This window comes from Pyrgilauda ruficollis, unplaced genomic scaffold (assembly GCF_017590135.1).
Source record: "Pyrgilauda ruficollis isolate IOZ18807 unplaced genomic scaffold, ASM1759013v1 scaffold32, whole genome shotgun sequence".
NCBI classification, from domain to species: Eukaryota; Metazoa; Chordata; class Aves; order Passeriformes; family Passeridae; genus Pyrgilauda; species Pyrgilauda ruficollis.
The window spans coordinates 938,682-997,147 of NW_024524600.1; the positions used below are offsets into that span (position 1 = coordinate 938,682).

The 58,466-nt window shown below is 37.1% G+C and overlaps 1 protein-coding gene across 4 annotated transcripts; it reads left to right on the forward strand.

The window, feature by feature from the left end:
- Window positions 1-849: 849 nt before the first annotated feature.
- Window positions 850-48,391, forward strand: UHRF1BP1L (UHRF1 binding protein 1 like). 4 transcript variants are annotated; one of them, XM_041474380.1, is made up of 21 exons: window positions 850-1,066; window positions 13,830-13,992; window positions 15,087-15,125; window positions 17,629-17,720; window positions 19,466-19,655; window positions 22,606-22,746; window positions 23,278-23,448; window positions 24,720-24,900; window positions 26,259-26,342; window positions 28,496-28,678; window positions 28,781-28,899; window positions 30,673-30,814; window positions 31,514-31,707; window positions 33,651-35,149; window positions 35,629-35,804; window positions 37,122-37,258; window positions 37,961-38,111; window positions 42,076-42,332; window positions 44,503-44,611; window positions 45,504-45,673; window positions 46,356-48,391. In XM_041474380.1, exons 1-21 carry the CDS (start codon window positions 1,023-1,025, stop codon window positions 46,479-46,481), a joined length of 4,368 nt encoding a protein of 1,455 aa, XP_041330314.1. In that variant the 5' UTR covers window positions 850-1,022; the 3' UTR covers window positions 46,482-48,391. The 4 variants fall into 4 exon arrangements, with proteins under 4 accessions (XP_041330314.1, XP_041330315.1, XP_041330316.1 ...); XM_041474381.1 differs by lacking the exon at window positions 22,606-22,746; XM_041474382.1 differs by lacking the exon at window positions 45,504-45,673 and having other exon boundaries at window positions 46,356-46,456.
- The last annotated feature ends 10,075 nt before the right edge of the window (window positions 48,392-58,466 follow it).

A 58,466-nucleotide genomic window follows, 5' to 3' on the forward strand; every position in this document is an offset into this window, starting at 1 on the left:
CCCGCCAGTTAATATTTTTAGGGCACTTGGTTACCCACCACTGAAATTCTTCAAGATGCCTTTTGTGAATGAGGCAGTGCCAGAGGAAAAGGGTTACAAAACCCTGTTTGGATGAACAAAACTAATACAAGATACTAATTTCTTAACTGACTTGGAGATTTTGCTACAGCACGAGAAGCTGTTCTCTTGAAAGTAAAATAACTCATAGGCTGCATATTTGTCACAGATACCCAGCAAAATGTAAGCATCTGAGGAACCACCTGATTTTACAAGTCTCTGTGTTTGAGCAATTTGGGTATAGGACATTTATGTGTGTGTATACATGTGAATTTCTTGCCATAGCATTGTAAGTTTCTGTCAGTGAGCCCTTTATCTTATGTAGCCTTGTTTCTTTTGTGCGGTGCTGTAGAAACTGCAGCTGTCCTATCTTTGGGCTTGGCCGAGGTCAGGCCCAGGTAAAGGTGTGATGGTGTTGGGACACGCTCCACAGGCGGGAGAGGGATGGAGCCACAGGCGGGGATGCAGAGATACGCTTCCAGAATTTTGGAGATGGGAAGGCTGAAGAGAGATGAAGGAAACAGCTGGCGGAAGAGAGCAGGGAAAAGGTGGGCGGTGGGGCTGAGGAGGGCAGAGGCTTTGGGCGCTGAATGGGAACAGAGATGCTGAGCAGGCGGGCAGGGGCTCTGCGAACAAGCGAAGGGCGGAGGCGCCACTGCCCTCGCCCATGGCCCCTCGAGTGCCCGTGCGCCCGTGTCCGTACCTGTCCCCGGCCCGTGCCGCTCTGCCCGCCCGCAGCCGCCGCTCTCCGCGCGGGGCGGGGGCCCCGGGCCCGTCCCGCCCCGTCTCGCCCCCGTCACCAGGCGATGCTGCGGCCAAGATGGCGCCGGGCGTCGAGTAAGCGCGAGTGGGGATAGCGGCCCCGCTCCCGGCGCTCTCCCCACCTCGGGCAGGGGCGGGCGCAGGGATGAGGCGCGTTCCCGGTCCCGGCTGGTCGTCGTGAGGGGCGCGGGCAGGCAGACACCATGGCGGGGATTATCAAGAAGCAGATCCTGAAGCATCTCTCCAGGTCAGTGGGGCGCGGTGCACCGGGCAGGCTGAGGCGGTGCGGGGGCGACTGCGGCTCCCTGTCCTGTGAGCGACCCCCGGTCTGGGCGCTGGGCGGGGGCACCGGCTCTATTCTGCGCGCAGAAGGGGGAACTGAAGACGCCTCCTCGTAGTGATTTGGAGGCGGAGGAGGTGGCTGGGTGCTCGTGTGGGGCTGTCCGGCGGCCACGGCCGCTTAGCTGGCCACTGGCCCCCGGCTCCTTCGCCCGGTGCCCGGCGGCGCAGGCGGGGAGGGGGCTCGGTCTGCCTGGCGCAGGAGGGAGTCACCGAGTGACTCACCGCCGGGCTCCGGCCGCCTCCTCGCCGGGCTGACGGCGCCCGCCCCCGCTGCCCGAGGTGTGCGGGGGGCAGAGAAGCGGGGGAGACCCCGACCCTCGTGGCTCCCGGGCGGCGGGGGCGAGCAGCAGCCGCCGCGGTGCGCTGCTGGCCGGGGCCGGGGCAGCTCGGCCTGTGCCCTTGCAGCTCAGCTCGCCAGTTCCGAGCTCTTGAGACACCGAGCAGGTGAGGCCGGGCAACAGAAAGGTGCACGGGGAGAGGTGAAAATAAGTTCGTGGTTTTCTGGGTGACTGAAATAATGTTTGAGGTGCCTCGCGGCCTAAAACAAAACAAACCTCCTGTAAATTTCTTAGCTGTCAGTGTCATGTGTTTGAAAGATGGAGAAATCTCAGAAAGTACACAATCTGATTCATACAGTTTTAAAAAGCCGCATCAGGTTTCTCCCATTTTCTAAAGACAGGCAAAAACCTGTTAGCTACTTGATGTGTCATAATACCATAGCATTGCTAATTCTTCAGAGCTTACTTTTATATCTTAAAAAATACAACCTGAAATACTTCATTTTTATACTTTTCTTTCTTACAAAATGTTCTATTCCACTTTTATCTATTTCCGAAAAGTGTTTATAGAGAAAATCAAACAAAATTAAGTGACAGATTGTAATTTGACTAATCTGTTGTTGATGCATACGGAGAACATAATTCTCATTCCAAATCCTTTGATATCTATCTTCTAAATGTGATGTATGGAACTGTAGTAGAATAATTTTTCTTCTCTGCCCTGCTCATGAGTTATGTAGCAGGGAATGCTGACCAAAGAAATCTCTTTACATGAAAATGACAGAGCACCGTGTGAATGGAAATGCAAAAAGAAGATGTCATCAGCCTTGAGTCAGTTTTCTAATCAGCAGTGTGCTTGGAATAGCTGGATTTAGCAGCTTGTTTCCCGTAGTGACATGTAGCAAGCTGTATGGAAAGAGAAGTAAGCTCTAGTCTCTGTGCTACAGGTTAACTCTAAAATGTACCTGGGAACTAGGCATGAGTAAGATGAGTTGGTTTTTGTCCAGTTTTTCAAATGAACAGCTGAATAGATTAGAACTAAGTACTTTGTCATGTTGATAAATTTGTGATTCCTCTATTGTGTGTTGTGATAATGCTTTCTCAACAAGGCTCTGTCAAATGATTATGACAAATTTTATCACTTCTGGAAAGCTTATGGGATATATCCAGTGATCTGTGGCTTGCAAGTTGAACTTGATGCTCATAATCCATACTATCCAGAGTGTGTTTGATACCTAAAATGTAGACAGTATTATTAAGCCCCTTGTTATGGGTATTCTTCATTACATGTTCAGATAATACTTTTACTTCCTGCAGAGCAAGTGTTTCAGTGGTTTCAGAAGCTGGTTACTCAGGAAAGCAGAATTCAAGTGACATGAGCTTGAATTTCAGCACCTTGATTTTTCAGCAAAAATTAAAGAAGTATTCATTCAGGATTTTCATTAATAAGTTTTGTGAGAATGTGACTAAGGAGCCAAACACATAAGGAATTTCCTGTAATAGAGAGAGTGCCAAAAGACACTTTCACTTTTTACTCTTACTATAATAGTTGCTGTTCTGCAGTTTTCATAGTTTATTGAAACTGCTGCCTGCTTGTCATCTTCAACTACACAGGCATTAGTGGGAGGACTCAAATTTATTGGAAGAGGTACATACATAGTGGAAAGAATTACCCTCTTATCTTGATTTATTTTCACTTTTGAATATTTTATTTCCCGTTATGTTTGAACAAATATATGAAGTTGTACCTTAAGTTACACAGAAGTGCTTTGACTTTTTGCCACAAACCACAGAACTGTTGAGGTTGGCAGGGATCTTTAGATCTTGTCCAGCTCCCCAAATCATCATTGATTTGACAATGTTTGCCGTGAAGATTACTGCAATATCTGTTGGTTATGTTTTTACTCTTTTTCCTATCTAGGTACTGTATTTGCAAATTTGGAAGCACTGTGTCGTTCAGCAATGCAGTTTCCATTTAGCAGTTCACAGTGCTTTTATTAGATGAACTGATAATGGACACTGGTGTAGAAGGAGCCCTCGTTATTCTACATTTGTTAGACAGTGAAAATGTTACAGAGGTATGCGTCTTTAAAGTCTGAGAACAAGAAGGTGACCCAAACTGCATTTTGAAACCATTTTGGTATCCAAATTATTTTTTACTTTTATAAAGGTTTTTTTTGGTTGGTTTTTTTTTTTGTTTTAATTTTTTATTTTATTCAGTTTGTAACAAGTCTTTATCTCATATGAGGATGTGGTGATGAGTTTTTTGCTTTTCCAGTCTTTTAAAATTTTAAAAAATGTCCTCTGTCTTCAAAATACATTGTTCTTTCCAAAGGCTGTGGTAGAAAACAAGAAGGAGGGAAGGGATAGGAACAAACTACATGTGTTTTTGTTATACTTCACATTATGTGGTGCTTGGTGTAGGATATGAAACTAAATGTATCAACTAAGGAGGAGATGAGTTTGCCATTTGTAGGCTTGAAATTTTGACATCTCCACGTTGTGTTAGGTGTGTTTTACTGAATGCAGTTGATGGAGTGTCTTTATTTCATATATGCCCTAAAATGAAATAAGTGTCTGGAAAACAGACACTTCAGCATCCTTTACAAGGTAGGAAAGATACACCATCCCTAGGAGAAGTCTTCTCTGTAGTGTGGGGATCACTTACTTGTACTGTAAAGGTCTTCCCCATTGAACTGGAACTTGTGTTGGATCTTCATTTGTACTGTTACGTATTTTCAGTGGGTGAGAGAATTGTTGTTGAGCAGCACCTTTTTACTGCCAGATTTACTGTTCAGTGCTCTGCTATGATTGCAGGTATCCTTCAGCATTCCTTCTTTTTTCTCAGGCTCGGTGGACAAGTGTATGAAACAATGGTGTTAAAGATTTCCAATAGGAATCTAGATTGCCCTGTGCAAGTTCACTGTGGGGTTACTGTCATACTATCTCTGTTTTTGAGGGGATCATCTCTATGGCATGGGTTTCAGTCTTGGGGTTTTTGGATGTGAGGTGCCTACAGGGATCAGTTATCACTAACTCAGACTTGTATAAGGGTGTTTTCAGGTGTTTTTTGGTCTTGGCTTCTAGTCTCATTGAAATTCCCTTTCTAGTTAATGAGCAGTCTGAGTCTTCTGTATATTTGCATGATCCATGCCTTTCTGTGAAAACCAGGGGTTTTTTTTATATGTGTAAGAAGCATGAAGGCAAGCATATAAACTTTGCTGGTCTGATAAGTAGCCACACTGAATATGACAGTCTTCAACTCAACTGATATTAACTCTTAAGTTTATTAATGATAACACATAGTTCAACTTAAAAAGTTACAGTTTGCATTTTACTCAATATTTTCCACAAAGAAAAGAGAAAGATGTTTTGAAGTGTTTGGTATGACAGAAATTGTTTTCAGTTGTGTCATTAGTTAATGTTCTGCTTGAACTTAGACCTTTGCTTTTGCTTATCTGAATCAATAGATGTGAACATACTAAGATTTCAATAGTAGAAAATTGCAGTGAGTTTTGTGACAATTGTTTTCATCTCATAGTTAGGAAGTCATTCTAAAGCTCATGTGGAGAATGGTTGTAAAAAGAATAGCATCCTAATTGTATGAATATCAGGAATCAGCTGGTACTGATATAAACAATGATACCCTACATCATCTGGTACAACTGACATGCATCCTACCAAAGTATTTGCCCTGCATATTGACCTACTTTTATGCCAGTCAGATGTGCCTGATTGGTGAGGAATTTTGTCCTCTCAGGAGATCTGAGCTGGCTTCTTTTAGAGTAAAGCAGTGTAACACTTATTGGCTACAGTGGGCCATTTCCTTCCTGAAATTAAATGACCATAATTGTTTGGATGAACTTTGAAAATTCTGCTAGTAGCAAAATAAGTAGTTTTTTTTGCTTATTTTAAGTGTGTATTCCGCTTGCGTGTCACTTTAGTTTTGTGAAAGGTATCCAATTCCTTTAGCCAGCCAAAGAACACAAAATGTGTACTTTTCCGCTTCTCTTTTTGCTTGTACTAATTTTGCAGAGTGTATTCTAGGTGACTGACTCTTTTGGCTTGTGTAGTATGTGAGAAAATTGCAAAACACAATGTAGACATAACAATCTCTATTGTTCTGAATGAGTCTGTATTGTATCTGAATGCTTGCAAAAAGTGTTAGCATTATGTCTGTCTTAAAGGCTGCACCTAGGGGAAGAATAAGCCTAAAAAACTACAGGTAGTAAAGCAGAACTGCTTGAGACAGCAGACAAGGAGAAAGAGCAATTTAAAATTTCACTGTAATCCTGTATTTCTTAGATTCCCCTATGTTTGAAAATCAATACTTTTAGTATTTAAGTGGAGACTTCATGCCAACAATTTCTTCTGTGTGAACGTGTTGGTAATGTTCTGATGAGCATGAAGGAATCAATAAATGCTTTTTAAAACAGAAATAAAAAATTTTCACTCTCTTCTGTTTTTGTTAGTATCTTTATGCATTTCAAGATTCTGTAACAGAACACCTTCCAAAATTCAAACTGAAATTGCTGTTGTGCTTTATGAAATTATACATGTATTTTGGAGATAAATGAGCAATAATGCATTTTCTGGAAAATTCTAAATCGTTACCTTTATTAAGATTTGCTATTAAAGCTTGTGTTACATCTCAGAAAGATCTCTTAAGCTTTCAGTAGCGTTTGGGTTAATAAAATGAACTCACAGAATTTGACTTGTCCATTGCAGTTTGTTTTACGTTATTTTTGCAAATGTATTATAAATCTAAATGCTAATTCTACAGACACTGTATTTGTACAGTTAAAGTTCTGCTGAAGCTTTTTTGAAGTCAGACAGCTCTTGTGCATACATGATGGAAACTAACACATTTGCACAATCAAGAAGAATTAATCAGCACCATTTTAGTTATATGTGATCATTTTCTTTAAAGAGTTCTCAGAATAATAGTAAGTTTCACAATGAAAATTATCTTGAAGATTGCTTTGTTCAAGTATCTGACACTAGTATGAAGTATTCCCTGGGAAAAAAAGGTAATTAAATAAAGTTGTAAGGAATAAAATTGTCTCTTAAGGTCAAGTGATTATGGAGTATGTAAGAATCAAAACTAGCCCACAGTTACATTTTTTTGAAATTTGTTATTTCTCCTTCCAAAGCCTTAGTGTTTTGAGGGTTTTTTAATATTGAAGCAGAATAAAAGTCAGTACTAAATAACCCCAAGAATGAGAGGTTCTTTTCAAAGTGTCTTGTTTTATTTTTTTCTACAAGAAGATTGGATGAAGGAGATCAGGTAATTTATGATGAGACATTAATGGAATTATAAAAGCTTATGCAAAGTGATTTATTTCACAGGTTTTTTTGCGAATCATCAGAATAATTGCTAACAAGTAATTACTCAGTTATATCAAGAGTATCTTGGGTTTGGCCACTTGCACAACAACCCAGGTTTCTCAATCCAGTAACTCCTGTAGGAGTACACCTTTGTGGAGCTGGTGCTAACCAAGGTTCAGATCTCTTCATTGTCTTCTTTTTTGATAAGGAAACACAGGAGAGGAAAGCGTTCCAGCTAGGCTGTGCTTTTTAGTTCTTCCAGCCTCCCCTGGATGGATGTATGAGCCTTGCTGGAAGAATGTCCCCAGCACAGATTTTGTGGCAGCTCTGCCATGCATCTTAACCATTTAGCTTGAGAACTCTGGAGTTTTGGGGTTTTTTTACCTCAGAGACCCTTGCTCCTTCTGACTCCCACAGAAGCAACAACTTGGATCCAACTACTCAGGAATCTGAGTTAAGTGGTTGCCTACCTCTGAAACAGTTTTCATGTTGCAGTTTCTTCCATTACTGTGGGTCTGGAGACTTGAGAAGAATAATAATTTGTAACTAGGTATCTGTAATTCACTTCAGTGATAAATCCCTTAAATTCTCTTCTGATATCCCAATGAACGGTCTGCCAAGGTCACTGTCCCAAATGTTTGGGTTTTGTTGCACCCAAAAGGGTGAAAGTGTAGGAATTAATTATATTTGAGGTATCTCTTTGAAGTGAAGACAGTTAGCAGAGAACTTCTTTTTGAGGAACTTATTGTACTAAAATTTCATAGCCTGCGAAATCAGACTGCCAAATGTATGCAGGTCTTTGTAGCACCACCCCAAACACAAAAACAGATCCAGAATTCCCATTCCCCTACATCTCTAGAGTCAGGTTTCTTTAGTGTGAATTTTAAATAGCTGAGGTTGAGACACTGTCAATAGGAATAAATAATGTGAGAAATCTCAGGCTAAGCAAAACAAAACTGAAAAGTTGTCTCCCATTTAAAAATAAAATAAAGCCCTCATATGCTGCATCTTTGGGCTATCTTCTTCCTCATCTTCCAAATGTATACTGGATATCTCTGAAATTACTTGGCTATGTTATATTGATCTTTTCTGCATGACTAAAATTTTCTTCATAAGCTGTTCATTTAAACAGGGCTCCAGTAGTACTGTAGTATCAGAAAGCAAGGGATACTCTCACAGGAATCTAGTGTTTTACACAGGTCTGTTTCCTTTTGAATTCTGTAGTGTCATGATGTGTAACAAACTGTTGTAACTGCAGTTCTCTTCAGCTAAAACTCTCTTACATTATTGTATCACTCCTTTTTCCCTTTGAACTTGATCCCTTGTGTGTCCCCTGTGTCCCGTTCCCTGCAGCGATCCCAGCTGGCTCTGGTGGAGATTGGTTTGCTGTGAATATCCTTACTACCAAAATGAGTACCAGAAGCTTCTCAGAAACCGTGGCAACTGACCACTTGCTTTCACCAGGAATAGGGGCCTTATGTCTGAATACCTTGCCCTCAGGTAACTTCCCCTCTCCCACCTTCGTAGAGTAAATGTAAGAGGTGGTATGTATTCATATAAATTTAGGAGTGAAGTGAGCTCTATAAAATGTTACTTGGGTTTCCACTCCTGTTTCTTTTGTAATTTAAAACGATGCAAAAAATAATTGTTTGTATGCAGCTGTGTGTTTTGGATTTGTTGGTTTTTTTAAAGTCCTAAACTAAATTTGGGTTTGTGCACTAAATCAGCAATCCCATTATAAACATGCCTTGATGTGTATTTTCTAAATGTAATCTGGGTAATTCCCAATATCTTTAGGCTATATAATGTTTACTGTTTATTATTTGCATCTAATTAATTCCTTTTCATTACTTATTGTGTATTAGCTCTGTATTGACATATTTGAAGGATCAGTCAGCTCTTTAACTAGTTTACAGAAGAAAGTGACTGATTTTCTTTTTTTTTAATTAAAAGAGTTCTTATAGTTAATATCAAAAGATCTTATTTTGTTGTGAGATCTGATCAGTTAGCATTAAAAAAGATACCTGCTAATGTCATATAAATAAATGATGCCATTTCCAAAAAGCAGGTGTTGTTATGCTTTTACACTGTATCATTATTTTATTATTTTAAATTTCTGAAGTTATTTTTCACCAAATGGCGCTTTTTTTCTGAATTAGGTACAGAATATTGTATTTTAAGTGGTTATCAAGTGGTTATCAATTTTAACAGTTATCAAGTATAAGCAAATTAAGGGGTTTTTTTGCTGCCTGCAATATGGAAGTTGTGGATACATTGCCACATATTGTTTGATATAGTCAGGATTTTATATTATCTTGTACACAATGTGTCATGACGGCATGACATATAGGATTGTCATGTTTGAATAAAGCTCTTTGAGGTTGATCATATTGGCCATTTCTCTGCTTGATGTGAAAATATGGAATGTGAAAATATGGAATACAAAGGCTTGATATTGGTCTGTGTGAGGGTTTATCATAAATGAAAGGTAAATTGCTTGAGCAATGTTTTACTTGCGACATGATTGCCATTTGTGCAGTGCAAGCTCCTCGTTTATGCACACTGCTTGGCTGTGTGCACAGATCTGCTTCATGACACATAATTAGATAATAACCAGTGATGACAGCAGCTGTCTCACTTCTGCCTGTACCCAAAAAGCAAGCAATACAGCTTTTCTAAATGGAAAGAAAATAATTTCCTATATGTGTTGCTACAGAATTAACTACAGGAAGCGTTATGTACTTAGTGGGGATGTCATTATTTGAGAAAGTGCGGGAAAGGTCTTGAAGTGAGTAGAAGTGTTCTAAGATGTCTTTAGGAAGTAACCTGGCGTGGGAGTCTGTGCTGAAGTCCTTCTGTGTTGAAATGAAATGGAAGCAATTATTTGGAAAGTGTTGGCAAAGTAGATGTATTATTCAGGACTCCTACAATGGGATGGATCAGGAGGTGGTGTGACACTGCACCGGATGGGCTACACAAATATGGGTTGCTTGTTGAGCCAAGGTCCTAATTAGTGATTTCCCTGGAAAGCAAGATTAGTCCTTACACTATGATAGGTCAAAAAGCGTGATAACTGTTAGGTGCTTGAGGTCCTGTATAGTAGCATGAAAAGTCCCACCTGAAGCTGTTGTAGGTGCTATTTTGGATTTTCCAGTGTGCTATAACTCATGGCCAGCCGGAGAGTAGTAGGTCCAGGCTGGGTGTATAAACAAGGAAATGTCCTGTCCTGCTCCAGAGCGCAATGAGCACCTTCACAAAGTGCTTTGCAGGAGGTGATGCAGATCCTCTCCGTGCTGGACATCCAACAGGCCATGGAGGGTTCTCTATCTTGCACTCAGACAGCAAATACATATCTGACAATTCTGCAAATGTTCAAGGTGAGATAGATAAAAAGCATATAGGAATTTGTGTGGAGTGGCCGCAATACCAATGGGTAAAGGGGTGATACCTTTCTCATGTACAAATTGATGTTGGAGGGTGTAACAGGGTGCCAGTTGGGTGTCACACATAGTGAGGGGTGTACTTGATCAAGCCAGTTACTTAAAATCAGCTATGGTTTGTAGTGTTACATTGGATGAGAGGAACTCAGTTGTAACAGTATACACTGTTGATTCCAACACTTTTTTTCCTGTGAGAAATTTGACAGAGTTAGTTCTATTCCTCTTCTGTACTTGAAATCTTAAATTTTGAAGTGGTATAGTGAGCTGAATGGTAGTAGACCTCCTTCATTCTGTTACTTAGAGTCATGGGAAGGAAACATCTTCCTGAGAAACTCAATTGAAAAAGACAAATTTTTTTTGTTTCAGAAGTGGTGTAATATTCCTTAGTGATCAAATAACATGGTTCAGCCAGGTGAAACAGTACAAAGAAAACAGTTATCTTTGTGTTCCATTTCTGCTGTTCTATTATTGATCCAGTTGCCAGTGCTTAGTAGGTCATACTTCCCTTTTTCAAAGCCAGTTTAAGCAGTTTGCGTTCATAACAAGGAGATAAGCAAAACTTGTGGCACATACTGTGATTTAATAATTTATCATGATTAGAGCATACATTTAGAGTCATATCACTGAGGAAATTTTATTTCAAAAGCAGGGAAGGCACATGGTAGAGCTGGGGAAAACAGCTGAGAATCTGTGTCCAAATGTGATCCAGATTTCTCTTATTTTTCTGCTAAATCCAAAGGTTGGAGTTTCTGTTGTCAAACTTGACACCTGGCACCTGGTATTCACTCCAGACCTTTGTGGAGCACTGCTCTATGCTTCATGTTGTTTGTGGCCTTCTGTATACAAACCATAAGCTTGTGGCTTCAGAAAAGTGTTCTTCCATCTTCTCTACCTGGTTTTGAGGTTTTTTTTGTTTCTGTTTTCAGCTTCTTGGCCATCTTCTCTGCCAACATGGTGGAGCTCCAAGCCTGTGGTGTTACAAACAAACCTTTAGAAAATAAATATTTTAGCCAAGGAAATAAATGTCTCTTCTGTGTAGGTTTTGAGTTATTTTAGAGGGAGAGAACTGAAAGAACTGTTGTGGTCCTGATGAAATACATTGATTGTAGTTTACTCCTCTTTGATTCTTAATACTGCACTGTTACTGTACAGTCTTTTATGCTTTTCACAAAACTCTTAGTCTGTTCTTTGTATATTGAAGTTGAACCGTGTATCGGTAACTGCATAGGAATATTTAGTGCATGTGTGTGTAGAGGTACCCAAAGGAGCTGTGTCAGGCAGCTTTGATATTTACAAATTCATATTTCTGGATTCTTGCATTTAAACTGTAAATATTTTACAGTATTATTCTACTTATGAAATTCAGTATTAAAGCTGTATTGAAATCCATACTATCACATAGTATTTCAAACCTCAGATATGTTTTGAAAAAGGAAGTGTAGTTTGTAAAATTGAAAATCAATCTGTGAAAACAATTATGCTAAGAATATCTTCTCACAGCTCACCTGTTGAGAGTTTCCTTCCATGACTTTTGTCATGAAGGGTACAGTCTTAAGAGGCAGAGATCCTCTTATGTCTGTCCCTTTTGAATGAAGAATTAAAAAAAATGTATGTAGAAAAAGTGATGGTCCTTGAATTTTTTCCCTGTCCTCCTGCTCCATGTTTGCTTCTATTTTGTTTGCTGAAAGTAACTCAAAAAGGGCTTTGCTGTTGCCATTCTCCCCCTGTGTGGTATTTTGGTATCTTTCTTGCTCTGAAATTTGCAAACCTCTTTCTGTAGGCCCTGTGCATTTCACTGTGATGTGTCTGTAGCTGTGACCCAGAATAATGCTTAGATCTGTCTCCAAGCTGAGAAGCATTTCTGGTGTGGCTGAGCAACAGCGAACTCTGAGGGGGACTTGTTTCACACAGCATGAGTCTCAGGAGACTTGTGTGTACCTGTGTGTGTGTGTAATGGCAGAATGGTTTTGCATTTGCTGTGTAAATTTGCTGATTTTATCTGTATGGCTGTACTACCTGAGCCATATGAGACTTTGAAATTGGTTCTGAGATAGGAAGTTTTATATTTTGCTGTTACTGGTAGGTTGTTTTAATGAGGAAGGTTATTTAGCTCTTCTCATTATTCTTTCTTATTGAAAAAAGGGTAAAAAAAATAATTCAAGTCCTTTATTCCCTCATAATGTTTCTAAACAGACCATTTAGAAGTACATTACTTGCCAAGGAAAATACATTTATCAGTAGCCTTATGTCAACATATTTTTAGTACTGAAATTATGAAACTATATTATTCACGGATTAAATCTCATTGCTTGTGGATAACTTATGACTGTAAGCAATACAGTAACAACTGCAGCACTTCTGTCATAAGAAACATGTCTAGTATTATTTGCAAACACATACTACTTGTATTTTTCAGGCTAGGTAATGCTAGTTAGCATTTTCAAAGCTAACTGTTCTGGGAGTGGAGTTGGGGAGTTGGACTCAAAAATTGCCTTCTCTGTTTCAAGCTGTATTTGGAAACTGTTAAGAGGAAAAAAAAGCTTGCCGACTTTCTTCATCAGCTTCCACTGTCTCCTCCAGTATCAAACTTAATGAGGACCTTGTAGTTCAGTTACAAGTTGGTCTCTTGAATGGAAAGGAAATGCTGGAATTGCACCTCCTGGGGCATTGCTGCAGTGTCATGTTCCATCACTGAGGACGGACAAACCCCTTTGCTCTCTGCCTGGAGAATAGCAACACCAGGAGATTTTGGTGGGAAAAGGCACAAAGCATACTGCCAACAGCAGTATTTTCTACTACCTAGTCTTGTAAAACTAGACTCAACTCATGAGCAGAAACAATTTTTCATGGCAGATTGAAAGTGTGGTAAAGAATAGCCTGCTTTTAACTTAAGGTAGATACAATGCTACAGCTGTTGGTTTGAAGGTAGAGAACCCATGGGCTCTTGTGTTGTCTCCCAAGGATGTGAACCATTTGACACAGTCACATAGATTGTTTCATTGTATCAGCAAATCCTAGTGCATTTGAAATATAAAGTAATTTATATGTACGCTTTTAAATAGTTACACTTTTTACCACATGGATATCATACTGAGCTTTCAAGTTTTCATCCAATATTTTATATACCTCATGCTGCTATGTGTGTGTATGTGTATTTCTAATTTGTCATTAAATTCTATGACTAAATCAAATTAATATTGTAAATAAAACTTTTTTATTGCAAGATTTTAGCTAAATATATAGAAAGGTATTGCTTACAACAGTAATTTTTGGGATTTTTTTCTCCTTTCAAAAAATTAAAGAGTGAAATAATTCAATTCTACTTTATATAGTTAAAATAAATAGTTCAATAGTTTGAGTCAAGGATCATTTGTTATTCTGGATGACACAAAAATTAAAAGATAGATCACAATATATTTTTGTTTATGGATTTATAAATTGGGCTAATGAGATGAAAAAAATTAGAGGGACAAATCAATTCCATCATACCATTTCTTTCCTGGGTGAAATTTATCAAAGATTTCTTCACCTCCAGACCATTGCTTTAAGTTAAATTGTCACTGATATGCAGGATAACTTTGATTGCTTTATATGTATTTACTTAAGGTGTGTTTGTTTTTAGGTTCACCAAAAATCTGTCACCTGACAAGATCAACCTGAGCACATTAAAGGGGGAAGGTCAGCTGACCAATTTAGAGTTGGATCAAGAGGTACTCCAGAACATGCTGGATCTTCCAACATGGCTGGCTATAAACAAGGTGTTTTGTAATAAAGCATCCATTAGGGTGAGTGTTTTACTGTGCTGCAGTACTAATTAACCAAATCTTTTTTCTTTTTGTTTTGTCTTTGTGAACTTCCAAGCAACTTTGTATTAGTAGGAAATTGTGATAAGTGCTTGATAAAATTTTAAAGAACAACAAAGATTTTATCAGCAGTAATTTATTCCTTATTTTTGTTTTTCATGTGATGACATAAAATACTTCTGGAAATAATGAAAATAAGAGTTATTATTTTAAATTTTTTTCTTACTGAGTAGAATTCATTTCTGCATGTTTTGAAAATGTGGTAGAAGTAAAAGTTCATATTTGTCTGTGGTACTTAGGCTATCATAATTATTTATTATTCTCTTTTTTGTGTGTTCTCTCTTCACTTCTCTTAGTTTATTGCTTCCCCTCTTGTTCTGCTCCTATTTCCAAAAATACCTTTTGGAGGGATTCTGATCTCTGTGGGAAACACAGTAAATCAGTAGATACTCCATTTTTGGTCATTGTGGCTGCTAATAATTGAAACAATGTGTATCATCTGTACCACATTGTATGAATCTGTGATTAAGAAAAGAAGTATGGCTTGTTGTTGACTGAAGTTACAATTTGGTCAAACATTAACACCTCCTTAGTCTTTTGGTGGGGTTTGTTAATGGTTTTTTTGGTGTTTTTTCTTTGCTTTTTTTTTCCCACTATGGGAGATTGTCCTGATTTTTCTAAATGCAGTGAACTTCATATTTTGCTGCAGGCATCCAATTAGTTGTAGGTCAACAAAGGAAATGTGTATTTTCTTTCCTTTTAAAGGAAATAATGTGTAAGGCTGTGATGCTTTTTCTGATGGTTGACAACTCACTGTTAAAGAGACAGATTCTATTTTGTTCTTCTGTTTTTCTACTCAGTGATAAGTAGATTTTGAAGTTTAATGTTTTTAACACCTAGTGTATGCATAAAGTTACCATATAGTATGTTCAGATGAACTTAATATTTTGAAGGTAATATCATGCTGAGTTGAGAAATTAGAAATATAATTTGTATGCCTAAAACACATTCTGTGTGATTTATTTTACTGTATTTTTAATATTTAATTTGCTTTAGAGTAGTGTTTTCTCTTGCAGATACCATGGACAAAATTGAAAACACATCCCATCTCTTTGGTAAGTTCTGAAATGAACTCTGAAATACACTAGTCTGTGTGTAGCAGAATCCATATCAAATGTTTATATAGTTCTCTTGATGTGATTCTGGAAATAACTGAAACATTAACAGGCCTTTACTAAGTGTCCTCTGGGTAGCAGCAGATCAAGGCAAAATGCCTTAATGTTTTCCTTGGTAGGTTTATTTTCTTAATCTGTGGCTTCAGTGTAGTCACTGTAATGTTTGACCTTTAGCTCACTTTTGTCACATTTTTATGCATGTTAATTTGGGTTTATCTGAAGGGTAGTTATTTGTCCAAGTCACCCCTTTTACAAGTTCCTGCCTTTCTTTTGGAGCGGTCTTTTCTGGGACTTTTCAATTCTACATCTGTACTCTACATTGTGATCTCAGCTATAGCAGGTTTGACACACATAGCATTTATAGGGTTTTTGTAACCACCTAGGATTCAGCCTGGATATAAATAGGAGGTGAAATGTGCAAATAGGACTCAACAACAATTAGAAGTCACATTAATGCTCGCATTTATTTTCCTTTGTTCTTTAATTTTAAATATACTAACAAGTGTGGTAACGCCAGAAGTAATGTATTTGATGATGAGGAAATTTTTTCAATTGCATTTGCTTAAGAGTGAATATGCCTTTAGCTGTCATGTTTCCCAGTCTTGCAGTGAATGTGCTTGTAATTCCTTCATTCTGAATCAGACTTGGGAAAGACATTTTGTTTTAAATAATTGATGCATTTGCTAGTGACCCAGTTGGAATGTACTTATGTCTGTACTGCTTCTTCCTGACACCCAGAACCTAAAGTCTGGTAATGCCGAGGTGGGATGATTCAACTTCTTGGCTGTGAGATGCAACTGCCAAAGTAGGAAATGGGTTTAAGCTGTGCTATTCTTAAACATGACACACTTTGACCTGTGGCAGCAAGGCGCTGTTTGCTTTGCTCCAGTTGAACTTACATTAGCACTCTTTGAGGCTAAGATAACTTTCAAGGTAACCTTTTTTACATAAAGGTGTCCTTGAACAAGTGCATTAAATAGGTAACAAAAGTTCACTATGCAATGGTAAATTGTACAACAGCCTTTTTGATTTCTAAAGGAATGTGAATTCAGTGGCCCAAGTGCCAGACCTCAGCCCTTCATTGCATCACTGAACTTCTGGTATTTTGGCAGGGACAGGGAGGGGGGATATTTTTGCTACTGGGAGTTGAATTAAGTTGGAATAGCATCCTCTGTTAGTGCAGCTTACTGGATAACTAGAACCCACTTGTCTAGCCAAAGGGACTAAGCTGGCTTGCCCTTTGTGAGAATCAGTCTGTTGACATAGTGGCACGTACTGTTCATGACCCAGTTCTGGTTTTATATGATAAACAAGAGAGTTTTGAGGAGTGATTTTGGGCCCCAAGGATGATCTGCAGCAGTTTTTACTCTATGCAAGTACAGAAGTTGCCGGTGAGAAAAGACACAGATCTGCATCCAGGCATTCTTTGTTACCTCATTTTTGTATTGTGCAATCTCCTTGCATCCGTGGAGCATACTGTTCTGTGCAATAGTCATGTAGTAAAGGGAATTTTTAAAATAGTGGTCAAACATCCAAAACTGTTAGGATAACTAGGAGAAATATTGGCTTTCTCCTCACCATCCTCAAACTAAGGGATTGGGTTTTTCTTGGTTTTTTTTCTCTGTTGTTTTCAAGGAAAGATATTCATTGAGACAGCTAAAAAATTTTTTTTAAAATGTCTAGATTTACTCTTAACAGCTATTGCTTCCCTTTAAGCATCAAAATACAGCAAAGTATAAACAAATTCAGACTAGACACTTGATGAATTTTTTGGTTGTAGTCAGGTTTTCATGGATAAGAGTAGAACAGAAAAATGTTGAGCAAGCAGATTATGACAACAGGCATTATCATATTGTGATTAGCACAATATGATAATAATCTAGTGGCTAAGGCAGGTTGAATCATGAAAAATCTAAAATTGAGGACAAAGGGGTTTTTGGTATTTGTCTGACCTGAGAGCATAAGTGGGGGAATTCAGAAAGGGTGGTAGAAAGTTACAATTAGACAGGGAAAAAATCTTAACTGCTGTGCTTTGAATCAGCTTGCATTAAGTATTTTATGAAAGAACAGTCATATAGAAAGAAGATTCAGATAACTACACATTAAAGCATGTCCGTTTTGAAATGTGATTTTTGAAAATTTATGTGTTGGATAAATAATTTTCAGGGATCAAGAATTTAATTAATCAATATTTGACTGGGGTTGTATGTTAGAACTCACAAAATTAAAAACATAAGAAAAAAGTTTAAAAAAGATAATCTAGTGTATTATAAAAGTTTGTGGAAAAATTGACATGGTAGGAAATGTTTTATGTATATTTCAGAAAAAAGTTCTCAAGGGACCTTTTTTCATTTGGATTTTGGTTCTTCATATGTCATATATTTACTTTGTTTGTAAAGCCTCCAATTTTTTTTTTTTTTTTTGCTTTGTTTTGTTTTTCAAGTCCTTGGATAAAGTTGTAATGGAAATGAGCACATGTGAAGAGCCACGTGCCCCTAATGGACCCTCTCCTATAGCAACTGCATCCGGGCAGAGGTCAGTGATGGCACTTACATGTAATTGATCAAAAAAGGTTTGGCATTATGTAAAACACGTTGACTGCAAATTTTCAGAAGTGTATAGAGTTGCAGCCTGCCATTCCCATCTGCTCCAAAATTTTATTTTATTGCTTGTGTGTGAACCAGTATAGTGATAATGGTGTTATCCAGACCCAAGCCTGGAGAGAAGATGTGAACTAGATATAGAGCTTGCAAGGTACATTTCATAGGGGTGCAACTGCTATGTCAGATATTTACTGAGTTTAATTGATATTAAGTTTTTTAAAAATGGATAGTATCTTGTCTTCATCTGTTTTGGAAAATACATATAATATTCATGTGGGTTTTAAAAATTTTTCTTTTTTATCTGTTTTGTCTAAAAGAGTTTGAAAGGTTGTTTGTTAGTGCAGTGTTTTAAAGTTCTATTTCCTTAATTGTATCAGCTGATTCTTACTGGGAGATTTAATGCACATTGTGTAGACCAAAACTTAAGCAATTTGGTGGGACAACGCAACATTACATCAGTGATTTTTGTCTCTCTACACCCCAATAATTTCCTTTACAGGGACTCAAAACATTTTTCCGTGGTCACTGGGGCCTGTATACAGAGAAATAAATTTGATGATACAATATTTTTTCTTGTAGTAACTTCTATGCAATGTGTAGAAGTAGTCTGTGGGCCTGTGTGTCTCCTAAGGTACAGCTTGAAAACCGAGGCCATAGAGATGTAGAATGAAAGTTGAAAAAGGAAAAGGAATGACAAACCACACAAGTTTTTTTGGTTTTTTTGGGGTTTTTTTTTTTTTGTTTTTTTTTTTTTTTTTAACAAGCAGGAAAAAAAGCACAAGAAAACAAAAGTGTGGAAGTTTTTAGATGCTAAAATAATATTTAATATTCAATTTTCCATACACTAACCTAAAACATTCAGAACATGTAAGATTTTTATTTAAAAATTATTTACAACAGCTTAATCTTTTTTAATACTGTGGTTTTTTTGGGGTTTTTTTTTGTTGTTTTTTTTTTTTTTTTTAACAAGCAGGAAAAAACCCACAAGAAAACAAAAGTGTGGAAGTTTTTAGATGCTAAAATAATATTTAATATTCAATTTTCCATACACTAACCTAAAACATTCAGAACATGTAAGATTTTTATTTAAAAATTATTTACAACAGCTTAATCTTTTTTAATACTGAAATGCATGTTGATTTGCTCTAGAAGTGTAGCCACCATTTAGGATGCCTTTCTTTATAGAATGAAATAATGCAAATACTTTATACTATTTTGAATATCTGAAAGTTATTATTTTTAATGGACAAAATAATTTGGCTTATAGACATAAATACTAACCGGACTGGATTTGTCAAGTAATTAATTTGACATGAATTACTCCTTATGTATGCATAAAGAAGAGTAGGCTTTCTGCATAATGATGTAGACTGCTTTTTAATGTATGTATAATAACATATAATACATACATCCATGTAATTTGACATCAAAGGATTGTATTAACTGTTATACTTTGTGTAGATTGCTTTTAGTCAAATATATGTTAATTATGTAGAGATGAAGATCACAGAGTGACAGTTGTAAACTACATCAAGTATATTGAGCAAAAGTTGCAAGCTGTAGAACACATTAGTAACTTCATTTATTTTAACATCTGTTTCATAATTTATTTATTCTGTTTAATTTTGTGCCCTTTCACTTGGTTTATATTTAATATGTTGGCATTTCACTTTTCAGTGAATATGGCTTTGCTGAAAAAGTGGTAGAAGGCATTTCAGTTTCTGTCAACTCCATTATAATAAGGATTGGTGCAAAAGCCTTTAATGCTTCATTTGAACTTTCCCAGCTGAGAATATATAGTGTAAATGCAAACTGGGAGCATGCTGACCTTAGATTTACCAGAATACAAGAAGCTCAACGTGGAGAGGTAAATAATAGCTTTTACTAACTTTTTCCCCTTGTTTTTGTGGTAAAGGAGGAAGTTGAATTGCAACCTTTTACGGGGTAGAGAACATGCCATTACTGGGAATGGAGACATTCTGTGCTCAGTAATTTCAGTTGTCCTTTAGGAGCACAAATATCTAAAAATGGTGGAAGTGAGTCAGATCAAAGAGCCAGCGTGGATGCTTAGGCAAGAACAAAGAGCAGGGAAGGCAGGTGTATGGTTTCCCTCTTATGTTCTCCAAGTGAATGACTGTTCTAAAACGCAAACTGAGCCAGACTTGAAGAGTACTGAAAGAACAAAGAACAGTAAATTTAATATGGAAGGATAAGAAGTTGTGCTGGTTTTGTTATTGTTGTTGTTACTAGTAGTAGGAGTAATAATAATAACAACAACAGCAACAGGAATTATATTTTAAAAGTGTTATCTGGTTATTTATTTGCTTGTGAGGGTTTGCCTGATAAGGATTTTCTTTTCTAAAGCAGTTTTAAATGAAATTTTGTCAAGGTCTTCTGTAATTACTTTCTTGGAATACCTAAATAATATGTATATATAAAAAAGTAATAGCAGTAAAGTGTGTATGTTTCTGCTGTCCCAGAGAATAGCACGTGGAAGTGCTAGTTTGATGTACCATTCATTTGCCTTCTCCCAGCTAAGCAAAGTTAAATGTATACTGAGTGCAAGTTGATTCTAAATACTGTATTCAAGGAGACTTATTTTAGCATCATACATCTGGCCAGCTTACTCCAGAGTTAAGGAGTCTGGGAGCTGATTTATATGTAGGGAAAGAAACCCCAAGATAATATCAGTTAAAAATACCACAAAAGTAAGAAATTTAAAACTATTTTTCTGATGGTTTTCCTTTCCTGCAGCTTATCTGTATGCTTATGCTCCCATATTAATGAAGTCTGAATAGGAAGAATTAAAGTTTGACTAGATGGAGTTTTGTATTGGCAGAGTTTTTGATTTTGTGGTTTTTAGGAAGGATTTGATTCTGAACAGTTGACCTGTACACAACAGAGCTTTCCTTTGGAGAGTGTTCGTTTTAGTGCAATTAATAGCAGAAACAAATTTCTAGATATTACAGTGAATGGCTTGTTAGCAGCAAATTGCATGAAAAGGTGAAAAACCAAAACCAGTGCTGTACTTTGAAGATACCATGGGCTGAGCCATATATTTAGGGCATAATTGTTTAGCTTTTCACTGTAGCTACATTCTTAGTATAATAAGGAATCTCCTTACAATACTTTTAGAAGCTTTTGATTACACAGCATCTCCTGTATGAGGAGGATGTGTACTCTGCTTTTCTGCAAAAAGTGATTCAGGATGCTTTGCACTGCACTTTTCATCTTGCTCACTTGATGGAGTGTACCTTCTTTCCAGACACCTGGGTATGTTTTACTTAAGTCTCTGCATATCTTCTCAGGACATATGCTGTAAAGTTTTCAAATTGACAAGAGGAGAATGAGTCAGATGCCAAACTAATTCTTTTGTCTTGCTCTTTACTCATGGCTGATCCTTGTTTCTTCAGAGAGCAATCATAGACTCATGGAATCATTAAGGTTGGAAAAGACCTGCAAGATCATTGAGTCCAACTTTTGACCAAACGTCACCATGCCCACTAAACCATAACACTAAGTGCCATGTCCAGTCATTTCTTGAAACTCTCCAGGGATAGTGACTCTTAACAGTTCCCTAGGCAGCCCATTCCAATGCTTAACAACCCTTCCAGTGAATAAATTCTTCCTCATGTCCCTACTTCAACCTCCCTTGGTGCAGCTTGAGGCCATTTCCTCTTGTTCTGTCGCTAGTCTTGTCTCCTGCCTGGGAGAAGAGACTAGCCCCCATCTTTGTGCAATCTCCCCTCAGGCAGTTGTAGAGAGCAGTAAGGTTACTTCTGAGCCTCCTTTTCTCCAGGCTAAACATGCCTGTCTTCCTCAGATGCTCCTTATAAGACTTGTGCTCCAGACCCTTCACCTTCTCTGGGCATGCTCCAGCTGCCTCCATGTCTGTGCTGAAGTAAACAGCCCAGCACTGAACAGTCACCCTGCCCCCAGCCTCTGGTGTTACCTGCAGTTGTTGTGACCCAGGTGCAGGACCTGGCACCTGGCCTTGTTGAACATCATAACATTGCCCTTGGCCCATCAATCCAAACTGTCCAGATCCCTCTTCAATTCCTTCCTACCCTCCAGCCGATCAACATTTTCCCAGCTTAGTGTTGTCTGTGAACTTACTGAGGGAACTTGATCCCATCATCCAAATCATGCAGGAAGGAGTTTTAGGTAAACTAGAATTACTGGTTTTCCCTATTGATGTCCTGTTTGTTTGATGTTCTCCATGATGTTCCTGCTAGACAGTTGCTCATTTTTCCATATTTGATTTTCAGTGTCCAACTGTACTTGATGCTCTTGTATCACCATTATTCTAACATCTGCTTGCTGTGTCTTCTAGAAATCCATATAGTGGATTCAGAGCTTGTGGGGTCTGCATGGCATGCAGTGTGCTCAATGTTTAACTTTCTCTTTTAATTGAAATAAAACACTCCAAAAAACCCTCTCCTGTCCTGTAGCTTTGCTTCCTCCCCTGCCCTTTTCTTATTTAACATTTTGAAACTAAACTAAACAATAATTTTTTTCCTCTCCCAAAAGCAGCCTAGTATGCATAGCTGTGACCTTTATTTTCTTCTGAATATTTTAAATGCTGCTTGTTACCTTAGCCTGCTTGGAAGTAGCTTAATGTTTCTGTGACAAGCAGGGTGAGGGCTTCCTGACACCTTTAGGTGTCAGGAATACAAGTGAGTTGTATTTGTTCTGTATGGCTCATGTGAGTTTTTGTGTACATATGTACAGATGTATACATACACATGCACAGGGCTAGGTGCAAGTAACTGTCGTATTGCATCAAGGTGTTTTTCTCTTTTTTTCTGTCTTTAAAGGTCTTGACTTTTAAAGAAATCAACTGGCAGATGATCAGAATAGAAGCTGATGCAATCCAGAGTTCTAAGCATGAAATCATGAGTGCTCCAGTTCGACTGATTACTAACCAATCAAAAATTAGGGTCACGCTTAAAAGAAGGGTAAACTTGAAAAGTTTGAAGTCTTATTTTATTTTTTAATTTGTAACTCATGCTCTTAATGCATACATGTACATAGTAAAGATTTTAAATTTAGGCCATATTGAATGTAGAATTACCTGAACTAAATTTATAATAACATGTAACTGGTAAGACTCTAGAGTTTACAAGAAATACTGCAGGCAGGTTTTGAAAATGAAGACCTTATATAGGTCCCATTAATAAAATGGCTGGATCTGCAGAGTTTTGTTCATGATGATGCTCATTGTTTTATCTTTCTAGATTCTGGTAATATTTACACTGCTTACATTTAGAGAAATGCAGCAGTTTAATGTATGATGCATGCCAAATACATAGAGTGAAGCATAAATATACTGTGTCTTAGGTGCTTCTTAATTAGTAAGAGAAATAAGATTTAAAATAAAAAATGTTTGTTATTGCTTTTTGCATGAAGCTTTTATTTACCCCACATATTTAATATAATATAAGAAATATAAGTACTTAGTTCAACTTCTTTACATTTTTATTTTACAGTTAAAAGACTGTAATGTTGTGGCATCCAAACTGGTTCTGATTCTGGATGATTTGCTGTGGGTTTTGACTGATTCCCAATTGAAAGCCATGGTGCAGTATGCCAAATCTCTTAGTGAAGCCATAGAGAAATCAGCAGAACAGAGGAAAAGCTTGGCTTCTGAAACAGCCCAGGTATGAGAATTGATGGTTTCACTGTATCATTATCAGGTGTTCTACAATACAGCACAATGTGGTTAATTGTGTTAATTTATTTTAGAGAATGTTCAGTGACTCATTTTCTTTCAGCTGTATATCTTAAATTATACTGGGAATCATAGTTTTAAATAGTCTTTATTTTGCAAGATATTTTTGTTTTGATGTTAACTGCAGAAAATAAAAGTAGTTCTATTTCTTTATCCATGTACAGAGTATTTAGACTTCTGTATTTACTTACCTCTTTAATGACTGTTTAGTAATTTTTTTCTCCAAATATTTTGTGGCTATGAATTTAAATAATTAAGACACATTAAAGTAACCTTAATGTGTGGGCAGCTATGTTTACTATAATAATTTAAAGTGCTTGTCCAGTTTGTTCTCATGGAACTGAAAAATTAGCTTTTATTAAGAGCTTACCTTTATGCAGCCCTTGTTGGAATATATAGTGTAAACCAATTCTACTTTGAATATATTTCTGCTGGCATATCTGTGCTGTTGATGCTGCATGTAAGTCTTGGTGTTCTTCAGCACATAGAGCAGGCTAGACCAGCTGGGCTTGGTGAGTGTTGAGGGGAGGCACCTCTTCTTGTCTGTGAAGAAGCAGGACAAGTACACTTATAGAAGATAAGTGCTATAAAATAAAACATGATTGATTACTAAGTGCAGTCAGTTGTAGAGAATCTCTTAGAGTAAAGCCAGTATATGTAACAGAGATTTCAGTCCTTTTGCTTGCTCTGATGCCTTATGCAGTGATGTGAAGGTTTAGCCACAGCAGTGGAATGGTTGCCTGCTCTTGAGCAGGGAGGTTCTGATTCTTCAGTGCCCTGTACTTGCATCTCACCTGTTCTCTGACACTGCCACTGACTTATGTTTGACCCTATCATGATGTAGCTTGAGGAACTAAATCAGCAGAAAGGAGCCCACTGTTGGTTTAGTTCCCTGAACAGCTTGCAACAAAAGTTAGAAAAATACCAGTGCTGTGAGTGACAGGGCTATAAGGAAGTGTGAGGAATGGGGAGAATGGGGGGTGCCCTGGCAGTGCAGTACAGTGCACACATCCGTTAGCTCAACTTAGCTTTATTCTAAAACACTAAACTTCAGTATCAGTAATGATCCAAGGGGGAATGCATGTTGTGCAGATTTTTCCTTGTTTCAAATGCCTGTTTTGTGTAAGGAGACAGATACTTATGCTTAAAAGAAACAATAAACAGAAATAAATTCATGTGATTGACTAAATATTTTTTCAGAGCTCTGCCCCTGCACCCAGCTCCCAGCAGGTGAAAGCACACCAGACAACAGCAGCACCTGATCAAAACGATGCAATAGTAAAATTGTTTAATGAATTTGATGTTAAGGAAACTTCTTATCACTTAGTAATTTCCCACTTGGACCTACATATATGTGATGATATCCATTCTAAAGAAAAAGGTAATTTTTTTTAAAGTTGCATGTCTATGAATCATAATCATCTTCAGGGGAGACATTTTGAGGAATACGATAATGAGAAAATAATAATACAATAAAGTCAACAGACTTAAGTTTAGAGGAATAGTTAGAATTGTCTCCAGTGTCTATGGACTCATCTAAAGCTATTTAAATGGCTCTATTAGGACAGCATTTCATTAATAAATATAATTATTTTAGAATAAGTGCAAAACCTAAGAGTGCTAGTAGCTTCTGTGCTTTTTCTGTCTTCTAGGAACTTATTCTGTCAGTCTGATTGTTACTTCTGGGTTTTTTTCTTTTATAAGTTAACTGGGTTATGAAGAATGCAGTGGCAACATTTTTGTGGCTTGAAGGGGTCACTGTACAATCTTTTTCTTTAATACTCTTATAAATGCAAACTAATAAAAGAGCAGTCCTCTTTGTGTTACTAATTTAAACAATTTGATATGGTCTGCAGCACATGGAAAGAATGGAACAAGTGTCCTGTGACCTTAAAGTTTTGTGTGTAAATCTTGTACTGCTTCTCTTTAACAAAAGCCTATTGCATATGGTCACATTTAGAATCAGGAAGAAAGAAAAGGCAAATAAGGGCATTTTTTCATGCCTTTCAAAAGTGATCATAGGGAGTGAGATATTATTATATATCTAGTCACTGAAAATTTTATGGAAACATACAAGGTCTACTGTATTACTAGTCAGTGAAAAATTTATGGAAACATACAAGATCTGCTGAAGAAGAACGTGAAAAATGTAGGGTTTAACAAAAATGCATTTCCTTGGTTAGGAAAGACACATTACAGCAGAGCATAAGGTTCGCTGGCTGGAGACGTATTTCCTTACATGCAGTGTATCTACTGCGGTTGGAATTTATCACTCCTAGAGAGATCTTTTTATTGGTCCTTTATTTTTGGAGTTTAAATTCAGCAGTGGAAAGTCAGAAGAGAAGATTCTCAGAAGACCCCTTCACTGCAATATTTGTCAAATAAAATTGTATAGTATTCTGGAAAGTAAATGTTGACTTCAAAGACTGATCATAATCATATATTCAGTGTAAAAAGTTTTGTTTCAGAAAAACTGCAGTAATGTGTTTTCAAGATGTTTTCTTTTTAGTAGCATTGAAAACAGCACGCAATTTGTAAGTAGTGACTGAGTACAGAATTCTGCAAGCTGATTTTTAGAAACCAGTGAAGACTATCTGAATGAAAATTTTGAGGGAAGATAATGAGGTTGTAAGGAGAGACAGTAAAGGGAAGAAAGTAGGTCTTAGGTGTTTAAAGGAGTATAGCAGCTAACATGCTAAATGCAATGTCTGCAGGGCCAAGCATTGTTTTGTTTTACAGACCCAAACAGACGTGTTACAGGAGGGGCCATGCAGCTTTCCTTCAGCTATTTAACAGTGGATTATTATCCATTTCACAAAGCAGGTATGAAAGCAAGTGCTTTATGAATTACCTGTGACTGTGGCTATCTTGTCTGAAAGCTAAAAAAATTTGTGCATACATGTATACAGCTTGAATAATCATGCTCAAACCATTTGAAATGCACCTTTTTACTTCCTTCCATATGCAAAAGCAAACAACAAAAGCAACAATCTGGGAACCAATTTAATTTCTGTGAATGAGTTGTTTTAGGCCAAATGCTTTTCACTGTTTTGTTTGGTCAACAAAACAGTATTTACACATTTCTGACTTGAAGAGAATTTTCTGTTGACAGAGGAAGGCAGTATTGCATATTGAGAATTCAGTAATTGGATAGCAAGAATCAATCTGTTAGATTTTTTCATATATAGAAAACTATAATTTTTTGTCCATTTCCAAAAAGTGTTTTGCTTTTTACATTATTTTGCTGAACAAGAACCTCAGTGTGTAGAGGCTTAATTGTGTAGCCTTTCGTTAAGCAGTGTTATTAAAAAAAAATTAGCAATTTCCAAAGAAGTGTTTCTTACAAATAAAACATTGCTCATAAATAATTTCCAGTAGAAATCTAAAAATTTTAAAGGGGGATACATTACAGGGCATGTGACAACAAAACAGGATCTGATCATGGCTTCCTAATCAGATGGTCTGGAGCAGAAATCCACAATGTCATCATTCATGTTATTCTGTTCTCTGCTCCCATCCTGTAAACACTCAGTTGACTGGTGATCCATCCCAAGGCTGAGCTTCATCTGTTCACACTGGTCTTGCCCTGCCTGCCCTCTTGTGCTCCCCAAAAGCCCATGTTCATCCCCTGCAGCATTTCAGTTGTGTGTGCTGTCTTGCCACGTGTCTGTGATCCTAATGAGATCACAGCCATGCAGCTGCCTACAGGGATGTGGTTGCCCTGCTCCCACATGCTGCTGCATGTGTTAGTGTTCATGCACTTCAGAGAGGCAATTGCCCAAAGTGGCTTCCCAGAAGGAGTGTTAGAGCTTTCCCCATGGTGTTGCTAACAAAGTCCTGTAGGTCCTTCAGAGCCTGCGTGCATGTGCTTGGAGTAACCCTGTGCTGCTAGCCCTGTTTTGGAGAATCCCAGTGTCATGGGCTTCAGTCTAATGCATCTTTGTCCTTTTGTTCCCTTTCTGGTTTTTTCCCTGTTCCTTTATCTTCTTCCTTAGCTATAAAAATGATAATAACTGACAAAGATATCTGTGAAGAAGGGTGGGGAAAAATGTCATCTCTTGTGATAGGCGCCAGCCTAAAAGTTTATTTAATGCTGCAATATTTGCATTTAGACTTAAAATCACTTTTTTTTTCCAAAATAATTTTCCTATTTTAATAGCAAACATATTTGCTTATCCCCAGTATAAGTATCCGAAAAGTCATTAAGTCCCAAATAAAGTAAATTTTCACATGGTAGTATTTAAAGAGTGATGTACCAGCTGATAGAAGTTATTTGTTATTGCATCCTTATTATTGAACAGGTTAGTAGAATGTCTTTACAGGGACTACTTGAAGATGTCATGACTTCTTTCAGAGGTTTGAGTGCTTGACGAACAGAAACATGTTGGAATTGAAAGCAGGAACAAAAGAATTTCCAGTGGGATTGATTTTTAAGGCTGTGTGTGCTGCAGCACTTCTTGAACTTACCTTGTTGTTTGTGTGCCATAAAGGTGCTAGAGAACCAAGACAAAAAGAATACATTTCTGGAAAGGGACCAGGAACTACTTAGGACACAGTTCTGGCAGGAAAGATAAGCTTGGAAAAAGTGAGCATGAGAACATCATTCTGTTACTTGCTCTCACTTTTTTTTTCAATTGAACATTTTTTTGCATGTTCTCACATATGACATTAATGTGTCGTAAGATTTCTCTGAACTGAAAATACTCAATGATGTTTTGAGTGTTAGTGGTGTTATAAGGCAGCTGGCAATGCTATATTCTGAGTGATTTCGTGAAGTGCTGAGACTTGGAATATGGAATGTATATGGAATATATAACTTCTGTTTTAACGTCTGGTATGACTGCTGTTGTTCTATAATTACAGCATGCAATGAGCTTATAGTTCGAAGAATACTTGTGAAATAGTGGAAACTTGTTATCTTGTTAAAAGCAAAATTTCAAATGAGCTAATATTTTTCCCCTTTATCTTATTTGCAGGAGACAGCTGTGATCACTGGATGCATTATAGTGATGCCACTAAAACCAGAAGTGGATGGGCCAAAGAATTATTAAATGAATTCAAAAGCAATGTTGAATTGCTTAAGCAGGCTGTGAAGGATCAGGTCACAGATTCTCCTCCCAAATCACCACCTGCTGTATCTCCTCAGAACCTACAAACAGGTATTTTGTTTGCATCACTAACTCTCTACTTCCATGAAATATTAAAACTACTAAAAAAAAGACTGTTCTTCTCAATGATTCCATCACTATTCTTTCTTACAGGCAAGGAGCAGATACCAAAAGGAACATCTAGGGCTTCCTCTGTATCTTCCCAACAACCGAAGGGCAAACTGATGTCTAGTCCTATTGTGGTTAGACTTGCAGATTTCAATATATATCAGGTACATTTCTTTAAGTTAGTAAAATTGGGGCAACTCCACCCTTACTGTTATGTAACTGTGGTTTTTAAGGGACAGTGTGAAACCCATTGAAATTAATGAGACTTTCCATTCATTACTGGGGTAGACATTTATGAATCTGCTTCTGCTTTGTTAAAATAATGATCCTATCACAATTAAGTGTTGGATCTAAGTTCTGTTGTTCTCCAAATTATGAATTTGGAATTCAAATTTAATCTTTTCATTGTACTATCTTATGTGCCTAATATTTTAGTATGTGGTTTTGTATATTATGCTTTTCTTATTGTTATATTTTTCAAAGTACATTAAAACTATTAAGAGGTTTTATTAAGTTTTTAAAATCTTTTTCCAGCCACTCCCTTTCCAGTGATATTTTGAGCAGACACTTTTACCATTTCCATCCCCCTCCCCTTTATTAGAATGAACAATAACTTTGTTTTAGTTTCTGGTTGTGGTCCAGATTGACTGTTCTGAGGCAAGTGAAATAGGGAAGGAGTGTGTCTCCATTAGGCAGAGTTGTAGTGGTATGTGAGGATCTACTCTTAAATTTCAAGTCCTAACAAAAATGTTTAGTGTGTGCCCTTTGTCACTGTGATTTCTGCTTGCTCTTTTTCCAATTGCCAACACTTTCCTGCCATATCACTACTTGATGTTGTGGGAGATTGCAGATTGCTGCTGGGAGTCTTCATCTGGATCTGAAGTGGTTTTATACTACTGTTTTGTACTGTTCATGTTTTCATTTGCCTTCTGCTCTTGTCTCCTCCTCTCTACACAAACACATTTTCAGTTTTTAAATTGCCATTATTTCCATGCAATTTCCTAAAAGCTATTTTTCTAAATAGGTAATTTTACTTGAATTTTTGTATCTGTTAATGCAGATATGTTTGCCTCTTGAAAACAGCTACATAAAGTGAAGCAGGCTTATAAAGGTCATGTATTCATTATTTCCAGAGAAATTCTAGCAGACATCATCATATATTCAATATTAATACATTGGGTAATTTCAAACTAGCAGTTTGACCTACTAACTATTGAATGGAAGAGCTTTGTTTTATCAACATACTTTTTAAACTAGGATGCATTCAATGAAATTTAAGGTCAAATATATATCAAATGTTGATTTCTTATTTGTTTTATAATTTACATTGTAAGGAAACAGAAATGGAGATTACTGTTCCATAGCATCTTGATTCTCCCGTGAAGCAGACCTTCAGGCATATCCAAACATACACATCTCTGCCAGGTGCACGCTGAACACCTTGCTTCACGCACAGTTTGAGAGTCAGCCTGTGTACTGGAATTTGTTCTTATGACAATACAAGAGCTACCTAATGTGTGTAATAAACTTATCTAGCTTATCTATCCCTTATCTAGACCAGACTGTATGGAAATACACTCCATCCAAGCATAAAGGCTTAAACAGTAGCTGTAGTATTTGCAATAAGGAATCAGATCATTCTAGGCTTCTGCTGGACACCTTTGAAAGTGACCTGCTGCCTCTTGCCTTGTATGAAGGAAGGGGATCTGGTACCTTTAAAAGAGTTTTCTTGTGAAACTCTTCTCTGCAAGTCATTTCTGCTTCAAGGCAGTTAAGTGTCACTGTTGGTCAGCACTTTGTGTTGTGTGTGTTGCTTGAGGGCCTACACCCAAGAGCAGTGGAATGTTACCTTACTAGGACAGTACGATGGAACTACAAATGCTTAATCATTCATAGAAATGTAATGTTTTAATGAAATAATCTTTTATCATTTACAGGTTTCAACAGCAGACCAGTGTCGTTCTTCCCCTAAAGCTCTGATCTCTTGCAATAAAAAGTCACTTTATCTTCCACCAGAAATGCCAGCCATTCATATTGAATTCACTGAATATTACTACCCAGATGGAAAGGACTTTCCTAGTAAGACTTTTTTTTTTTATTACTGATGCATAAATTTTGTGTGTTACTTTCACCTTTGTGAAGCTTAAAGCTTGGAAATAGGTAATGGCTTTCTAAAATAGATAGAGCACAAGACTGCTCCATTTGCACAGTGCTTGCTCCTGCAAATTCCTATTAATACTGTTTTTTATAAACATAGTTGTTCAGTGTGAAAATACTGGCAGTGTTTTTACTGGCACATGAATTATTCATTCTCCACTATCCACATATTGTTTCTGCAATTTCACTGTCTGACTACATAAAAGAGCTCAAACGATTGCAACAATACCTAAAATGCAATGAAGAGCTGCTGGAGTTATTTGTAGGAATATGTTCTGTGGCTGGTCTTGTTTTATATACAGAAATGTTAGTGGATTTCTTGGGGATGGAACTTGAGGACAGCAAATTTCCTCTATAATGAGAATTTCTCCCCACTTCTTCAGACTTAATTCTATTCTTCGTATTTTACACTCAAAAATTCTGTTACTTTCTTGGAGTGAGAGAAAGAAGCATCGCTTCAGGCATCCCCTAACAATTAATTCTTCTTGAGACCAAAGGACTGGGTTTCTGTTCTTTCTCTGATGAAAAGTACTGGTGAAAATGTAAGTTTGCAATCATTTAAAAACCCAACCCATAAACATTTTACTTATTCTCATGGTTTCATTTTTTTTTCTCTTTTAGTTCCATGTCCAAATTTGTATGGTCAGCTGAATGCTTTACAGTTCACTCTGGATCAGAGAAGTATTCTTTGGCTAAACCAGTTTGTGTTGGATTTGAAACAGAGTCTTATTCAGTTCATGGCCATGTACAAGTTAAATGACAATTCAAAATCAGATGAACATGTTGATGTGAGAGTGGATGGACTAATGATAAAGGTATGCTGTCATTGAGTAGGGTTTTTTTGGTTTCTTGGAAGAATATTTTTTTTATTCTCACACAAATACCTACATGAATGAAAAAACACTTCTCTAAAAAACTCTGCAGAATATGATTGTTTGAAGACAGACATCTTGTTTCCTGTTCTTCTTCATCCATGTCCTGGTATTTTAGTTTGGGTATTTTGGTTTTGTCTTCAAGACCTGAGTGGGAATGCTAACTAATTATTTCCCTGTGGTCAATGAACTTTACATAGCAGAGCTAAAAAGAAATTGAGCACTAAAGTAAAAAAAACAAGTGAAAAATTAATATTTGTACTCTATGTCAATGCAAAGGTCCTCCCTTGTTCCTCTGGTTGTATTCTATCAAAGCTCTTTTGTCTTGTTGGTGAATGCTCTAGAGTAAAGAAAGCAGTTCATCTGAAGGTTTATTTCCTTCTCCAAAACCCATTCTCACCATTTTCTGTTTCATGCTGGCTGTTGGTGTAGTTCAGGTACATGAGTTCTCTGTATGCTTATTCCAGAGGAGTGATGCTTGTTAATCCAGCTGAATATCAAATTTTTGCTTCCCTTGTCTTTCCTTCTTTGTAAAAAAAGGATTATTGAGCAGATAAATTTCCCACCCATCCCGTGTTTGCTTTGAGTGTTTCATTGTATGGTTTCCAAGGTTCAGAGGTGAACAAAATTAGTCTCTTCAGTGGTGCCCACAGGAGATGTTCCAAGGACTCTAAAAAGTCAGCATATGGAGGGATGGTTATCTTTCTAAGCTCTTGCTACATCCTTAATGGAACTTTACAAGGACATGGTTTCTACTGAATAGAAACAGTTATTAAGAGCAAACAACTGGAAATCTGCAAATGTAGATTAATCTGATATTGAATTATTATATGGGAATAGCCTACTAAACTATGAGAGGATAAAAGTATTCTTACATCCCTCAAACCTTGATTCATAATAATGTCACCCTGTATTAACAGCATTATTTTTGTTCAAGCAAATGATGAATTGATGTTTACATATCATATGGTTAATTATTTTATTTAGGTTTTCTTTTCTGAGTCTTGTATTTAAATGAAGAAGCTTCATAACCCCCATCTTTGTGTCTTTAGGGATGATTTTTTACTCCTACTTTCTAGATTCAGAATAGAGATATTGTGATAGAAGGCAGTGTCACTGATAATAGCAAAACTAGAGTGGCCAAGGCTCATGTTAACAATTTAAGATTCAGGATTTGGCATAAAATAAGTTTACTTTAAAATGTGCACTGAAAATACACAAGTTAATTACAGTGTGCTGAACTATTTTTTGTTCTTTAGGAGTTGAGGTATATTACTATTTTTCTGGTGAAACAAATGTATTATTTTTATCAGATAATTGTCAAAAATACCTGATCTGTATTCTTAAATGTTAAGAATATTAGCTGCATTGGTACATCTAACTGTTTGCTTGTATCTTAACAAAGAAATAAAATACTGTATGGTGAAAAACCCTATCTGACATGCCAGATTGAACTCCAAATTATAATTCTCTGTTTCTCAAAGCTGTAAATTTTGGAAACACTTTAAGAAATGTTCTACCAAGCTGCTCTTGAGTTGAGGAAATGAGCCACTTCAGCCAATATAGCTGAACTAAATTTAAGACCTTCAGATAAGAAAAGCCTAAGACCCTTATGTTTTTGTGCAAATATTGATGAAAAGCCTGAGACCCTTATGTTTCTGTACAAATATTGATGCCACAGCATTCTTCTTAAAAATGAGAGAGAACATAAATCATAGTCTGTGAGCCCGACTTATCCCTGTTCTGTTTCACTGTACTTGATTTCTCATAAAACTGTAATTATAATCTTTTGTATCAGCTGTCATGGCTATTATTTGGTTTCTTTAATTGTATACCTTGTTAATCTACATATTTTTAACTAGAAAAAATGTATTTCTCCCTTGCAGATCATCATCCCATTTGAAAACAAACCTGAAATTCATAAAGATCAGCCTCGTGCACTTTCCATTCAAAGTTCAGAGATGATTGCTACGAATACCAGATGCTCACCGAACTGCAGACACTCTGATCTAGAAGCTTTGTTTCAGAACTTCAAGGACTCCGAATTTTTTAGCAGAAATTTCACCAATTTTCCTAAGTCCCCTAAAAATTTTAATCTTTTACATCCAATCTTCCAGAGACATGCTCACGAACAAGATACCAAAATGCATGATGTCTATAAAGGTTATGTCATTCCAGAATTGAATAAATGTGCACTAAAGACATCTGCAGCTACTGATGTTTGGGCCATGCATTTTTCCCAGTTTTGGATAGATTACGAAGGAACGAAAAGTGGGAAAGGCCGGCCAATAAGCTTTGTGGACTCTTTCCCGCTTTCACTTTGGATTTGCCAGCCAATAAGATTTGCAAAGTCACAAAAAGAGCTTGTATCCCGCAATCAGACAGCTTTGAACATTCCAAAAAGTGAATCTAGTGATCTCTCTAATAGATTGCAACGTAAGAAACTTCTGAAGGAGTATTACAGCAGTGAATCAGAACCCTCGACCAATGGCATTCAAATGTCTGAGACTTCAGGAGTGCTTTCTGAAAGCTCTTCCTCTGATGCAGATGTACATGTTCTTGTCCATGTTCAAAAACATGTAAGCGTGCAGATCAATCACTACCAGTATCTTTTTTTGCTGTTTCTCCATGAATCTCTTGTATTGCTCCTGGAAAACTTAAGGAAGGACGTAGAGGCAGTGACAGGAAAACCTGCAAAGCAAACAGATGTCTGCATTGGGATTCTACTGAAAAGTGCAGAAGTAGCCTTACTGCTCCATCCAGTGACTCAGGGAAACTCTTGTAAATCTTCTGTTGAGGAAAAAGGAAGTCCCATGGCATCAGAACTCTCCCCTGTGGGAAATGGGGAAACTCTTACTTCAGAGAGTAAATTAGTTGGTAGTAAGATAGTGGAAGCCGGTATTACTAATTTTGGTTATGTAAATGACTGCAAGCCTCTGAATGCTGAAGTTAATAAAGGAATTTTAATAGATCCTCTTTTGTTTAAATCAGACAGTAATATGGATTTTCAGAAAGCAATGTCATTTTCCGATGATGCATCAGATAAAGGTTTGGGAGATACAAGTGAAGGAGGAAGCAGTGGACTTTTTAGTAGAAGTGATTCAGAAGAGGTCTGTGGACCTCTAAGTGAGAAAAGTAGTTTGAATCCTAGGGATTCGGTGTCCATTCTAAATAAGAGAGAAGATTCTACTGAATTTTTCATTGATAAGGAGGATGACAGAAACATATTCTCAAATAAGTTAAATGAACAGGAAGGCACAACTGAAGGCTGTCCTAACCAAGTCGCTGACTTGGAAACAGAAACTGCCTTAGAATCTGAAGAACTTGAAATCAACAAAGACAAAGTGGCTTCAGTTAAAATGTTTTCATCCCAGTCTTCTTCAAGGTATAGAAAATTAATACTAAAACAGTTTTCCTACTCTTTGAAAATATTTAGAAATCTTGTTGACTACAGACTTCTAGTACTTTCAGCAGTCAGGAAGGGAACATCTTAAGAGTTGGACTCTGTGGTCCTTCCAACTCAGACTGTTCTGTGATTCTGTGTTCTAGCAGATTAAAATTTTTAAAGCATGCAAAAAGTTATGCAGTATCCAGCATCCAGTGAAAGTTAAAATGAAGTGTTAGTTAATTGATTTAAACTATTTACTTTTAGCTTAAATGTTAGTAAATATGTATTGAGAGAAGTATTGGCATAAATACCTAGATGAATATATGATGTTTCTACATTTACTTCTTCTTGTCAAAGGATTATTGAATAATCAGACTTTCATTTATATCTTGCTTGGTTTAGAGGAATTTTTAAAGTAACTGCTATGTATTATTTAATTTAAATAATTATTTCCTCATATCTTTATATTTTAAAAGTGCTAAGCCTAAGGAACGCTGCTCGTCCAACCTCCCTGCATTCTCTGTTTCTTACAAAAATATGAAGAGAAGTCCATCACAAGTCTCTCTGGATACCATCTCTATTGATAGTATGATGCTAGAGGATCATTTGATAGAGAGTGATGGAAGTGATAGTCAAAGCTTTCTGGAGAAAGGTAAACAGGTTTAATAAAATATTTTTAAGCAATACATGAAAATGTTGTTAGTTATTAAAGTCATGCTCAAAAGGATTCTAGTCCAGCAAATCCTGCATACTTTACAAGACTATTTCTGTTACCTTCACCAGTAATATCAAGTGTATTCAGCATATATAATTTCAGGGGAAAGCAATAATGTGCACTACTTAAGCAGCACTATTTAATTTTAACACTGCTTAATTTTCCTGCCTTAAGGAAAGTAAGAGCATTCAAGTGCTGTGTTGCAAATCTGAATTAGGCAGAACTTATTCCTTGCTATGCTTGAAAGCAGCTGCTTTGACTGCAATACTTACAGGTTGGAGCCTGAATCAGTGTTACACTTGAAGTGGTAAAGAAGCTTTCATTTTAGAAGGGGATGAAAAAGAAACGAGTTTTCACTAGTGCTCATCATCCTAATTACCAGTCAGATAAGTTTGGTAGTCTCCTTGCAGCTCATCCCTCAAGGATTATTTCCCTAGTATTGACTGTGTAATAGCAGGTATTTGTCCAATTTTTGCTCATCTGTGTATATACTGATGAAATAATTTTCCCATGTCAGGGAATAGAGAAAGAAGACCTTATTGCTACCTCTTTTCTGATAATTCTAATTTGCATAAGACTGGTTTTTTTTCTGTAGCATTTCTCTTCAGTCTAGAGAAATAATGAGAAGACTGCTTCGCTTGCAAGCCTGTTATATATTTGAATTGTAGGAGTATTCCTCTATGTGCTTATGTGGGAGTATGCCATGAAATACATTTTCCATTTTAAATAACCTTTATTTGTCTTTTTAGCTTGTTAAACAATATTTAACTGCAGATTAAGTATCTATGCCTTCCAGTTGTCAAGGAAACACTATCATGATTATGACTGCTCTAATGAAAATATATGTAGCTTATTTCTCTAAACATACAAGCATCTGCTCTAAAGGCACTGTGCAGTATTTTAGATACACAACTTGGAATTTTTTTTTCCAGCTGCCTCACATTTATATTATTTGATGTGGAAGACTAAAAAATGCCTTCACAGTTTTTTTTAACAATGCATGTAGAGAGCTGTATTGCTTTTGTCACTATATCCTGCTTTACTTTTGATTAGTATCTAGAACTTGGAACTCTCTGTAAGAGGAATGGATTTGGCAGTTCAGTCATAAATGTTTGTTTAATAAGCCACTCAACTCATATTGAAAAATGAGTAAATGTGTGCATTCACTAATAGACACTGACTTTATTCTTAATGTAGGAGTGATTGAGATTATGCTGTGCTAACTTTGCCTTTTTTCTGATGTGTTTTTGGAAGGTATTACAGCCATAAACTATCAAAGCCCATCAGAAAATGTCCATGACGGAGGCACAGTGATGGAGAATTGTGATGGGTCATCTCCAGATGCCATGAGTGCTGCTTCAGAAAATGCCCATGAGACTAGTGAAGAAATGGTAATATTATTGTATTCCATTAGAATACATAATTATGTAAATTAAACTTTAAAGCACAACTAAAATGTCTCATTTTAGAGGTGATTTTTTGAGTCATTGGAAAAATGAATCCAAAATATTAGTAATGATGATGGATACATATCTTCTGATACCAAAACTGAGTTAAAACTGGCTTCTACTTATTTTTTAAACATACTGGAACCCAGTAAATAGAGAAAAAGAGCCGACTACTATACAGATAGCCAAAGTTTGGTAGCCTATCCTAGCTTTTTAACCTGGTTTGATTCAACACTGCAAGTGCTTGGTTGTGCTTATGATATGCATACAGTTGAATGCAGTTGTAGGTAGCGTCAGATACCTGATATGTCAGGTATCACATAGGTCATGTGCTTGTCTGTCATAAGGAAACTCTGTCTCACTTCCATGGCTTTTCTAGCCAGTTCTGAATTGGCATCAGTAGGGTATAAATACAAGTGTCTGTCTTCAGACAGGCTGTTGAGCAATCCATTATGAAGCCAATGTGTACAAAAAGAAAATAATAAAATAATGAGAAAACATTTTGCTTCTCTGTGAGCAAGGGTTTTCAATTCAAAGGGTTGTTTTCCTTTTGTGATGGAAAAGGTTTAGACGTACCTTACAAATAATAATCACTGTAAAATCATTTTATAATCTTATATTATTTTATCTGGATTTTGTTCACAGATGTCTGTTGTGGTTTTTCAAGTATTTGGTGTTAATGGTGAAATTGACATCAGAGGAGAAGACACAGAAATATGCTTACAGGTCAACCAAGTGATACCAAACCAACTAGGAAATATTGGTGTTCGACAGTATCTGTGCAACAGAACTGTTGGTAAGAACTAAAAATTCAGTGCGTTGAAATTGAAGCTGGAAATATTTGTTCTAAGTAAATAAAAATGCAAACACAGTTTTATGTTAGACTAGCATCTCTTTTATGCTAGTTTAGAACTCTAATTTCTTTCTTCATTGCCATACATTAAAAAGGAAGAATAAATAAATGGAACTGTGTATGATCATGTGGGTAAAAAGGTGCATTGCATTGAATTCTGGTCATTAGATTGCTTTTTTGAAAATGAAGTAAGCTGCATTACGTGCTGGTTTTGGCTGGGGTAGAATTAATTGTCTTCATAGTGAGTGGTATGGGGCTATGTTCTTGGATTTTGTTTTCTGTATTAAACTGTCTTTGTCTTAAGCCACAAGTTTTCTTGCTTTTACCCTTCCAGTTCTCTCCCCGATCCCACTGATGGGGGGTGAGTGAGAGGCTGTGTGGGGCCTGGCTGCTGGCAGGGTGGAACCAGGACACATTGCATTGTGTTACTGTTTCGTGAAGATGGAACTCCTTATGACTCTAATAGTACTTTGCTTTATGTACCTTCTTTTGAAGGAATGTTTCTTTTTTTCAAGATCAGTTTCTCTAGATTAAATGACACACACAGTTGAAACCGGCTTATAATGTGTGGTTTAATAAAACTTTAAAAATTTCCTCTGATAGGAAATATGAGCTTTAAAGACAGACGACTGTTTTTAGTTTGGTTTGGGTTGGGGTTTTTTGTTGTTTTGGTTTTTTGGGAGTTTTGTTGGTTGGTTGTTTTTGGGTTTTTTAAGCTTAATACAAAGAATGTAGTTTCATGCCAAATATTTGCACAGCGAGATCAACCAGTGTCTTGTCAGAGCTGTTCTTGGGCATGAGTACAATATATACACACTTTGCCAGAAAAACCAAGGTGTCATGGATGAGGTGTTTTCCTTGGCATGATGTATTGGTGTGGCAGCTCATGTCATGCTTTGCTTCCCTCTGCCAGCCTTCTACATGGATTGCTAGATGTAAACTCTGTTGCACTATAGGGTTTTTGGGGCAGGTCTCTGACACACCTGCTTCTGGTTCAGTGCCTTTCCAAGGAAATAGCTATAGCAGCTGTTGGCTGCCATTTCCTTATTCCAGCCTTCTATCAGCATGGCTTTTGTACAGGAGGTGCTTCAGCTTCAGAGGTGGTACAACCTCTGATCCCCTGGCTAAAGAACACATTTGCTGGTAAGCTGAGCCACTGCCAGCAGCTGCTGCCTGAGCAGCTGTTGCATGATGTTGTAGTCAAGCATCTGAAGGCTAGGAGAAGATCCAGCAGGGAGGAGTCATGGCTGACCTTCAGTTCATACAGCAGGCAAATTGACTTCTGGTTATCTGCCATATCCTCTGTAAAAGCTGGAGGGAGTAAATAACATGAACATGCCACCTTCCTGCTCTTGTTTGTATCTACAACTAGAGCCTATGATAATGATAATGCTTCTCAGCTGATAATGAGAGGCTTGTGCACTGTTTAATTATTCTGTGGATAGAAAGGGTATAGCATGATTGGAATCTCCAAATACTTCCACTTTATATCTCTTCCTTTCTCTTTCTGGCAGGTACCTGAATGGGTGAGCCAACACTTTTTTTGGTTTTTTACACATTGCCGGTCACTCCTATTCTGTAATATACGTCTTCTCTCCACTGATCTTTTCACTTCACTGTGATTTCTGTACTGTCAGGAATCTTCTGCTGCTGCTTCCTGTGTCCCATATTCATTTCTATTAGAACTAAAAGAGAAAAAGTTTGGAAAAAGCTTGAGAATCAGATCAAAAGAGACTGTTTAAAAGAGTTAATAGTAACAAAATACAACTAAAAGAACAGGTGAGCAAATGTGTACGATAATATCCCAATAAAAGCAACCTCCCTCTTCAAGACCTTTAATGAAACTTTCTCAAGTGCTGCATTAACAATTGAAACCAGTAATCTGAGGAACCATGCAATGCAGTGAATACTCAACTTATAATTACAGTCTACAAGATGTTCTGGATGAAAATAACCATTTAAAATCTACTGTACTGTTAATGCAGTAGGTGTAAAAAGGGAAGAATGTGGCTAAAAGTGGGACTAAGTTGAGGGCTACATGGCAGCTGTGCAATTCCCTGCAGGCTGGATGCAGGACTGCAACTTTATCTGATCTTGCCCGGCAGCAAAACCAAAAGAAGGAGGGATGGAGTATGGCAGAAGTATTGTGGGAGGGCTGTGCTTTTACTGAGATCTTACCACGCTGAACCTGCTTGTTAAAAGGCGAAAGCAGTTCACAGCAGCTTCCAAATTTTGCAATGCATTTTTTACTCCATCTGCCCCTTTCAGGTATCTGCAAGATAACTGAAATTGACTCAAGGCTGAGACTGAATGTGTGTTCTTTTCCTCTGCTCTTTTTCTGTACTTTAGGTCCTTCCAGCAATGATGCAGGCACTCTTTTCAGGTGCAGAAATACTTAAGGCACCTACTGCTTATTTCTTTATCTATATGTGTGGGAAGTATATTGATCCTTGAGGGAAACAAAGTTTCCCAAACCAGTTGGAGAGATTCACTGAACAGAGTGGTCATTATTCTTCTGTCTGGAGAGTGTCCCTTCTTTTCCTGGGCTGCTGGTAGTTTATTCAATTTTGTCTGGACTGAGCCTAAAAAGATAGTTGATACTTGCAGTATGGTTTTGGTTGGTTGCTTGGTTTCTGGGGTGGGTTTTTGTGGGGAAGGGGAATATGAGATTTAGCACTTCTTAAACATTGGAAAGATGGAAGGATGGAGTCATGGCTGTCAGTGTTGTGGAAACCTCTATTCACAGAGGTAACAGAGGGAGAGATTCTTGTTCACAGCAGAGGCTGAAGACTCTCATGTGCGTCTTGTCGTTGGTCTTTATCGGCCCAGATCAACAGTATGTCCATCTACCCTGACACTAGTGCCAGTAGATAAGGGCACAGGTCCTGACTCTGCTGCTGTGCCAGGTCATCCATGAACCTCCACACTATACAGGAAGAGGAACCCAATTAATGTACAAATAGGAAAGCAAATCAATTACGTTGTCAGGCTGCTGTAGCTCTAGGCAGTGTCTGATGCATGATGAATTGACATAATGCGGTTGATTTTGATTTTTCTTGAGTTTCTTTCTTGAGGTATCTTTCACCTTTCAATGCTTGTTTTTTCTGTTACTGTGATTGTGCTTCTTGTCGTAATTTCTGTAAGTCAGCCATCATAGTGATGACATGACTTGAGAATCCCATGGGGTAACTATTTTATACAAAAAATGATTACTGCTCACTGCCCCCCTGTCCACCCCGCAATCTGGTTACCTTAAAATTTTAATTTAGTTTACTTTAGTTTAGTTTATTATGGTTTTTAGGCTGAATGTTGTAATTGTCCTTAAACAATTAAAGATAAAATTAAAGATGATTAAAGATAGGGAAATTAGCAAGAAAGTGCCAGAGTTTTTTAATGCTCAAGTCTATTGCCAATCAAGTAATGCATATGTGGTCATATTCTCTATCTTGCTGCATTGCTGTTTATGGTTCCTAAGTCAGGAAGTTCAGCCTTCCCAAGAAAATACCTGCTCTCCTCAGAGAGTGAAGTGGCTTTAATGTTTTTCTGAATTGGAATTTAACAGCTTAGTGGAAAAGTATGCAAAATTATGCAAAATAGTTGGTTATCCATCGTCAAGGCACCAAGGAAACAATTTTTTTTTGTAGATGGTGATACTTCTGCATTGTCTTTTCTCTTGTCACAGTGAGGTACTAGCCCTTATATGTACTCTTTATTTTTGTACTTTGAAGTGCTATACTTAGAAATTTGCTCTGAAGTTCTGTATTTGCAACACTGCCTTTTATGAATAATAACTCTATGGTACCTTTTGGAAAATCAGTTGGACAATAGAGGCGGAAATAATTACATCATAATTGATTTTCTGTACACTGCAAAATTTTAATGCAAATTTGTTTTCTTTTTGCAACAGGTTCTGACTGTAAATCTGTGGCTGGACCTGTTAATTCATCACCTGAGATTAGTCTGAGATGGGAAAGCGGGCCTAGTGCTGTTGTACATTCCCTGCTAGCTGTAAAAAATGGGTTTCTTCAGTGTCATGTGGAGAACTTCAGTGCTGAATTTCTAACATCTTCTCTCACAAACATTCAGCATTTTCTAGAAGATGAAACTGTCGCAGAAGTGATGCCTATGAAGATAAAAGTTTCTAATGCAAGGATTAATTTAAAAGTATGTTAACAATGAGATACTTGGCTGCTCCAAAAAAAATTGTGTTCTTGTTTCTTTGATGATAAACTACTAATCTGGATACAGTTAACTTCAAAGAAACTACTGTCATACTCTGAAAGGTCTTTAGATAACACTAAAACAATTTTAATATCCATAGATTTGGTTAGCTCTGTGGTATGGCTGGAGGGGAATTTTCTGCATGAACAAGCTATTTGTATTAATTAATATTTTATACTTTTTCCCCCTTCTCCCAAATCTTTCTTGTAGAGTGATGGTGTCTGGGAATTTTATATGTAAGGTTCTAGAGGCACAATGTGGGTTTTTCTGGTTGGGCTTTTTTGCTTAGCAAAGGATATGGTTTTCTAATTACAAACAGTGGATTTTAAAGGTTATTTCTCTCTCCTAGCTGGAGGGTTGTTCTTGCAATGAAAGTTCTGTACAAACTAAGGAGAAAGGTTATTGAATTCCAGTACAAACCACTTGAACACAATCCAAATTTCATGTTCTTCTAGAAACAGATACTGAACAGTGGAAGCATTTTTCACCACCATATCTTAAAATAGTAATATTAAGAGGACACTTCTGCTCAAGTCTCCTAGGGGACTTTCTTTCAGACATTTAAAAAAGATGGTGAGTTCTGTGCTGCACAACCACTGATTATAAAGAACAGTTTTTTGGGGGATGTAGAACAACAGAAAAACAAACATAAAGATAATGACTACAAACATTTTTTGGGGGATGTAGAACAACAGAAAAACAAACAAACATAAAGATAATTGCTTTGGACAGTAATAATCACCCATGCAAACTCTGAACAAGGTGAAGATTGGAAGACCAGCTCCAGTTTTACATCTGGGGCTAAGGTCTTGAGTCTGCCAAGGTCATTATTGACTGGAAAGGCAATTGTCTTGTGTTCTAGTCAAAATGCATCAGTATTCCTTCCCTCAGTGATACAACCCTTCTATCCCCTGAGGATCTTTGGGTACTCCTAGAGTTGTTCCTCCTCTACAGGATTAGCCCAAGCATTTTCTGTAAGAGCTGTGAATCTGTTCCTCAGATTTCAGTGGATCACAAACATGAATGCCCAAATGCAAACAGCAAAACCTTTACACATAATCACTTGCATTTAAAACCAGGATTGTGCTGGTTTATTGGCAAGAAGGAAGACTTAAGGAAAGTGTTCTTGAGAAAGCAGCTGCTTGAGATGGAGAAGGTACAAACTGGCAACAAGATTCTACTTGACAGCAAAAGCACCAAAGTGCTCACTCAGCAGTGCACACAAGTCATGGTGAAGTTACTCATGATGGTTGACAAACTGCAGATTTGACATAGAGATAATTCATCTTTATAGACTTGTTGGGTATTATAGAGTGAGAAGATATGGTTCAAATGTGTGCTGCATTGCCTATTCAATACAGTATGTTCTTTTATTTCTTCTGCGTGAGACTTCATGCAATGTGTTTCATGGCAGGGGAGGCATTTGAGAAAGATTATTGTTTGCATTTTCTGCTGCAATCTCAATGCTGTTTCAAGAAGCTTTGGAAGCTATATCTCAACAGCTTTCTTGGTACACATTTAATGCTGATATGTATAGTTTCTGATTTTACTGGCTTCGTTATTCTGTTTGACAGGGATAATGACCTATAAAGACTTCCTGGGGAGACCCCAAATAAGTAATTTGTGAAGTTTCTCTTCTGTTAAATACAGTAGTATAACTAAACTGCAGTTGGTGTCATCCCAAAGTAAATTCTGAAAAGACAAAATCTGCTCAAGAATGATAGCTGTACCCATTCAATCTTTAAATAGTTCAAGGGAAAATCAGACACTATATAGCACAGGCTTCTTATCTGTGACTCAGCTCCTGAGCTAACAAATGTCTTGAGTTGGGGTATAATCTTATTGAGATGTCTGTAAAAAAACACTTTGAAGTATTTTAGCTGGACTATAGATTGAGTTCAGCAGACTTACTCCAGAGATAATTTTGAGCCTTTAAAACGATCCCTGGGGGGAAAAAAAGGGAGCCAAAGTTTAGTGGAGATCCCATTAGAAAATTCTGCTTTGAAACACTCCCTTTCAAGTTTCATTAAATGCACTTATGTTTAAATAAACATCCTAATTATCTATTTTGATTTCCCTGTAAACTCATTTTTTAATTATGTGTATTTTTTAGGATGACAGTCCACGTGAAAATCTTAAGGCGTCTGAGCTGGTACCCATAAAACTGCATATTGACATACTCTGGATAGAAAGAAATGATGATGGCACTTTCCTCATTAGAGGTTTGTATGTTGCTGTACCTTGATAATTGAATAATCCTGTTGTTTTTTCCTTTGTGCATAAATGTGACTAATTATGAAAAGATAACTGGTGATAATTTGTGTAAGCTGTGTTGCCATATGCCATAATTCTAAGTGTAGTCACAAAAAAGAAGATTGCCTTTTTGAATAGTGTGTTGGCTGTGATAACCCTGGGAGAAATAAAAAATATGCTTATAATGTCATCAGGATATGCTTCATCAGTGCATATCACTTCATCGTGGTAAGTTTAGGGTTCCTTTGTTGCTACAAAGCAACAAAAAAATTGCCTTTCTTTACAGAGTTCCAAGGTGGTTGTTGTCTTTGTTGTTTTGTGTTGCAGGTATTAGTAGAAACTCCTGTAAAACCATGACCCTGACTTCTTCCCTTGATGTACAATAGTATATTTTAACAGGTGTTATATAGTGTACTTCAGTTACAAATGCTAGAAAGTTTCTTTAATGCCAAGTAATTAAGGTTATTTTCTAATTAAAAACTTGATTCTGCAGGTTTATCTCACTGTGTCTTTAAATGTAAATGCAGTCTTGAGAGAGACCTGGAGACAGTATGTTAATAGCAATATTAATAGTTCTCCAATGTCTGATTATTCAGAGTGCATATTCTGTGGTGATGATACAGGTTGGTATAAAAATGTATTTATTTTCTTCAGGCTGGAAGTTACATATTGTTTCTTTCTTCCTCTAAAAGGTTATGAGTTTTGATTAAATTTTATTCTTAAATTTGATTTTGAGAGGCAAATATCAATATACTTAATATTATAAGTATATTTGTTTTAGGTGGGTTTAATTTTGTACTGATAAGAATAAAGCTTAAAATTTTTTTGATAAAACCCGTGCACACTATTTGTGTAATACAGACAATCAAAAAGTAAATGATGTGTCAAAGATGAAGAATTCAAGCAGCACATTGCAGCAAGCAGTGGGATCTGTTGAACATAAAACACAGGACCAAGCCACGCAAACTACTTGGGAAACATCCAGACCTTCTAAATCAAGCAGGGATTCATCTGATTTCCTTAAAAATGAGGTATAAAGAACTCATTTTGACTTCACCCTGCCCCCTCAAAATTATGTTAGAATCATTATTAATCCTAGTTGTAAGGCTATCTGGGAGTAGGCCTGTGATGAACTTCTGTTTAGAAATCTGTTTGAGATGGAAAATATGGATTGTGGATATTATGGTGTGGTTCAGCAATTTAACACTGCTTTCTAAATAGTGTAATATTACACTGCACACTGACTCTTTTCCTTTACAACAGAGGGAATTTTATAAGGGAGTTTTCTTCTCCCCATCTCCCTCATTCCTGTACAACACAGCTATCAAAGACAAGGGACTTAACTGTTTGGTCAGATCCATACTTACCTATCAGTCATGCCCAGACTTTGAATGGATGATGACAGAACCCACACATTAATTTGGCTGGTTTTCTCACTGGGTAAGAATCTGGTCCTAGAGCTCACAATCTTGGGTCATTTCCATTCTACTCCATAGCTGAAACACTGGCTATCCCACCTTTTGAGCTGATTGCATTAACTCTCTCCATGTTCTACACTCACTGACTGAGAATCAGCTGCAATTGACTCAGCCTCACCAAACCTCTGCCCAGCAGTGAATGGGAGCATTTGGTTTTTTAAAAGTTACTGAAATGGGAAAAGTCATCAGTGTGGAATTATACTAATAGCTTTCTTTTCTAACCCTTTCATTTTAGCTTATTGAAGAAAATGAATGTCTCAAACAGGAACTGGCCAAAGCCAAAATGGCCCTTGCAGAGGTCCAAATGGAAAAAGATGCCCTCCTTCATCGCATGAAGAAGATGAATGTTGATCATCAGTAGGACACTGTTCTGTTGGTACAATGCATCATCATCATAACTGCAGGTGGTGGTGGCACCTAAAATACTGTCTGCAAATCACTTGAAAATGTGGTTATTTTTTTTCTTACAGACAGTTTTCTCATTACAAAAAAAAAATGTTTGTGAACCAGGTACTCTTCTGAAATTTTCATTAAACATTGTAACATTTCTCAGCCCATTTTAAACTGAAAGGACTGGAAAAATCAGTTTATACTGTACTTTATTAATTTACTGAGGAAAAAATCATATCATCTACTTTTAATATTATCAAATGAAATGTTATTTTTAAAATGTTTTCTGAAAAGTGGATGGTTCAGCAATGAAAGAAGGTGCCTGGGTACATAACAGAGTCCATGTACCACGCCTCACTAACAAGGTGTACCTCTCTTTCTAAGGTTGTTGTTTAATTGTTGCCAGAAGATACCTGTAGAAGAGGTACATTTGCACTATGATGATACAGGCTAGATCCTCTAGAATAGTATAGCTACTGAAAATTAAAATACCAGCCCTAAACTGGCCCTACCTTCAGTGTAATTTGCCCCGAGAGGATTTTAAGTATCCTCTGGTGCTATAGAGTTCCATATATCCTTTCCATATGCACTCCTAAAACAAAACAGTAAATGCTGGAGAATTTAAATAAGAGGGCATACTACTGGGCTTTCCTTCTGCTTGAAGGTCCACTGTATCTGTACAGCTGATGTAATTCAGACATTCACACTTTATTTTTCCTTTCTCTGTGAAGAGGATATAGCCCTGATATAGGATCTGGCCCTCTGTGACAGGTGAGCTTTGAGCCATTTTGCACGCATGTCTGATTCCTGCACAACTCGTCAGACATGCCCAAGGATTTGGTTCAGTGTGTTCAAATAAATAATGTCAGTGCTTGTGAAGGGGGGAAATCCTACTGGGATTCATTAGTTGTATATTGCTCTTTTTTTGATAAAAAAGCTGTAGAGAATCACTTAATTACCCAAAGAAATTGTGAGATTACATGAAATGTAATTATACAGTTTAAATTATGGGTGATTTGTACAAATTGAACAATAATTTTCAGCTAAAAACTGGTACAGATTAATAAGTTAAAAAGCACAACACCGTAAAATAGAGACTATAAGAGTGTGCTTCTAAACAATTTAGGAAACAACATACAAAACCATACATGCCTGTAAGAGATTGTCTTTGCTGGAAGTAAAACTTGACTGAATAATTTAACTAGTGACCTTGAATCTGACAAATGAAAATCTTTTAATTGCTACCACAATTGTTTCTGCTCCATGGGATCTTGGAGGGAAGTTCTGTTCGTAGATAAGCAAACAAATCTCAAAAAAGTATTTAGTATCCTGTGGTTTGACTTTGCATACTCAGGTTGTCAAACCAGTTTTAATTGTTTTCATTAAAACTTTTCGGAGGACACATAATTTGCGCTGCTGGAAATAGTTATTGAAAGTGTGTAGATTTTAACCAAGAACTCTGTGGAGGAACTGGTTCAGGCACTATTTTAAAGCCTGCCATATGAAACCCTAGTTGAAACTCTTCTTAGTTCCCATGGAAATTTTTATTTTATTATTCTGAATTAGATGAAAAAAATATACACACAATGTTTCTGTCAGAGAAATGAAATATTTGTATTTGAATAGTTATATAAGACAACACAGTATTAAATATGAGTGGTGCAATTTCACATAAGTATGATGTCAGATTCAGGGGAGGAATTCTCCTTTGGTTTAACTCTGGTTGGTACTATTAAAGTAATTCTTATTTGGTTTATCCTTGCCAAGATCTAGTTGGAATTATTTTGAAAAAGGAATGTATAGAGTGCTTAGTAGCATGTTGCTAGAATATTACATTGAGAATTATATAATTTTTAAAAAGAAATAAATAGCAATATCAAATGTCTGGGTTTTTTTACTGCATAAACTAAAAATTGCTTGTTTTGAGAAAAACCAATTGCAAACAAAATCCAAAATGACAGCCCAAACCAGCCCGTCTCAGTACAGTTGTTGAAATTCAGAGTATCACTTCCTAGCACTTCATTGTCACTGAACACATTTCTACTTCATGGCCATTGCACAGTATTGAACATCACCTGTGGACAGTTCAGAGGAGATGAGTGTGCTTGGTTGTGAGCTTGACAATACTGATGCTGATAGTACATTGTCATTCTGAAATGAGTTTTGCTATTGAAAAAACTGAAGAGGGAGAGTTAATTTATTGATGTTTGAAAGTTAAACTGAGCTCTAATAGTTATGAAGAACCTCAGAATTAAAAAAAACAAAAGGCTTAATTCATTCTCAAGGCTCTGCTGGTGTTCATAACCTCCTAGACAGGAAATTTGTATTATTAGTAGAGCCTCTTGCTTTTATTCTGCAAACACTATGGAAGATAGTTTGGAGAACTTCATTGTATATAGAAAACTGACTCCAGAAGTCTGGTAGGAAAAGTGTCACCGTGTTTTATTTTACATTTTCTATGGAAATTTAAACTGGTCTATAGTTTAGCTTAACACTCTTCATCTTGTTTAGAAATGCTGGTTTAATATCTAATGAAGCTTTCACATCAGCTCATCTGAAAGAGGCTGTGCCCCTTCCCAGGCTTGGTCACTGAATCTTTCTGGCATGTGCTGTTCCAGTTCTCACTGCAGCTCTAACTTTGTTGGTAAGCACCAGTTTCAAATCAAAATTGTGTGCTTACAGTATTACTTATAAAAGGCCTGGTGAAGAGGGAGTTTTTTAGAGATCATACCTGCTTGGGCCCCTTCTGCCTAAGTCCTTTATTTCCCAGTTCCATCAGCCATGTTCTGTGTACACTGTGTCACACAGGAATTTATTTGGGAGTCTTAATCTGGGGTCACAAATGCTCTCTAAAGGATAACTGCCAGCTGCAGAAAATTTCCTGTGTCTGCCATGATAATGGTTACCTTTATTCAAAATAATTTTATAATAAATTTATGGAGAATGTGATAATAAAGACTTGTATTAAGCATCTACAATTCCAAGAGTACCAAGTGTATGTAAGTATTGCAGAAGCAAACTCCCTGCAGTGACCAGATTTCAGGTAAGTAATAATGGACACTGGTTTCTATGTAAAATAATGTGGTTGCATTGGTCTAGTTCTTAAAATGTTCATCACAAAATGCTTCAAGTGGACTTTCAGCTCGCTGTTGTCATCTGCACATTTTAGAGAGTACATCAGACTCCAATTCAGCTGGTGGTATAAATGAATGTCTTTTTCTCTACTGTAGGACAGAGCATCACCTTGCTGATATGTTAAGTACCAAAGAAATTGCTGTGAGATCCACTAATTCACCCCTCCCAATAGGGAAATGAGTTTTTTGGCAGCCCTGCAATACAACCTTATCTTTTTTTAATTCCAACCCATGCCACTTCACTTTTGCTGAGTGGCTTTTGAATAGCAGCCCCAATTCCTGTGCCTCATTGTGAACCCCGTGGCAGGCTCTGTAGTGCTGAAGCACAGCTCTCGTGCTGAGGCTCGTGGCTCCCAGTGGTGCAGCATCAAGCAGCGTGCTCAGCTCACTCAGCTGAGTTCCCTGGCACTGACCTCCTCATCTTAGTAACATCAGGAAACCTCAGAGCACAAGCAGCACCTAGATCGTGCTAACTGGCATTAAGGCATGCAAAACTTGGACAGGAATAGTGGTCTTTGCTGGAGGAACAAAGCTTTGTTTCTCAATAAAATTAGGAGAAAGCATAAAGATTGCTGGTAAATAAAAGCTGTGTAGTTACAGCTGTTTACAGTTTTAGGTATTTTTAGCATGCTTATATAAAAACTTAATTAAAATTGTTCTGATTTTAAAGTTTATGGAAGATATTTTTGAACACTTTAATATTTCAAGAACTTTTTTGCAACTCTCAGCTTCTCAAATACTATAGAATATCTTGCAAGTATGTGTTATGCTACTTGCTAGCTGAAACAAGCTGCAGGAGTTAAATCTTGAAAAATCAACTAAACTCTTGATAGCCTGTGCTCTCTTCCAAAATAAGGGGTAACTTCTGCATCCCAAAGAGATGAATCTTTCATATTGCCACCTATTTAATGGGTAGATAATAACTTTTTTAAAGGATATTTTTGGCTTTGTCTGCCATTGCCCAAGCCACTCCTAAGCAGTTACATTAAAGTTTCTGTATTTTATTATTCCTTCACTATCTCCTGTCTTTTTGTTTTGTTGCCATCGCTCATTTTAGTATGAGTGGAAGTGGAATATATGTATTTCCTAAAGCTTTCTGCCATGTAATCTCAGTATTAAATCTTAATGTTGTCTTAACAATCTCTGAAAGCATTGTTTTGGTAGTAAAAATAAGTTGTACTTATGCTGTATCTTCTTTGAGAGTAAGATGGCAGTGTGTGGAGCATAATGCAAGAACTGTTTAATGCAGTTTTCCTAGGACAGAGTCTGTTTGAAACCACCATGATTTAATTTGAGTTAGATAATTGGTAAGTATTTTAAACATTTGACAGAGACATGGACAAATGAGCACTTCGGAAGTGGTGGTCTGAGGCAATAAGTGCTGAATAAAGAGGCAGCCTCTGCACAACCTATCTGTGGAACAAATCTGCAAACCTCACTCCACCACTACCACGGAAGGCGCAACGGCCGGAAACAACTTCTGTCAGTGAATTATATTGTTCTAGTAACGCGGAGTTACTAGAACAATACCAATTTTGAGCACTGGAGAAGGCTTTTGCAGCGAGCACTCGCAGGCCGCAGTCCGTGGCGCTCGCAAGGCCGCGGCGCAGGTCGCTGCAGCGGCGCCTCCCGCGCTGGGCGGCGCTGCCGCCAGGGGGCGGCGCTGGGAGGGTCAGCGGGCAGCCTGGAGCTTCGGCAGCTAATGGTGCTCCCTTTCGTAACGTGACTGTACATCTGCGTTCCTTTGCTTTCAAATTCAGATAACTTGGCTTTGCTTCTACTGCTTTTTTAATGGCATATATTTCCCTCTTTAAGTAAATCGCATGAACTGCCTAAACAGTGCCAGAAGAAAGATTTCCTTCCCCCTTTTAGCTTTAAATAAATTATAAAAACTTATTTTTCTACTTATTGTCCTCTTTATAATAAGATTTTAACAGATTTGTTGTGCTTCATCATTATCTCTTAGAAGTGTAGAATAATTTTTTCTGATTTTCCTATCATTGTATAGATGAAAAGCTCCATCTTGATATCAACAATTTATTTGTTCAATTTCCTTGCTAACTAGAAACCCCCCTCGTTTTTAATAAAAGGAACACATAGAGGTTTGCTATGTTTCTTTGGGAAAAACCAAATGTAATCCTTTACAAATGCTTACCTTACGCACCTTTGCCAGATGGTAATCTAGCATGACAGTTTATATTAACACCGTAGTGTGTGGTAAGTGATCTGGAGTTATTTCTTTTTATATCCTGTTTGGCTATGCAAAAACTTACAGGCAGAATGACTAAGCAGAGAGAAATTTATATAAAATTTACTGTAGGAATGGGGTTGCTTTATTTTTGTCAAATAGAGAAAATAGCATGGAAAGCAGCTGTCTCTTTATTCCACTGGAATCTTAATGTAGTTTTTCCCTTCCACTTATTTTTAATTCTAACAAGAGCCTGCAACTCAGGATAGGTACAATGGAGAGTTTTTTAAGATGTCATCCTGCAGTGCCAATACTAGAACATGTTGCAGAACATGACAATATACTGGACACCAGCAAAATCACAGCTGCTTACCTGAACTGAGTTTTATGTAGAAATGAGGCTTCTCTGCACAAATTTAGCAGGAAGATAGCAGGAAGTCTCCTGAAAAATAACTTCCTTCTAAACATGAGATTTGCTATTGGTGCAGTATTCACCAAAATAAAATTTATATCTATTTACAGACTTTTTGAGTTTGAATGTGCGTGTATATTTATATTTGAAAGTATTTATACCACAGCTTTCTTAAAGAATTATAACAAATATGTCACCCCCAGCATTTAATTTCATATCCAGAAGTAATGTAAGAAATATGGTAAGTTGCAAGCAGTCATTGAGAAATTCTTTAAAGCAGTATCAGAGCTATTTGCTTTGACTGGGTTCTACATCCTTCCAAATCCCTAACAGCTGGCAATGTAACTCATGGAAACTACAAGTCAAGTTTCAAACTCATACTCATCTGAAGATATATCTGAGAGGGGTCATGACCTGAATGCAGTTCTTAAACCCTCCTTTGCTATTATCAGAAACACTTTCAGCTTATGCAACAGGAAAAAAATTCCTTCAAAGTCATACTATTAAGAAGATTTTTTAAAAGACTCCTTGAAATGGGACTTGACAAAATAGTTCAGCAGGCAAAGGCAACTTAGAGTTAATCTCTTTTGCCTTTTCATTATGCAAAACATGTCTCTTATTTAGCTACTGTAAGTCAAGGAGGAAAAAGGAGAGTGTTTGAAATAAGCATAGGGAAAACAACACATTAGAAAAAAATCTGAGAACCTTATTCGTGAAAACATGTTCCTGTGTGGCTGAATAGCTGTCATCCTTAATGTCAGTGTGGCAGCCTTTAAATCCACAGCTGCTGGAATCAAAAGGAATATTTTTACTTAGCAGCAAATAGTAATGTATAGGCAGTAACAGATTTATTTTTTTCTTCTCCATCTGGTGATAAAAATCATATATGGAGGAACATCATACTGCATGTGTTAGCTGGATACAACTGACAAACACTGTCATAATCTCCCACTTTGCTGATGTCCTTTCACTTTAAGGACCCTTGGAAATTTCTTACACCAATAAAGAGACCCTGCTTCAAGTGGGATTTATGAATAACAGGAAATTTAGGTATCAGATACTCAGTATCCAATCTCACCCACTCTGCCATTCCTGATATCCACTGAAAATGGGCCTGCCAGAAGAATCTGAGCCCAAAACACTGGAGGTGATTACTGTGAGAACTTAATTGAAGCTGTGTTTAATTAAATAAATTTAAGACTGAGCTGTAGCACAAACACATCCTCAGCGTGATGTACATTTTCACTACAACCATCCTAACAGGGATACAGGAAAGACAGGGCTGTATTATAGAAGGAAGTAGAAAAGAGAGATGGAGAATTTCTATGAAAGGAAATTAAAAAATTGCAGCAAGAGAGAAAGGCACAATAAACAGACAAACTGAATATTTAATTAAATCAGGTGCTATGAATGTTTAGTTACTGTATACACAATGTGCATTAGATCAGGTACATTACAAAATGTATCAAAACATTCAAAATAATTGGAAAATATTATTTGATGTAAAAACAATCCTACCAGAAAAAAAAGAAATTTACTTGGCTTCCACAGCAAATATGAACTGTTACTTCCCTGCTCAAATGGTGGTGATGGTGGTAACATGTTTCAGTCTCTCCTCACAGGAAACAGAGGAAACTGCCTCAAGTTGTACTAGGGGAGGTTTAGGTTGGACATGAGGAAAAATTTCTGGACCGAAAGGGTTGTCAAGCACTGGAACAATCTAGCCAGGAAAGTGGTGGAGTCACCATCCCTGAAGGTATTTTAAAGATGTGTTGATGTAGCACTTAATGGACACAGTGCAGTGGTGGGGCAGTGGTTGGGCTTGATGACCTTAAAGGTCTTTTCCAACCTGAAGGTTTCTGTGAAAAGGGATTGGGCTAATGCAAGGTCGTGTCTTCACTGTGATAGTGCTGGAAAAGCAATAGTTTGAGGAAATACTAGCATCAAAATAAAACTGGGCAGTTCCATATTTTGATGTTTCAAATTTTAAAATGTTTTATTGTATCTTCAATATAAAAAGGAATGATTTGATAAAATAGTAGTGTCATAGAAGCTCATTAATTTGCCATTACAAAGTCTATTTTCAGAAAACTATAGAGTGTAGTAGGTCCAGACGTGTGAAAAGAGGAAACAAATGTAGGAAAACAGCAGTTATCAGATTTATGTGACTTCAGAATTTTCCTACTTGAATTATTCATCCTACTTTCATCCTAGCATTATTGGAGGTAGATCTTTTTAGTTCAAATTTGTTGTATACTTAATTATTTGATTAAAGATTACTTTGCATTAATTATTGCATATTTTTCTAGGATTATGCCAGCCAATTTGCATATCCATAACAGAATGTGTCTCTGTACTTTCTATTCTCTTAATAGAATATGGAAATAGAACTTCTATCCCAAATAGCTGCACCAGTTTTCTTCCAATGTGAAATAATTCAAAGATTAATTCCTAGGTCTGTTTTTCTGAATCAGCTCCAGTTTAGAAGAGTGTCATGGATATGCTGGTATTCCTGTAATCTTCTCTGCTACCTTTGCTGCCGGTGCTCTGGGGTAGGTCAGTAGACTATTATGTTCTTGAAACATTAATCTTACATGGAATAATTTTTTCTGCATGGTTCTTCCTTTGAGATCTTAGCTTTTACTTAGCTGCTGAAATAAAATCAGGGCTTTTTGCCTGGGGTTGATAGTCACGTTCAGTTCAGATGAGTAAGTATAAATCAAATTAATTGGCTGCTTTAGCCATAGACTTTGCCAATTATTTTTTTGGACCAAGACTTATTGTATTGTTAGAAGGCTCAAAATGAGGGAGTTGCACATCAGCAAACAAATTACTCGTATTAATATTTTCCTCTGTAATCCAGTTACACAAGAGGTAATTGAGATTAAGGAATTCACTGCATAACCATGTCCTTATGCAAAAAGCAATAAATTTCTTCCCTAGGCAGTCCAGGACTAGCTGTCTAATTTTAATAAACACTCTAGAATGTTGTTTTGTGGGGCTTGAAGAAGTAATTAAGAATGAAGAACCTTTTTACTGTTGGGCTAACTTAATAAAATATGTTGGGGCTCTAATCTTGTGCTAGGAGCAAAGTACCAGCTTCACAAAATCACTATTTCTGACAAATTTGATATTGTTTTTTTGACAGACAGAAACAGTACCCTTAACATTAGGATAACTGTGTGGTTGTATATGTACTGTACAAAACCACAGCAAACACTGTGCTGTGTATTTACACAAGACAGTAACCTGAGATAAAACAAGTTAGCAAGATAATGAGCAAAGCTTACATACCTGTTATTTGTGCTGTGTTGCTATCAGTGTGCACATGTGCAGGTCCATGTAACGTGATTTCTCAGAATAAAAGCATGTGTTTCCAAGGGGAATACAAAACAACCCCAAGCCTATTCTAAATTAAAATATTTGAATGAAAACAATATGTTAACTTGGTTTAAGTCTGTCCCCTGACCACTGTGATTGCTAAGTTCTTCTTTAGGAAAAATAATTGTTTTATATTTAATTTTTCTACATCCCTTATTTTATATACTTGTATTTATATCTCCCTGTGGTTATATTTCTTTTTAAATCTGGAGTGGCCTAGTCTATTTAGGCTTTACAAAGACTGTACATACTATACATCTGATCATAGCTCTTTGCCTTTACTGTACCTTGCTTATTTGTGATGTAATGTTTTTGAGACAGGACAAAGTCAGTGGTATTATACACTGACATATTGATGCTCCTTTCCTTTCCTGATAATTCCCAGTAATTGTGTTTGCTGTTTTGATTACAATATAGCATTAAATGGACATTTTTATAGACATGTATGGAGATGTAAGACCAGTTTTGGAATTGTAAAAGGGGAATCCAAAATATCCCTCCACTGAAGAATTATTCCTTTCTTTTGACAATGTTGAGTTCCACCTTCTCTTTTACTATCTACTAGAACGATGTAGTTTTGCATGCTCAGTTTTAGTCCAAGCTATCCTGAAACCTGTTGTTTTGCTGCTTTATTTCATTTCTTATTCTCTTCAGAGGCTCTTTATGAGCCTGCTGGACCGTGGAGGTCCTAGGAGAGACCTCTACACAGCTGCACTGGCAACCTCTCACTGATGTGAAAACTGGCCATTTTTCCTTTTCACTTTCCTTCCTTTAACCACTCACAAGAGAATCGTCCCTCTTAATAACAATTTGATTTCTTTAAAAGTATTCTCTAAGGACCTTGTCAAAAGCTTTTTGGAAAGCCAAATACAATCTATTGATTGACTTGCAATTTTCTATATGCTCTTTGACTTCTCCAAAGAGCTCCTACAGAAACCCGAGACATGACTTGCTTCTCCAAAAGCTGTACTGAGTCTTCACTGTTGTAGGCAGGCAGGTGTCTACCAATTTTCCAAGCATGCAAATCAACTCCAGTAGTTCTCCAGGTCTCCTTCAAGCCCCCTAGGAGTTATTAAGATCACATTTGCCACCTTCCACTCATCTAATACCAAGGCCAATTGAAACCAATAGCTCACAAGTCATCATTTAAATTCTGTGAGTGTTAGATCTGGGGTTCTTCAGACTCTTTGAGGAATTGAATCTGGTGCAGGCAAGTTATTTTTATTTATTGATTTGTTTCAACAAAATTTTTGCTTATAAGACTGTAACTTCAGTTAAAACACCTTGGACTTGGCCTGTAAAGAAAAGCCCTGGTAGTTGAAATGTCAAATACTTTTTTCACCACAAATAGTTATATCCAGTGGAAAAAAACAAAACAAAACAAACAAAAAAACCAAAAAAAAACCAAAAAAAAACTGTCCAGACCAAGAATCCAGTGCAAAGTTAGCTATCTGCATAATTTGTGTTAAGAATAAGCATCAAAGCTAAAACTTGCATGGATTTGGTAAATTAAAGCTAGTAAGAGAATCAGTGGAAGACTGTACATTTGACAATGTTATACTGAGAAAAATGAGTGCTGTGTCCATTTGGTTCCAGGTTAATTCCCACTGCAACATTAATCAAAAATCTTTCTTTGTCATGTATTTCTCTTTTGAAATTTCAAATACATTCTGCCTTGTTGGTCATTACCGCACATACGCACAAATACAAACATACCTAAAGAATGCACAATGTATGAGTGTTCACTCAACCATTTCTATCAATTCTGAGGAGTGATTTACCACTATGTATTCACATAGGATAGTTATTATTAGAAGAGACAAAACCAGAATAGACCCCCTGGCAGAACACTTCTAGCTATGCTATTGCCTTACAGTGCACCAGCCCCCTGTGCTGCTTTCCTGGATGTTACTGATGGAGAGCAAGGATAACACTTGCACACAATTCTACCAGCTGTCTTTACTTGCAGTTGCAGTCCCTTGTCACTTGCATGTTTCAGCTGAGACTTCTCTATGATCCTTCTTACAGGCAGTCAAAATCTGATGTGTAGGCAATGTTGTACATATCCTCAAAGGAAGATAAGAAGAGGAAAATATTTTATAGTCCGAAAGAGGTTGCAGTGTATCAAAGGTAGAAACAAGTTGTTTTTTATGCAATAAGCTGTGCATCAAGCAGTAGAGACAAAGCTTTAATACTGTACTGTATCTGTCAGCACACACTGGATTGGGCATCTAATCAGCATGCTGCTCTTACCAACTTGTATCCACATTTGATTGTGCATTTCTCTCTGACGCATGAAAAATAGTCTCAGGCATATTTTGATAGCACACTGATGTAAACCTAACACAGAGCAGAAGGACTGGATGAATAATCATACTGCTAATCCCACCTGCTCTGACACAAGAAATACATGTAAAGATATGTATAGATATCCCAGTTAACCTTAGCATCTGCCATCAGAGCAAAATCACAGCTGCACTGGAAATGGCACAGCAGACAGATCTGACTTTCTGTCAGCACTATCCCATCCCCATATTCTGGAGGTTTGGCTCTCCAGTGCTGACACAACCTGCAGTCTGTGTGTCCTTGACACTTCCCAGCAGTGGGACGTTTCAGCCCTGTGGGGAATGCAGCACACTTCCCATGGTATATTCAGATGACTCTGTAGGTTATTGGCTGTGAAACAGAATCACAGTTTAATTTTTTGCTCTTCCTTATCGTATTCAGAGGCCCATAAAGGTGATGCCATGAGGTCACTGCAAATGCTGAGACAGTGTCTTACTGTTGCGCAACATCACCAAGGGACTGGTTTTCCATTCTTTTCCCATGCAAATTTCCAAC

Excerpts from the sequence above, each read along its gene's own strand:
- UHRF1BP1L (XM_041474380.1), top strand. The coding sequence starts at position 1,023 with ATGGCGGGGATTATCAAGAAGCAGATCCTGAAGCATCTCTCCAG. Across the intron at positions 30,815-31,513 it reads AGATGGAAAGGACTTTCCTA|TTCCATGTCCAAATTTGTAT; the intron begins GTAAGACTTTTT and ends TTTCTCTTTTAG. Across the intron at positions 35,150-35,628 it reads TCATCCCAGTCTTCTTCAAG|TGCTAAGCCTAAGGAACGCT; the intron begins GTATAGAAAATT and ends ATATTTTAAAAG.